At 53.0% G+C, this 69,307-nt stretch overlaps 2 protein-coding genes and 1 long non-coding RNA gene across 4 annotated transcripts in view; 2 read left to right on the top strand and 1 right to left on the bottom strand.

Annotated features, from left to right (window-relative positions):
• Positions 1-3,218, top strand: part of LOC122431171 — an 18,059-nt gene extending 14,841 nt beyond the window's left edge. Inside the window, exons 2-3 of the long non-coding RNA XR_006266452.1 lie at positions 2,522-2,693; positions 3,063-3,218. This is a non-coding gene — a long non-coding RNA (uncharacterized LOC122431171). The remainder of the gene's footprint in view (positions 1-2,521; positions 2,694-3,062) is intronic.
• A 7,690-nt stretch (positions 3,219-10,908) lies between these two features.
• FADS2 (fatty acid desaturase 2) lies at positions 10,909-48,483 on the top strand. Its single transcript, XM_043452301.1, has 12 exons — positions 10,909-11,318; positions 23,627-23,737; positions 25,231-25,428; positions 25,548-25,649; positions 31,087-31,212; positions 39,168-39,228; positions 39,616-39,692; positions 45,097-45,194; positions 45,453-45,549; positions 45,818-45,897; positions 46,366-46,491; positions 46,846-48,483. The coding sequence occupies exons 1-12, from the start codon at positions 11,112-11,114 to the stop codon at positions 46,895-46,897; spliced, it is 1,335 nt and encodes a 444-aa protein (XP_043308236.1). The 5' UTR covers positions 10,909-11,111; the 3' UTR covers positions 46,898-48,483.
• Positions 48,484-53,461: 4,978 nt separating this feature from the next.
• FADS3 (fatty acid desaturase 3) overlaps positions 53,462-69,307 on the bottom strand; it is a 15,863-nt gene continuing 17 nt past the window's right edge. The window contains exons 1-12 of one of the 2 annotated variants that reach the window (XM_043452034.1): positions 68,889-69,307; positions 59,794-59,904; positions 59,172-59,369; positions 58,439-58,540; positions 58,192-58,314; positions 57,868-57,928; positions 57,318-57,394; positions 56,753-56,850; positions 56,312-56,408; positions 56,094-56,173; positions 55,797-55,922; positions 53,462-54,510 (exon numbers count right to left, since the gene is read on the bottom strand). The exon at positions 68,889-69,307 is cut by the window's right edge and continues 13 nt beyond it. In XM_043452034.1, the coding sequence (XP_043307969.1) occupies positions 54,459-54,510; positions 55,797-55,922; positions 56,094-56,173; positions 56,312-56,408; positions 56,753-56,850; positions 57,318-57,394; positions 57,868-57,928; positions 58,192-58,314; positions 58,439-58,540; positions 59,172-59,369; positions 59,794-59,904; positions 68,889-69,095 (1,332 nt within the window). In that variant the 5' untranslated portion in view covers positions 69,096-69,307 and the 3' untranslated portion in view covers positions 53,462-54,458. Of the gene's footprint in view, positions 54,511-55,796; positions 55,923-56,058; positions 56,174-56,311; positions 56,409-56,752; positions 56,851-57,317; positions 57,395-57,867; positions 57,929-58,191; positions 58,315-58,438; positions 58,541-59,171; positions 59,370-59,793; positions 59,905-68,888 lie in introns of those variants that run through there. The other variant, XM_043452035.1, reaches the window with a different exon arrangement.

Consider the following 69,307-nt stretch of genomic DNA (forward strand, 5'->3'; position numbering starts at 1 on the left):
GGTCCCTTTGGCTGTCTTTGACTTTCACCCTTCTTCTGATTAACCAGTCTCTTTGCTACCTGGACCCCGCCAGTCTACCGCAGACTTCAGAGACTCCTAGTGAGGACAAGACAGAAAACCCCACTCACCAGTTCTGTGGGGACTGGTGTTACGGGCTCCATCCTTCCAGGCTCTGTCTTCCTGGGTAACCGCCCCACCCTGCCCACCCTTTCACCTACTTGGCTGGCTGAGACGACCTCAGCTCCAGGCCACCGTGCTGGTCTGTTTGTTCCTGATAAAGTGCAAGGATCACAAAGAGTTCCTGACAAGATCCCCAGTAACTGTGGTCCTTGATACTGCTGCATGCCAGGGTAGGGTTCTGTGGGGCAGGAGGACGCCATGGCAAGCTCATCCCTCTCTGAAATCACCCTGATTCCTGAAGGACCCTGTAGTCAGTTGGAAAACTGGGGATTTTTCTCTAAGGGGACAGTCTTACCAGTCCATTACCAGTGCATATTTGGCTGTTTCACTTTTCTTAAACTGCAGTCCTTCCATATTTAAGTAGCTATAACAGTGTGGATCCTGTCCACCTTACAGGGTTGGGATGAGATGCTAATAAGGAGTGTGTGTGTGTGTCTGTGTGTGTGTGTGTTAGTCAGTCAGTCATGTCCGACTTTGTGACCCCATGGACTGTAGCCTGCCAGGTTCCTCTGTCCATTGAACTCTCCAGGCAAGAATACTGGAGTGGCTTGCCATTTCCTTCTCCAGGGAATCTTCCTGACCCAGGGATTGAACCCAGGTCTCCTGTACTGGCAGGCAGATTCTTTACCATCTGAGGGTGCCACAACTCCGGGACTTGGAAATCACCCCACTGAAATATGAGGACCACTTGTTCACTCCTAACTCAGTCGCTACGCTGTCTTCCCTTCTTCCCTGTCCTTACTACTATGGGGGAGCAAAAGTTGCCATCCCAAAATATGTTTCTTTGACTGATTATTTTAAGAAACTGCAGACACAGGAGAAGCTCTGAAAACTGAGTAGAAGTTACCCTTTGATAAGAGACATTCATGTATATAAGGGAAATCTCCATTTATAAGGGTATCTGTGTTCTGGGAAGAGGAGGATGACCTTACCTCTAGAAATTCTTATCAGTGCAGAAGATGTAGAATTTAATCTGCAGAAAAATCTAACCTTTGTTCACTGTGCTTTTCCTGGTGACCTTCCAAACTGATTCTCCACCACCAACACTTCTATTTTTTTTTTTTTTTAGCTGCTACCCAGGGCAAGAGGGATCTTAGTTCCACACCAGAGATCAAACCCATGTCCCTTGCAGTGGAAGCACAGAGTCTTAACCACTGGATCACCTGGGAATTCTCTTTTAAAAATGTTTTTCCGACACCTTTTGTCTTCAGCTGAAGATGACGTTTAGGGTGAGGGTTTCTGCCATTTTGGGGAGTTACTTATTTTTCCTGTGGATCTTCCATGTATACAAGAGGTGTTGCTGTTGTTTAGTCACTAAGTCATGTCCAACTCTGTGACCCCAGGGACTGTAGCCTGCCAGGTTCCCCTGTTCATGGGATTTCCCAGACAAAAATCCTGCAGTAAGTCACCATTTCCTTCTCCAGGGGATCTTCCCAACCCAGGGACTGAATCCACATCTCCTGAATTGACAGGCCGATTCTTTACCAGTGAGCGGCCAGGGAAGCCCCACATGGGAGGTATACATGTTCTTAAGCTTTTTTTGTTTGCTTTTCTCTTGTTAATCTGTCTTGCGTGCTTGCGTGCTAAGTCGCTTCAGTCATGTGTGACTCTTTGCAACCCTATGAACTGTAGCCCACCTGGCTCCTCTGTCCATGGGATTCTCCAGGCAAGAATATGGGAATGGGTTGCCATGTCCTCCTCTAGGGGATCTTCCCAACCCAGAGACCGAATCCACTTCTTTTCTGTCTCCTGTATTGGCACTTTACCACTAGCACCACCTGGGAAGCCCGTTAATCTGTCTTGTATGTGTGTTAGTCACTCAGTCGTGTCCAACTGTCTGCGCCCCCATGGACTGTACCCTGCCAGGTTCCTCTGTCCATGGAATTCTCCATGCAAGAATATTGGAGTGGGTTGCCATTTCCTTCTCCAGGGAATCTTCCTGATCCAGGGATTGAACCCAGGTCTCCTGTATTGGCAGGCAGATTCTTTACCATCTGACCCACCGGCGTAATCTGTCCTACATCAGTTAAATTATTAGACTAGTCAAAGACCCTAGAAGGGTAAAAGAAAAAAATGCTTCCCGGTAGTTTAATCTGTGTAATCAACTGCTGCAGCTGAGAGAACCTGGGGCCTCAGGCAAAAGCTGGCAGAAATTAAGAATTCTTATCACATCAGTCTCCTGGATCTCTGCCTGCAGGATCTGATGGAAATGAGAGGTGAGAGTCCTTTTCTTTATGTAAATTTAGATTAGCAGGAGAAAATATCTGTGGAATTAGTTCCTTGGCGCTCCTGGATTTTGGTAAGAATGTTATGAGTTTTCTAATGACCCCTTTCTTTCCAGGGAGGGTTGCTGTTTTCTTTGTCTCTGTCATCCATGTCCTGAGGGCGTGACTTTATGCCCAGGGAGAATACTCCGTCAAGTCTCTTGCCAGCAGGGAGGAGCATGTACCAATGTGCATCTAATGGACACATATGAGCTGTGGATCCAATCAGCCAGTTAGTCAGATGCTCAGGTAATGACTTGGGCTTGCAACTGGGCTCTCCGCAATCTCTCTATTCAGCTTTGCCAGCTCCTATGCGACTTTGTCATAAGGTGTCCTTGTCCTTTGTCTTGTCAACTTCTGTTGCTTTGTTAGTGCTAAAAAAAAAAAAGAAAAGAAAAAATTCCATGCCGGGAGCACCTGCCAGGTGTCAAAGATTAGAAGTTCCATAACCGGAGGCACCCAGCTTGCTATCGGGAAACTGGAGATACATTTTCACAACATCATTCTTTACTGCCTGTAGCAAGAAAGGGTTTTACTTCTTAGGCTGTCTTTGGAGTGAACTTTCTGGATCGTGTGATGTCTGCATGTTTTTCACTCTCTTGTGGATGCCTCTTGCAGGAAAGAAAGGAAGGCTCGAGGAGATGGTCACGTCCCAGGTCTCAGGCAAGTCCCTGGGATAGCTGCCAAGTGTGGGTTCTCGGCTTTGCACAAGAAAGAATCAAAGAGCAAGTCATGGTAAAGCGAAGGAAGGTTCGTTGAGGGAGATACACACTCTGTAGACAGAGTGAGGGCCATCTCAGAAGGTGACAGAGGCATCAGGGCACAGCGTTGTCACTTTTTATAAGGGTGGGTAATTTCATAGGCTAAAGAATGGGAGGATTATTCCAACTATTTGGGGGAAGGGTTGGGGATTTCCAAGAATTGGGCCACAGCCCATTTATTTTTAGTCTGTATATTTAATCATTTCTCTCTCTCTTTTTTTTACTTTTTCTTTTGGATTGGGGTAAAGCATCTGCCTACAATATGGGAGACCCGGGTTCAACCCCTGGGTTGGGAAGATCTCCTGGAGAAGGAAATGACAACCCACTCCAGTATTCTTGCCTGGAAAACCCCATGGATGGAGGAGTCTGGTAGGCTACAGTCCATGGGGTCACAAAGAGTCGGACACGACTGAGCAACTTCACTTCACTTCGCTTCAAAGCTGATTAGGGCTTCCCAGGTGGTGCTAGTGGTAAAGAACCCGCCTGCCAATGCAGGAGACATAAGAGGTGTGGGTTCAATCCCTAGGATATCCCCTGGAGGAGGGCATGGTAACCCACTCCCATATTCTTGCCTGGAAAATCCCCATGGACAGAGGAGCATGGCGGGCTACAGTCCACGGGGGTCACAAAGTCCGACATGACTGAAGTGACTTAGCATGTCTGGCTAGGCAGAAAATGTGGGTTACATTTCATTTGTGGCTAGGTTCTGACCCTAGCCCTTTGCTGCCAGCCCTCAGAGAAATTGCAGCCTAAAACTACCATGACCAAAATGGGGAATATTCTGATTAGATAAGGCCATTTAGGAAGTGCACTTACAAGCAAGGGCTTCTGAAATCAAACAGTTAGAGGGATACCTATTTTAATTGGTATGTGGAAGCCTCCCAAAGTTTCCAAAATAGCCTCTTGAAAGATTTGTTGTAAAAGGCTAATGAAAAATAAAGATACAAAAGGTATCACAACAAAAGGTTAGGACTTCCCTGGTGGTACAGTGGATTGGAATCCGCCTGCCAATGCAGGGGACATGGGTTTGATCTCTGGTCCAGGACAATTCCACATGCTGCAGAGAGACTGAGCTTGTGTGCTGCAACTGCTGACGCCCATGCTCTGCAACAAGAGAAGCCACTACAACAAGAAGCTCGCACACTACAATGAAGAATGGCCCCTGCTCGCCACAGCTAGAGAAAACCCAATTGCAGCAATGAAGACCCAGAACAACCAAAACTAAAATAACTAAATAAATTAAAACAAACAAACAAATGTAAGAAATTTAAACTAAAAGATAATTTACAGAAGAAAAAAAAAAAAAACATGAGATTAACTTAACTCCTACTGCTCCTCTCTGTCCTCCTTTGAGTGCTTATCCTAGTAATCCTTTGCCTGAATTCCCTTTCCACTCTGAAGAGACTATTAGACAATTATTTTTGAAAATAAAACCACTTGAGGTTGCAGACAGTCTTTCTTAGATACCTGTCACTCCTCGGTCAAAGGCCAAGCTAAGGGCCATAGTTAAAGAATGCCTTAAATGCAGGAAGGATTCTCTAAAGTTTTTGTGGATTACCTCCTGAGATTAATGGTTCGATAAAAGACAGAAAGAAAATAAGGTGAGAGGCCACCAGTCTGGCTGAACTCATAATGACAGCTGATATTCAGATCCAGCAGGAATTTTTCCTAAACTAAATGGAGCTAGAGGAAAAGCAAAACACTCCAACATATGCAGAATCAAGGAGATTCAAGAAAAGGAATTCTGACAAATACACATTTCTGATAACTTTAAGACCATAAAACTGAACTGGATAAGAATTAACAGAACCCTAAGGGAAAACTGAATTCATAAAATTGCTAACAAGAGATCAAGAATTAATAATATGGAATTGAATAAACTGATAAGAATGATTATAATTTTTGTGACTTTGTTTTATTGCTTTAAGGTTCTTTAAAGTTTTGTCTTTTCACACTTAGGCATCCCAGGTGGTGCAGTGGTAAAGAATCTGCCTGCCTGGGGTAGCAAAGATTTGGACACGACTGAGCATGCATACACACATGCACGCTCTCCACACTTAAGGAAACTTTTTTCTCTTAAGCTATCTATGACTTACAGTAATTTAGTAAAATATATCTTGTGAACAAAGTTGAAACATTTATGTCTTCTCTCTACCAGATCCCTCCAGAATTCAGAAACTCTTAGTTTCTAAGAACCTGTTCTCCTTATAACAGGACACAACGAGAAACACTGGTTATAGTACCAAACCTTTGACTGGAATGCCATATTTGAGAGATGTGCAGAGACTCAGATTTGACCAGACAGCTTTAAAGAACTCAGGTTGACGTTATGGAGCCAATAAAGCCCCTTCACAAAGCTGGCCTGGCACCTTACTTACAAGATTACCAGCAAGCTTACCAGATGAATAAGGCCTTCATCTGCCACTTCCTGGCAGGGGCAGGGGAACCTCAAAATTATTATTATATAACATTTAGGGGAACCTCAAAAATAGAGGACTCACTCAAATCTATAGGTATTGCAGGAGAGTCTGATGGTGTTGCCCTAAAACAAAACAGTTATTTTACCAGCAAAATGGGTGTATATGGGAACAGCAAAGAACTGCAATTTGGTACATTCAACCTACAGCAAATCACAAGCAAATCTGGAGAACAAAGGGGAGAACTGATAGGGACAGAGTAGGATAATCAAATAGTTAGCTCAGAAATCCCATTAGGCAATTACAGAGGGAACTTTAGGGGGCTTTGGGAGACCTCAGTAAGTTAATGATCACTCAAGAAAACAGGTTTGCTTAACCATAAAACCATGAAACAGAGGCAGGAGACATGCCTCAAAACAATAAAACAATGGTGGCATGAGACCCACATTCAGTCCAGTGAGCTCAGTAAGTTAATGACCTCTAGGACATGCTCTTTGCACACATAAAAAACAACAATTTCTGGAAAGGTGACACTTCAAAGTGAAAGTTCCTCATTGTACTGAGACCCGAAATTAGTTTTCCATAGTGCCATGACAGTCCCGGCTTGACCATGTAGGGATATGAAAACTCCACTGCCCAACCTGGAGGAGGAGCTGATGATGGAATCGTGACATCTACTCAAGAACGAGGAATAAAGTGGTCTTTCCCCCACCCCACCGCACCCCACACACACACTTTTCCTTTGATTATAAAACTGTAGCCCACTAAGTTCTCAGGGCATAACATCCTCTCTCCTACCCACTTGTAAGTACCACAAGTGTCCTAATCTGATAAATCACTTCTTAGCTATCACTTTGCCTCTTGCTGAATGCCATCTAGCAGTTTCAAAATCATTCTTTGATAGAAAAGAAAGGGAAGCTGGGAGGGGCTGATATAAACAAAGAGTCCATTGGAAGAAACAGGAAGTTTGAAATGTAGTGACTTCTCATTGGCCGAGTTGTGACAGTCTATCGTTGTCTGGGCTGTTGCAGGGCAAGGAGAAGTTCTTCCTTCCTCCTGCTGGGCGTTAAGTAGTAACCTTCTTCTGGTGGAGATGCAAAGTACAAGTTGCTCAGCCGTGCCTGACTCAGCGACCCTGTGGACTATACAGTCAAAGTACTTTCTATCGGGTTTGCAATTGACATTGAATGGTGGGGCATGAGAGCTCCCTCTTCTGACCTCCCAACTCCATCTTAAGGTTTCTGTTAATTAATTTTCACAATGGCTGGTCCTTGGCTTGGCTTCTTGACCTCAAGAAGCTGTGAAAATTTCACTCTGAAGGTTCCTTATGTAAAGTTCCCTCAAACCAGATTTTAGAGAGCCTACATGATCAATCACTATTCTTGCTGCACTTAGTATATAATCTGGCTAAGTCTGATGAGGCTATACTTCTTTTGCAAACAAACTGGCCTTAATTTGTCTATCTTTGGTAGAAATTAAGGTGATTTTAAGATGGCTTAAAATGCAACATTCCAAAAACTAAGATCATGGCTTCGAGTCCTATCACTTCATGGCAGATAAATGGGGGGAAAGTAGTTAACAGTGACAGCTTATATTTTGGGGGGCTGCAAAATCACTGTGGATGGTGACTGCAGCCATGAAGTTAAAAGACAATTGCTCTTTGGAAGAAAAGCAATGTCAAACCTAGACATCATCTTTAAAAGGAGAGACATTACTTCGCTGACAAAGGTCTGTATAACTATGGTTTTTCCAGTAGTCTTATATGGATGTGACAGTTGGACCATAAAGAAGGCTGAGTGCCAAAGAATTGATGCTTTTGAACTGTGGTGCTAGAGAAGACTCTTGAGAGTCCCTTGGACAGCAAAGAGATCAAAGCAGTCAATCCTAAAGGAAACCAACCTTGAATATTCACTGGAAAGACTGATGCTGAAGCTCCAATACTTTGGCCACCTGATGCGAGGGGCCGACTCATTGGAAAAGACTCTGATGCTGGGAAAGATTGAGGACAGGAGAAGAAGGGGGCAACAGAGGATGAAATGATTGGATGGCATCACCGACTCAATGGACATGGGTTTGAACAAACTCCAGGAGACGGTGAAGGACAGGGAAGCCTGTCGTGCTACAGTCCAAGGGGTTGCAAAGAGTCGGACACAACTTAGTGACTGAACAGGGTGATTTTAAAGAGAAAAATTGTTTCAATAGCACACCTTTGTAGATATCAGACTCTAGTGCTGTTCATTGTCTTTGAGATTTTGTTATTCACTTGTGAACTGAACTGGATCCTGAATTCTACTAGTTTCCTTCAATATCTGGTTATGATGCTCCAAAATAAACTTTCCAATTTTCTCCCAACCTTCTGACTTGGAATCACCAAGAACAAAAGCTGCTCTTTTCCTCAAAGCCCTACAGACTGAATGACTTGATATAAACTTCAGAGAAATTGTCACAATACCTCATGTTTAGACAATCTTCTTTGTGTTTGTTGTTGTCTGGGCCATTCAGAAAAATTCGATGGGCCACCAGCATGCATGATATTATCAGACATTCAAACTGCAAATCAGGAGAATCTGATTGCCACCATTTGCCCTCACTCCATGTGAAGATGCTTTGAGCCTGACATCTAGAACTGATGTCAGCTCTCACTGGCAGCTCTCAGGACTCAGACATTGGGTTATAACTTGCTCCAACCATTCACTTTGTTTCCTTAGAAATTCCTCATATTAAGACTCACAAACTTGGAGAACAAAAGTATGATTGCTTGTACATGATGCTGGATTTAAAACGGATAACCAGCAAGGACCTCCTGTATAGGAGGTACAGAGAATCTGTATAGCACACAGATTCTACTCAGTGTTATGTGGCAGCCTAGATGGGCGGGGAGTTTGGGGAGAATGGATACATATATGTTTATGGCTGAGTCCCTCACTTGAAACTATCACAACATTGTTAATCTTCTATACCCCTATACAAAATTAAAAGTTAAAAAAGAAAAAGAAATTCCTCTTATTAAATACCTGATTTCCTGCACAATATAGGGCTAACTCTGGGGACCCAGTTGCATCACTTACCTCCTGAAATGAGACATATAACTCTAACTGAACTGACCTAGTCTCACCATTGGGAAATTGGTTCAATGTGGTATGGACCAATCTACCAACTTAGTTTCTGGGCTGTGAGACATCTTGGGAAATTTTCAAAGGAATTTTCTGCTATACGGGAACAAAATTTGCCACCACAGAATTTAACTCTTTGGCATAAGGCTATTTCAGGCTGATTACTTTTAAGAAACTGCAGACCATGAGAAGCTCTGAAAACTAAGTAGAAGTTACCCTTTTGTAAGAGGCATTCACATGTACAGGGGAAATCTCCATCTGTAAGGGTACCTCCCTCAATGTACCGGGAAGAGGAAGATGACCTTACTTCTAGAAATACTTACCAGTGCAGAAGTTCAGTTCAGTTCAGTTCAGTAGCTCAGTCATGCCTGACTCTTTGTAGCTCCATGGACTGCAGCACACCAGGCCTTCCTGTCTATCAACAACTCCAGAAGTTTACTCAAACTCAAGTCCAGTGCAGAAGATAAGGCCTCAAATCCGCACAAAACCTAACCTTGTTTACTGTGCTTTTCCTGGTGACCTTCCACAGGTCTCCACCCCCAACATCTTTTGTTTGTTGTTGTAAATATTAGCTGCGGCATGTGAACTCTTAGCTTTGGCACATGGGATCCAGACCAGGGATGGAATCTGGCCCCCTTCATGGAAGAGCGGAGTCTTAGCCGGTGGACCACCAGAGAAGTCCCACATCTTTTGTTTGTTTTTTTTTTTTACTGAAGATGGTGAAGAGCTTTCACCATGCAATTTTCAGGGAGTTACTCAGTTTTTCTGAGTATCTCACATGTATACAGGAGGTATGAAAAAGTGAAAGTGTTAGTCCCTCTGTCCTGGCTGACTCTTTGTGACCCCATGGACTGTAGCCCACCAGACTCCTCTGTCCACGGAATTCTCTAGGCAAGAATACTGGAGTGGGTTGCCATTCTTTTCTCCAGGGGATCTCCCCCAACCTAGGGATCAGAACTGGGTCTCCTGCATTGCAGGCAAATTCTATCATCTAAGCCTTCAGGGAAGCCCTACAGGAGGTATACATATTATTAAATGTTTCTTTTTCTCCTGATAATATCTTATATCATTTTAGTTATTAGACTAGGCAAAAACCTGGGTGGGTAGAGGAATTCAGCTTTCTAAGCCAGGCAATCCTTTCACTAGGGCACTAATCCCAAGCAGCTCGGTCCATTAGCGCTGGGGGCCTGTACAGGTCTATTCTTTTGATATCCCCATCTTTATCTCCCGGAGTCTGTATAACAGCACTGAACAATTCATCGTAGGAGGTCCTGTATCGTTTCCATAGTATTTCTTCCCAATTGAAGGATTCCTGAGTTCAGGGCCAGAACCAAGTCCTCGCGTCCCCACCACGGCGTCCCCCTCCGTCCTCTCCCCACCATGGCGCCGAACACAAGGAAGCACATAAGAGGTTCCACAATTCTTTTCTAAGATTCACTGATTACAGGCTTTGGAACCCTGGGCCAGCCGCAGGCTGGCGTTCCCCCAGGGAGGCTGCAGGAGGGCGCCAGTGTGGACAGCGAGCACAATGTGGAGATACTGGAGTACCGATTCCAGCGGGTTAGGGGAGGGCGTCATCTAACCAGGCCGGTCCCAGTGGAAACAGCCCGCCCGGTGGCTTGGCCGCGCCTGCGCGCCCGCCAGCCCGGCCTTGGGCCGGTCCCCACCGCAAAGCGCGCGGAGCCGCGCGGCCCTCTTTGTGCGGGCATCAGGTGCACACCCGGGAGCGCGGGTCGCCGGCATGCGCGTTAGCGCCCGGAACCCCAACCGCCTCCCCCTCTTGCCCGCCAGGCTCCCCTGGGATCTCCTCGGGCGCCCCGGGCTGGAGTGGGGGGAGGGAGGAGTTCGAACACGTAACCGGCCTCCCGGCCCCTCTGGGCTCCGCGTGGCCCGGCAGGCGGGGGAGCCGGGAACCGCTGCCCCAGCCCGCTGGCCTTCGAAAGATCCTCCTGGGCCAATGGCAGGAGGGGCGACGTGCCCGGATTGGTGCAGGCGCTCTGCTGATCACTGTGGAAACCCAGGCGGAGGGGAACGCGGGAGGATGCGGAGCCCCGGGCGGGGGGAGCCGGAGGGGCGGGCAAAGAAGGCTTCGAGGCCCTGAGCTACCCAGGAGTTTTCTCTGAAGGCAAAAGTCCACTGCGAGCTGGGGGGGTAGGGGGGAGGGGAGGGGGGCGGAGGGAGGGCCGGAGGGAGGGGACCGCTTCGGGGCACTTGGAAGCGGAGAGGAAAGGCAGGGATACTCCGGAGCCGAGGCGAGGAGGCTGGGGGAGGGGACGTCTTGGGAGGAGGAGGAGGAGAAGAAGACAAAAGCCGAAAGCGAGAAGGGCCCGGACCGCACTCACCTCAGTGCACTGGGCCACCCGGTCAGCAGGCAGCATGGGGAAGGGGGGGAACCAGGGCGAGGGGGCCGCCGAGCTTGAGGCGCCGATGCCTACCTTCCGCTGGGAGGAGATTCAGAAGCACAACCTGCGCACCGACAAGTGGCTGGTCATCGATCGCAAGGTCTACAACATCACCAAATGGTCCAGCCGGCACCCCGGGGGCCAGCGGGTTATCGGGCACTACGCCGGGGAAGATGCTACGGTAAGGGCCTGGGGCCTCTCCCGCCACCCTTCTCCGCTGAAGGAGGGAGGCAGGAGCCGTGGGTCTCAGGACGTCAGACAACACCTCCAGCGCCGAGTGGAGCTTGGGGGGGCCGTCCCGGTGGGAAGGAAAAGTGTCTACGGCGCTCACATCCCCCTCCGAATCCTCGTCCCGTGGCACAGCTGGGTCAGCGTGCCGTGGGGTTCGGATTTTGGAGCCCCGGAGGCAGACCCAAGCGGTGGAGATCCGTGCAGGATCTACCGCGCGCGCTCGGACCCTTGCGTCCGTTCCTTCCTCCGAGTTCAGCCGGAGCCTGGGAACTCCCCCAAACCGGGGCGCCGGGACCCTGAGACTTTGGCGCCCCCAGCGTGGAAGATGGCCGCCCCTGGGTCCCGCGGAGAGGAGCGAGAGAGGAGCCAGGTGCAGGACTCCGCGCGCGTCCCCCACTCTCCGGCCAGACAAGGGGGCGGGGAAGGAAAGCTCGTCCCCGGCCGGGGCTGGCTCCTGCTGGAACTGCAGTCTCAGAAGGTCCGCAATGGCTGCCTCGGAGACCCCGCCTGGTAGCTCCTGTTCCCACGCATTCTGAGACTACCGAGACCCCCCCCTCCTCGCCCCCACCCCCCGCAGAGGTCGGCGATCTTGAGGGGGAGGGAGGAGACGGTGCTTCAGCACCGTCTGGTGGAAACTGGTGGAAAGAAAAAGGGCTGGAGTTTGCAAAACCCAGGTGGAGAGGGGCCTTGGGACGGGACATTATAGCAGCACCAGGCTGGCAACAGATCCGGCTGCACCCGAGGTTACTCTGGGATTTCAGCTCAATGGTCCTCTGTTCTCAAATCCTGCCAAGAATGCCCTTCCTTCATCCTTCCCTGGGAGAGGTAGGGGCGCCCTAGGATCTTCCCCGAGCCAGGGCTGCCCATCTCACCCTCAACTTTACTCACCAAACCGGCAGCTCTGTGACTGCACAGCACCCCTATCGCGCCCCCTCCTCCCCCACCTGCCCCTGAACTCGGAGAGGCAGGGAGGAAAGAAAGGGACCACTCTTGGTGGCATTGAGCCGGAAGCCGAGAAGTCTGACAGCGCAGAGAACTTGGGAGAGTGACTAGGGAGGGGTCAACTTGACATAGCTCATCCCACCTGGAGGTCTGGCATGCTGAGCTGTTTGGGCTTTTGCTGTTCAAGCTCTATGGGCCTGTCAGTGAGTGGAGTTCTACATCTCCCTACCTCTTCTATCTCTTTGGGACAGGCAGAGTCAAAGGATGGGGGCAGGTCAGACAGCTATAATCTAAGCTGTTACTTGGCTCCTTGCTTTGACCAGCAGAGGGTAAGTGATAGCTTTTGGCCCCATCCCATTTTACCTGCTTGTGAACTTGGCTTAAGCCCTTGGGGCTGTGAAAGTGATCGTGACTTAAGTGGGTATAAGATTTTTAAGCACCATCAGTTTATTATTTCATTGGGACCTTTATACAACCCTGTGAGGAGGTGGCGTAAGATGAGTTCCTAAGTAAAGACTTGACTCTTGGTTGGAGTCCTGCCATGACTTCATTAATAAGTTCTGAAGGTTCCTGCCCATGGTTGAGTCTTCATTGAAAAGTTTCCTAGAAGGAAAAGTCAAAAGCCTGTGGATTGGTCTGGTGGATTGGTCTGTTTATTCCGTTGTTTTCTTTAGTTGCTCAGTTGTGTCCGACTCTTCTGCAACCCCATGCACTGTAGCCCGCCAGGCTCTTCTGTCCATGGAATTCTCCAGGCAAGAATACTGGAGTGGGTTGCCATTTGCTTCTCCAGGGGATATTCCCCACCCAGGGATCAAACCTGGGTCTCCCACATCACAGGCAGATTCTTTACTGTTTGAGCCACCAGAGAAAGGGAAGCCCATTTATTCCATAGTGTTAAATAAATATATTTTCTTAGGTGGCAAGGCATTTCATAAACTGCAAGCATTAGATAAATGCAATGGAGTGTTATTTACTGCAACATTACTAAGTCTACTCACTGTATGACTATACATATGTACTGCTCACTGTATGACAAGCTAATAGTCAAGAGACAGTTGTTGCAGCAAGGAATAAGGACCTTTTACCTAAGGCCAGCAAACTGGGAAGACAGTGGGCTCCTGCCCCAAAGATCCATCTTGCCTGAATTAAAATTCAGGATCCTTTTATACTGAAGAGGCGGGAGTAAAGTCGAACACTCTGGTTTCCATCAGCCTCGCAAGGGGATGTGTTAGTGTCTTGTTCCCTGAAGTCATTGACAGGTTTGGTCAGGAGGTTTTCTGGGAGCTAAACAAAGGTATTAATACTTTAGCTCAGTGTTCATTACCTGGGAAGCAGGGCTCCCAGAGATGAGCCGTTATGTATAATTTAAGTTTATAGGCAAACATCCCTTCAGTGATTAACTTGCAATAGACTACAGACAAGATTCTTCCATATTACGTTATCAGAGAAGTGAGTGTAAGAGTGAGGATTATGTAACAGCTGGAATGTAAAGTAAACAAGGAGGAATTTGGAGGAAACTTTTTTAAATCTGCGCCAGGTCCATTTGGTGTAGCAAGACACAGAAAGAATCTCTATGCCCAGAGCTTACTGCCTTGTGAGATAAAACTTTTGGGGCATGAAATGCATTAATCTTATTGAATAATGGTGGAGTGAGCAACTGGATTTCCTTTCTCTCTCTCTCTCTTTCTTGCTTGGGACCACAGTTGAATAAGACCACACAGGAAGTCTGGTGTCTCTGGAAAGGGGACTCCAGGGACACCAGAACAGGCTGGGAATGGAGAGACTACTTTTTGGCCATTGAACAAGTGGCTTTGCCCTTGGGCGTGGACTTCCTCAGAGTGGGAGCAGTGAGACTATTTACAGTCCTGTAAAGTTTGGGAAGAGTTGATGGGTATATAGAGGTCAGCTTCCTGGGAGCACTTGAATGCACCGTTCTGAGCCAATCTAGATGCAGTAGAATCCTCACCTGAGGCTGGCAGTCAAGGAAGCCAGATACTCTGGGGCCTCAACAGGGGATTTTCCTGTTACAGAAGAGCAAGAGCAAGCAGTTGTCATTTGGTCCTTCTGCTTTCAAGCAGAAAAAATGAAACTAAATTTTTACAGCTCACAAGGCACAATTGTACAGATCAGGCCTGAGTGAGTAGCTCTCATTGATCTTGGGTTTAAAAACCTTGCTCTCTTGGCAGCATGCCTGCTAAGTCACTTCAGTCGTGTCTGACTCTTTGTGACCCTATGGAGCCTGCCAGACTCCTCTGTCCATGGGATTCTCCAGGCAAGGATACTGTAGTGGGTTGCCATGCCCTGCTCTAGGAGATCTTCCCAACTCGGGAATCAAACCCACATCTCTTAACATCTGCACTGGGAGGTGAATTCTTTACCACTAGCGCCATCTGGGAAGCCCCTCTTGGCAAAGTGAAGTCGCTCGGTCGTGTCCGACTCTTTGCGACCCCATGGACTACCTACCAAGCTCCTCTGCCCATGGGATTTTCCAGGCAAGAGTACTGGAGTGGGCTGCCATTTCCTTCTCCAGGGGATCTTCCCAACCCAGGGATCGAACCCAGGTCTCCCCCATTGCAGACAGACGCTTTACCATCTGAGCCACCAGGGAAGCCCCTCTTGGCAACACTCAGACCACAACTCAGGATCTACCATCAGGGAGACCTCCTAGCCCATCTTCCCTTCCCTCCTCCTCTACTCCTTCCTTCCTGTTTTCACCTTGGGTTCCGTCCCCTCTAGTCCTCTGGCTCTTCTCTGGTCTTTGCCTTGCTGTGGGCAAAGGGAGCCCTTGCCTGTGTTCCAGGGCCTCTTTCCTCTTTCAGAGGCAGGGTCCCACCACTGCAGAACTTTTTTTTTTTTTTTCTATTTTTCAACTGAAGGATAGTTAATTTACAATGTTGTGTCAGTTTCAAATGTACAGCAAAGTGATTCAGTTACATACATACATACAGATTTCAGATTCTTTTTCAGAGTCTATTACAAGACATCGCATATAGCTCCCTATGCTATACAGTAATGTCCTCGTTGTTTATCTATTTTATATATAGTAGTATGTATGTGTTAATCCCAAACTCTTAATTTATCTCAAACCTCCTTCCCACCCTCCATCCAGAATTTTTCATGCTTAACAAAGACTCATCATACACTTTTGGGCTTCCCTGATGGCTCAGCAGGTAAAGAGTCTGCCTGCAATGCAGGAGGTGTGAGTTCAATCCCCAGATCAGGAAGATCCCCTGGAGGAGGAAATGCAACCCACTCCAGTATTCTTGCCTGGAAAATCCCATGGACAGAGGAACCTGGTGGGCTGCAGTCCATGGGGTAAAGAAGCACACACAACTAAGCATGCTTATATTACAGTTACTCATCACACATTTCCCCCAGCATCTCTGTAGCTCCAAGTTGGTCCTGGGCACAAAGGTGATTAATTAAAAGGTAGTGAATGCACCTGCTGGATTTGCTTCTCTCCTTTCAAACTGAGACTTGAATCTGGAACTTTTACCTCTAGACCCCAGCTGCCCCACCTCTGTGCATTGTCTCAGTGCCTTTTCTTACCCTGTCTGCATCCGTCGCCTCTGGGAACCCAGGGAAGGTGAGAAGAGGTCAAGATTCATTCCTGTTTTCACTTTCTCCTAGGCTGTTCTTGGGAAAAGGCAACAGATTGAAAATGGAATGAATCTCTGGCCTCCTCAAGTCAGGCGGCTGCAGGTTTGAAAGGCAGAGGACCTGGGTTTGAGTTCTAGCTTTAGGAATCCTGGGCAAGGCACTTAACCCTGAACTTCACTTTCCAGGTCTATGAAATGGGAAAGTTATTTATCATCAGGTTCACATTGGCTGTGGGTGAGTCATTCTTTAAATTTCAGAACACTCCACTGGTGTGCAGGGTCATTACTGTGGGGCCCTTAGCCTCCTGCACATGGGTATACAGGCTCCCAGCATGCATAATAGTTCAGTTCAGTCACTCAGTCATGTCCAACTCTTTGCAACCCCATGGACTGCAGCACACCAGGCTTCCCTGTCCATCACCAACTCCCAGAGCTTGCTCAAACTCATGTCCAGCAAGTTGGTGATACCATCCAACTGAAACCGTTTACCTCAGATTGGGACTCGAACCCCCATGGCTGGGGCTCAAACCAGCCAAAACCCATTTTGGGACTTGAACCCACGTGGCTGGAACTCAAAACCAGCCAAAACCCTGCTTGGGACTTGAAACAGCCAAAACACACAGTACCTGGCTTCAGGACATAATGAAGCTCAGGTTCTTTATGTCTCATCACAGAAAGAATTCAGTGAGAGACAAAGTGATAGGTTAAGAAGTGGATTTATTCAGATACAGAGAAAAGGGCCATCGCAAAGGGCGAACCAGCCGCAAAATTTGATGTGGTTAGTTTTTATAGGCTGCATAATTTCATATGCTAATGAGAGTGGGAGGATTATTCCAGCTATTTTGGGGAAGGGGTGGAGATTTCCAGGATTTGGGCCACTGCCCACTCCTTGGACTTCCAACAGTGCTGTGGAACTATCATGGCACCTCTGGGTGTGTCATTTCACTTGAGGATTGAGGATTAAGATCTAGTCTTGCCTGCCACTTTGGTCCCATTGGATTCTAATTGGTTTATGTTGTGTCCTTGGGTTATAACATTCTTTTAAAAGTTGTGCCCTGACCCTTTCCCTCCTGTTACACAACCATCTCCTCCTCTGTCGTCCCTGTCTCCTCCTCCCTTTAGTCTTTCTCAGGTCAGGGTCTTTCCCAATGAGTCAGCTCCTCCCATCAGGTGGCCAAAGTATTAGAGTTTCAGCTTTAGCATCAGGCCTTCCAATGAATATTCAGAACTGATTTCCTTTAGACTTGACTGGTGTGATCTCCTTGCAGTCCAAGGGACTCTCAAGAGTCTTCTCCAACACCACAGTTCAAAAACATCAATTTTTCGGCGCTCAGTTTTCTTTATGGTCCAACTCACATCCATACACGACTACTAGAAAAACCATAGCTTTGACTAGATGGACCTTTGTTGGTAAAGTAATGTATCTGCTTTTAAATTTGCTGTCTAGGTTTGTCATGGGCTTCCCTCATGGCTCAGTTGGTAAAGAGAATCTGCCTGCAATGTGGGAGACCTGGGTTTGATGCCTGGGTTGGGAAGATCCCCTGAAGAAGGGAAAGGCTACCCAGTCCAGTATTCTGGCCTGGAGAATCCCGTGGACTGTATAGCCCATGGGGTCGCAAAGAGTCAGACACTAATGAATGACTTTCACTGCACTACTTCTACTACTAGGTTTGCCATAGCTTTTCTTCCAAGAAGCAAGTGTCTTTTCATTTCATGGCTGCAGTCACCAACTACGCTGATTTTGGAGCCCCAAGAAAATAAAGTCTGTCACTCTTTCCATTGTTTCCCCATCTATTTGCTCTTTCACTTTCATCAAGAGGCTCTTTAGTTCCTGTTCGCTTTCTGACATAAGAGTGGTGTCATTTGCATATCTGAGGTTATTGATATTTCTCCCAGCAATCTTGAGTCTAGCTTGTGCTTCATCCAGCCCAGCATTTTGCATGATGTACTCTGCATATAAGTTGAATAAGCAAGATGACAACATACAGCCTTGATGTACTCCTTTCCCAATTTAGAACCAGTCCTCATAGTAGGGAGTTCAGTAAACCAGAAAAGAACAAGCAGGAAGCAGAGGAAACTTGGTGACCTCTTTGCTGCCAAAGGTAAAAGATATTTACATGAAATCCCTCTGGTGTTTGTGCCTGGAGGGCAGCTCCACCCCCTCAGCTAGATCTTTGTCAGAGCAGTCCACTTCCTGCTGGCTGCAGCCTTCCGAAGGTCGTGTACCCAGCCCCAGCATTGCTGGTATGTTCTGCATTTTACTGAGATGTGTTTCCTTACTGTAATCCCTTCATGCCTGGGTTGCCTGTGCCTGGCATCAGCAGGGACCCTCTCGTCAAGAGCCCTCTGCCCCCTACCCCCACCCCAGCCTCCATTGCTTCTTTCCCTTGGAGGGGACGTGGCACAGGGGCTTCCCACCCTGCCCTCATCCTGCTTAAATCTCCCCACTGTGGAAAGGAAGTCAGCATCCTTGGATCCAGCTGAGAATAAAGGGTCCCTCCTCTGCATCTCGCTCTGTAACCCCTTGTTCTGCAGAGTCCCTGTGCCTGGGGCCACCCTGAGTTTGCTTCTCCTGAGCTTCCCCAGTTCCTGGCCATGTGCCCAGATAAGGGAAGCTGGATTAGAGATTCATCTTGCTCTGCAGAGCTGGGAGGCTTCCCAGAATCCGCCTGCCAGTGCAAGAGACATAAGAGACGCAGGTTCAAGATCTGAGTCTGGAAGATCCCCCGGAGTAGGAAATGGCAACCCACTCCAGTACTCTTGCCTGGAAAAAAAATCCCATGGACAGAAGAAGAGCCTGGCGGGCTATAATCTATAGTCTTGCAAAGAGTCAGACACCACTGAGCACACACACACACAGCACGCCGCAGAGGTGGACACAGTCAGAAATAAGCCGTGACACCTGATGGTCAGTGCAGGAGGAGCTGTGAGTTCTCTTCAGCGCGTGAGGGCTGGGCAGGGAGGATCTCTTCATGCAGAAAGGGCTGGCATGGGAACTGGGAGATGGTGGAAGTAGGAACTGGTGAAGATCTTGCCTTGGGGAATCTGGGTGTTTTGGTCCTTTATCTACAGCCTAACCTCCCTAGCATCTAATACACACGTCTACCCTCCTGGGGGTGGGTCTGCCTCCCCTGCTCCCCAACCGCTGGCCACTCCCTCCCCTTCACCTGCGTCCCTGGCCTTCCTGTAAAGTCTTTGGTTGCAATCTCCCTGCCAGAGAAGGATAAAGCCTGCTTCCAGTTCTTGTTCCAAAGTCAACATTTGGATTGGTCTGTACTATCTTGCCCCTTGGCCTACCTTGTGTCAGCCAGATGCTTTAACCAAGCAGATGCTGGGAGCCCCCTGCAACCTTGTGAGGCGCACCTGTGACACTTGTAAGGGGGATACACAAAAAGTGGTCCACTTTCAGGAGGAGGAAGTTCATTTTGATCGAGGCCTTTGTATGAACAGGGCTTCCCTGGTGGCTCAGATGGTTAAGAATCTGCCTGCAATGCAGGAGATCCAGGTTCAATCCTTGGGTCAGGAAGATTGCCTGGAGGAGGAAATGGCAACCCGCTCCAGTATTCTTGCTCATGGATAGAGGAGCCTGGCAGGCTACAGTCCATGGGGTCACAAATAGTTGGACACCACTGAGCAGCTATCACTTTCACTTTTGTGTGAAAAGCAGAAAAGTCTAGAGTTAGGTGCACCTGGAGCGTGACCCATTGGCTTCACCTCCATCAGTCTCTTTTCTCTTCTCTAAACTAGGAACTGCAGCACAAGTAAAGATTCATGGGTACACAAAATCCATGGTTCAGTGGCTGACCTGCATAATCTCAGCCACCAAGAAGGCAATGATATTCTGGAAGCACAAGAGGTGCAAAATGGCTGAAGAGTGGAAAAGTCTGCTGAGCTGAGAGGGTACACAGCTGTGGGATCCTGTAAACCCCACATCATTGGAACATCGCCGTTGGTACTGAGGTTATTGCATTGAACGAGACAGGCTTGGCCCTTCGGTGGAGCTTATGTTCTAGTTGGGGAAACAGGCAATAAAGAAGTGAGCATGTAATATAACTTGTGGTTTTTGATAACGGTTATGAAGAAGGTAAAGCAGGGTGATGTCCTAGAAAGCATGGGACTAGGGCGTGGTTCTTTCAGATGGGGTGGTAAGTTGGGACAAGCCAGCCCTGAGATGCTGAGGAAGCAGGTCGCCAGGCAGAAGAGCGTGGTAACCAGCTTGGCAGGTTCCCAGGTAGTTTCCACCAGGCCTGCTCAGAAAGCTGCTGCATCTGCCGTAGACAGTGAGACAATTAACAGAGCTTGGCTTTCTCAACCTATGTGAGGCTTGTGGGGACGTGGTCCCTGGGTCGGGTGAACCTGGAGTTGACCCTGAGGGTTTCCCTGGTGGCTCAGTGGCTAAGAATCCACCTGCCAGTGCAGAAGATTTGGGTTCGATCCCTGGGTCAGGAAGATCCCCTGGAGAAAGAAATGGCACCCCCCTCCAGTATTCTTGCCTGGGGAATCCCATGGACAGAGGAGCCTGTCAGGCTGCAGTCCACGGGGTCCCAAAAGGGTCAGACATGACTGAGCGACTAAACAACAATGCCACTTGAATGAATGTCACCTTCCCGGGCTCCAGTGCCTTGATCTGTAAAGTGGGGCTTGAGGCTTCAGGGAGGTAATGGAGACCACTTTCCTTTCTCCCCACCTGGCACGTTGTGGCCATTCTCTCCCTTGGCCTCTGGAGATGGCCCAGGGGTGGCCTCGGTCAGGACAGGAGTCTTATCTGCTCCACCAGATTCCTCAATCCAGGCAGAGGCTGGGAGATGTGACCTGGACCTGGTTGGGGGAGGCCATGGGCGCTGGGTGAGAGGCGATGGCCTGGCAGAGTAGAGATTGTTTCATTATTATCAGCCGTTGTTCGTCAGGAAACTGCCATACCGAGAACTTCCCCTTTTTTCAAAAGCTGTGGTGTCATTCGAGGTGAAGCAGTGACAGGGCCTGAGGGTCAGCTCTGACTTTGGAAGGCTGTGCTCACTGCAGGCCAGCTCACCAGTGGCTCAGTGGTAAAGCATCTGCCTGCAATGCAGGAGCCGCCTGGGATGCAGGTTCGGTCCCTGGGGTGGGAAGATCCCTGGAGGAGGGCATGGCAACCCACTCCAGTATTCTTGCTTGGGAAATCCCATGACAGAGGAGCCTGGGGGCTACAGTCCATGGGGTCACAAAGAGTCGGGCCCGACTGAAGCGACTTAGCACGCCCGCATGCTCACTGCCTTACCACCAAGGCCACATGCAGAGGAGATGGAGGCAGGGATGGGGCGGAGGTACCTGCTGGCCCAGAGCAGACCCCAGGCTCCTCACTGCCTGATCTGGGCCCCTGCAATAGCAGCCCATCTCTTCTCTGAAGGGGTACTTGCTCAGATCCTCTGCTACCATCCCTTTTGGTTCAGCAAGGTAGGGGTGCAGACATTTTTAAAAGACTCCGGGCCCAGTTTTCTTCTGTACAAAGTGTTGCTTTGTCAGTCTGTTCTAGACACAAATAGAATAAAGACCAGGCAGAAGGGCCTGATGCCAGGAAACGGAAGAAGACTGGCAATTACCCTTGTGAGATACTTGGGCACGGGGGCTGAACACACTTTTATGAGTTGTCAGCATCTTCCTCATTTCTTCCTTTCCTTGTTTTTTCTTAAGTTATGAAAATTTCCAAATATACAAAAAAGTTGAAAGAATTGGACACTTGTGTATCCTTAACCAAGATTCACTAATCTCAACATTTTGCCACATTTCATATTCCTCTTTATGCATATATGCATTGTTTTTTGCTGAATCGTATGAAAATAATATGAAAATAAACTGCATCATTATTATGCCATTTCAGCATCCTCTAAGAACAGGGACATTCTCTAACAGGATCTCAATACTTTGGTTACATTTAATAAAATTAATACTGATTCTTTATTAATTTTTAATATTATTTATTTATGACTGTGCTGGGTCTTTGTTGCTGCTTGCCAGCTTTTCTCTAGTTTCGAGGTGTAGGCTTCTCATTGCAGTGGTTTCTTTTGTTGTAGAGCAAGCTCTAGGGCCTGTGGGCTTAGTTGCCCAGCAACATATGGAATCTTCCCAGGCCAGGGATCAAACCCTTGTCCCCTGCACTGGCAGGCATATTCTTAACCTCTGGACCATGAGGGAAGTTCAATAGTGATTCTTTTAATATGACCAGCTATCTTGTCCATATTCCAAATTTCTCATTCAACCCCAGAATGTCTTGGAGAACTGCTGGGTTCCCCCCATCCCAAACAGGAGCCTTTCAAATCAAATACTGCAGTTTTTATAGTCTTTTGTTATACCTTTTTCTGTCTCTTTTAATCTATGGCCCCTCGTCCCCCACACCTCCTACACACACACAGACATCCTCACTTTTCTACAACTGCATTGATTTTTCCAATTGTTTCTCATAGTGTCATTTGATTTGTTCTTCTCTCCAAGCAAAGTCTCAAAACTTGATTTTTTAAAATTTTAAGTTGAAATACAGTTGATGTCCAGTATTATGTTGGCTTCCCAGGTGGCTCAATGGTAAATAATCTGCTTGCCACTGCAGGAGATGCATGAGATGAAGGAGACCTGGGTTTGATCCCTGGGTCAGGAAGATTCCCTGGAGGAGGGCATGGCAACTCACTCCAGTATTCTTGCCTGGAGAATCCCATGGACAGAGGAGCCTGGTGGGCTACAGTCCCAGGGGTCGCAAAGAGTTGGACATGACTTACTGACTATGCAGGCACACACAGTATTATGTTAGTTTCAGGTGCACCTTGAAGCTTAGTTTGATGCAAGGTGAACACTGTTTATCACTGTGACCTCACACTGCTTACTATGGGGGTCGGGGACTCTATTGTCAGCTCATCTCTAAGAGAAATGCTATATTTGTTTTATGTAACATACATGTATAGGAAAAAAACTGGAGAAAAAAATCCTGATATATTAGCAGTGGTAGTCATTCTCTGAGTGGTATTAATTTTCCTCTTTATTCTTCTGTACATTTTGTGAATTTGCCAAAATTATCCCCATTGCTTAATAATTGGAAAAAAAGATGAAAAGACACAGCATTCATTCTTTTCATTTTAAAAGCAATGCAGCAGTATTAGAGAGTTTGGAAAGTAACGCAGATAAAGCAAGGCCCGATGCCACAGGCTTAACATATAACAGTTTAGAGATCTACATAAAAAAGCTTTCATAATCTTCATAATTATTTTCATACCTTTTCAAAATATGAAAGAGCTCTTCCCACCAATGCGTTTATGTAATCGTGTATCTGTTTTGGGTATAGCATCATCTAAGCATATTTTTCATACCTGTGGTAAGCTCCAGGCTTGTTCTTTGTTGACAGACATATGTGCTTCATGGTGGGTGGCAGTGTAGCCCTCGGAGAATTTGGTTCCCAGCCCTGCCCAGCCCGCATCCCTGGAGGGGGGCACATTTTTTGGTAAACATCCTTGGTGAGCTCAGCAGCCCCTCATCACAGTGCGGCTGCAAGTGGCATCGCCATGCGAATCCGGCGCCGAGGGACCTGCCAGGAGGAGGCTCAGAGAACACTTGGGGTCGGATCATGGATGCCCCGTTTGGTGTCCTGCTGTCCTAGTGGCACAGAGCTTCTGCTGGCAAGCCCTGCCCTCCCTGGGGTGGAGGCGCTGGCCGGAGCCGGGGTAGAGATACTCACCACCTGCCCCCTGCTCTCCAGGACGCCTTCCTGGCCTTCCACCGCAACCTTGATTTTGTGCGCAAGTTCATGAAGCCCCTGTTGATTGGCGAGCTGGCCCCTGAGGAGCCCAGCCAGGACCACGGCAAGAATGTGAGTCTGACCAGATGAGGAAGGAGGGGAGGGCTGGGGTGGCGGGGAGGGGATCACCCCAAAATGGTGAGTGTAGGGTACGGGGTAGGAGCCTTTGTGCCTGTCCAGGGAGAACCACTGCTCGTCACCTGGGGTCAGGGAGGACTCCCCTGGCCCTGGTGAGCCCGCCTCCTCCTGTGCCAGCTTAGGCTTGCCCCCCACCCCCGCCCTTGGAGTAATTCATTCCTAGCCTCTCTACCTCTGGGGCCTCAGTGGTGCCAGGCTGGGCACAGAGGGTTTCTCTCTTCCCCAGTCACTTGCCCTTATATCTGGGCTTTCTTCCCCCTCATGCCCTACCCCTGCCTCCTAGCTTCCCTCTTTCTCCCAGTGATACCCTCTTTCCCACACCCACCCTTGACTCTGCTTCCCATGTGCCCAGCGCACTGAGCCCTCTCCTGTCTGATAGAGTGTTCAGAACAAGGGGTGCATGTCAGGTAGTGGAAAACATAAGCTTCTTTATCATTTAATTTAGTTCATGTATTTGGCCACACCACATGTGGGATCTTAAGTCCTCTGACCAGGGATCGAACCAACATCCCCAGCAGTGGAAGCATGGTCTTAATAAGTGGATCTCCAGGGAAGTCCTTAAACTTTTAAAAAAAGAAAAAAATGGTGTAAAAAATAGACATAATAAAATTTACCATTTTAACCTTTCTTAAATAAAATATTTATTTTAAATATTTATTTTATTTTGGCTGTGCTGGGCAGCTTGCAAGTATCTCACTTCCTTTACCAGAGATTGAATCGGGGCCCTTAACAGTGAAAGGGTGGAATCCCAACCACTAGGCAACCAGGGAATTCCCCATTTTAACTCTCTGGAAATACACAGTTCAGTGGCTTTGAGTACATTCACACTGTTGTGCAACCATCGCCACCATCTGTCTCTAGAACTTTGTCATCACCCCACACTGAGATTCTGTTTCCAATAAACATTAACTACCCATCTGTCCCTCCCAACAGCTCCTGGTAAACACTATTCTTTCCATTGAAGAATCTCTTCTAGATACCTCATAGAAGGGGACTCATAAGTATTTGTCTCTTCATGTCTGGCTTAATCTCACTTGGCTTAATGTCTTCAGGGTTTGCTCATTAGCAGCATGTGTCATCATTTCCCTCCCTTTTGAAGGCTGTGTAATATTCCATTGTATGTATGCACCACATTTTATTCAGCCCTTCCTCCATTAATAGAATTTGGGTTGTTTCTGTCTTTGGCCTATCTTGAATAATGCTGCTACACGAAATGGACAGCATTTTGAGTGAAATCCTTTCTCTGCCACTGAACTGGCTGTGGACAAACACATAATTCCAAGGCTGTGCCAGGTCCAGGCAGGTACAGAGCAACAGCAGCCGTTATAGTGCTTAGCAACTGGGCTCCTCTGGGGCTTGGGTGTGTGGATTGGTGCCCCCCTGGAGCGGCTGGGCAGTTGACTCCTTCCTGTGCTCTGGCTCAACAGTCCCAGATCACCGAGGACTTCCGGGCCCTGAGGAAGACCGCTGAGGACATGAACCTGTTCAAGAGCAACCAGCTCTTCTTCCTTCTCCACCTGGCCCACATCATCGCCATGGAGAGCATCGCCTGGTTCACTATCTTCTACTTTGGCAACGGCTGGATTCCAACCATCATTACGGCCTTCGTCCTTGCTACCTCTCAGGTGAGGCGTGACATCCTCACCTGTCACTTGAAGCCCCCGCCCCCTGCCTCCCCCAGCTGGCAGAGGCCTGGTGCCTAGGCGCCAATGCTCTGAAAGCCTCCGTGGCCCTCTCTTCCCAGGCCCAGGCTGGATGGCTGCAACACGATTACGGCCACCTCTCTGTTTACAAGAAGTCCATGTGGAACCACATCGTTCACAAGTTCATCATCGGTCACTTAAAGGTAAATGTTGGCCACCCTGGGCATCCATTCCATCAGTTAGTGGTGGGCACACTGCCATCTCGCTTCCCTTGGACCAGGTCACCACTCTGGTCAGTGTCCTGGGTGAGCTGCAGGACCTGCCAACCCTCTGCTTCTCTGAGCTTCTAAGACCTGTCTCCTAACCACACTAGACACACAAAACTAGGGTAGTGGTTGTGCAAACAGGCACATGCTTCTTAGTTGATTACATTTGTTCCTTACCTAAGGACTTACTGATAAATCCCTTTCAGTTTGGAGCCAGTAAAGAAGCAGTCTCTCTCGCTCTTTTTTTTTTTTAATTAAAGCAGAATTGGTTTATGATGTTCTGTTAATTTCTTCTGTACAGCAAAGTGATTTAGTTATATGTGGGCTTCCTTGGTGGGCTTCCCTGGTGGCACTAGCTGTAAAGAATCCGCCTGCCGATGCAGGAGATGTAAGAGACGAGGGTTCAATCCCTGGTTCAGGAAGATCCCCTGAAGAAGGAAAAGGGAACCCACTCCAGCATTCTTGCTTGGAGAATGTCCTGGACAGAAGGAGGAGCCTGGCGGGCTACAGTCCATAGGGTCGCAAAGAGTCGGGCATGACTGAGCAACTTAGCACGCAAGCATGTATACATTCCTGCATCCCTTTTTCATATTCTTTTCCATTATGGATAATGAATACAGTTCCCTGTGCTACACAGTAGGTCCTTGCTGTTTATTCATTCCATATATAATAGCTTGCATCTGAAGAAACAATCTCTGTTGATACATCGGTATGCTCCCTCCATCAGGTGATGTTTTATATCTGAGACCTCATGTTTCTCTTAAGTCTTTAGATAAGGGACTTCAAACAGTGTACTGAGCCAAAGGGCAGGAGTTGTGTAAAACCCAGAAGGGCAGGTAGCTGTCTCATCACCCTACAGATCAGGAGGCAGACCTGCAACAGCCTTGTAGCTTGGCAAGTTTGTACAAAGACGAACTGGACTTGCCAGCAACCTTGTGTTCATGTGATAGGCATTATCTCTTTGGTTTTGGAAATAAGTCCTTGCCAAGTCTCCCTTTGAAACAGATTCTCATGCTCCTGCCCAGCACTACCCTAGCAGCATCTAGCTGCAAAGACTCCTGTCCTTCCCTACCTTGGCTTGGGAAAAGCTACGTGTCTGGGTTAAATGGCAACCCCTGTGACCCAACAACATCCAGTCTTTCACTTGTCCGCTCAGGGTCTGGTTGGGAGTGAATTACCACTGAACTGGTAACCAGTTTCTTAGTAAGCAGTTTGCCTGGCCCTGAGCCTGGAGCTGTCTGAGAATCTGGTTTCTTTCCAGAACTTCAGGGGTGAAGGATGCACATAGTAGAGCGCTTTGTTTCATTTTATTCCCTTTTCTGTTGGAGAAAACCCTCCTCAGTGTTGAGATTAACATTTCACTCCAGACCCAGGTTATCCCTACACACTTAACAAAGATGAACTTTGTCCTGTTTCCAGATTCTGGGTGGGAGCCGGGAGGGCCTGTCCCTCCTGATGTCTGTGTAACCTTGAAGGGCTCTGGGACACAGCTCTTCTGTCAGAAGATGAAGTCGGGACAGGGGACTGGCCTTCTTGTAGAACGTTGATTTGTGAAATCTGGAGTGATGGGGTACTCAGGCTGGGAGGTTCTAGGAGGTCAGGGCCCTGGGTTCTGCTGATGGCTTGCTAGCTCCCTGCTAGCTGTGTCCTGCGTGCTGTGTCCAAGCCAGTGGCTTAACCAGGCAGCTCAGTCAGGGGTGCCCCAGAGCAAGGAGCATCCTGGCTTTCATGGCATCGCTCTGGCACGTGGTGGGCACATGGTCCTATTATAGTCTTCAAGGACCCCACCAACTTGGACGTCTTAGCTCAGCCCACTGAGGGCCCTGAACGGGGTGCCGGGAGCTTCAGGATGCTGGGACCCGCTTCTTAATGCCAGCCCACGCTGCCGTGGGATTCCGGCGGGGGGGGGGGGGGGGGGGGGGGGGGGGGGGGGGGGGGGGGGGGTCCACCTCCCAAATACGCCTTTTCCTTTGGTCCCCATCACTTCCGGTGGCCATTTCTCCGCATGTCACTTCCGGTGGCCATTTTTTCCTGGGGTTAACCTTGTACAGACATGGTTCTGTGAGGGTGAGCGTCTATTTGGCATTGCGCTCAGGATAAAATGCAAACCGCCAGGCCTGGCACCATCTAGACTGCATCTGGAAATGGAAATCTTTGGAACCCACAAGTCTTTCCTCAGCCTTATCTGGGGTCACCAGGGCTGGGACTAGGGTGAGGCAAGTGAGCACACAAGTGTGTCCCAGGAACGCAAAATTCAAGCGATGACAAAAAGAATCAGGAGTGAAATAAGTAGCATTTTAATGCAATATTTTAAAAGCTTTTGATTGGGTATAATCTGATTAACAATGTTGTGATAGTTTCAGGTGGATAGCAAAGGGACTCAGCCATACATATACATGTATCCATTCTTCCCCAAAGTTCCCCTCCTATCCAGGCTGCCATGCAATTTTTTTTTGTTTGTTTAAGTAAAATTAATGCAAAAAAAAAAAATCCACAATAAACAAAATACCAACATTTTAAATAAATATTAGGACTTTGAGACTTATTGGAATATGAAACCGAAGGACAACTTGTATCTTACATACATGTTTTTATGTGTTCTCTCTCTTTTTTTTTTTTTAAACTGGTTGAATTTTGTTCACCAGAGAATTAAAGTAGTTGAAAGCTACTTAAAATTTGGAAAGGTGGTATATAAAAAGCCCCAAGACGAAGTTTAAGTTTATTATTTATACTGAAACCAAATTTATTATTATTTTACTTCAACTTAATTTAATTAAAAATTACTTGACTGTCGCTTGGTTGAGAGAGATCGTCAAACTCGGCAGTTCTCTCAATTCAAAACAAGATGAGCAAAAGGGTGACAGATTTTTGAAAATATTGTTAACGAGGCTCTACTATGGCTCTGCCCACCCCTGCTGGCGCCAACCAAGGAGGCTTTCTCTCCGCTTCTGTGACAGCTCACGCTCCCCTTCCCCCAAGGCCGTCACTCGGCCTCTGTCAGAAAAGGGACCCTCACTATGTCTGCCCCCTCCTACCCAGTATGCTGCCCAAGGACAGACCTTCTGAGTGGCCTCCCAAAACTTTTACAGCTCTGTCAGCACATTCCAGTGTGGAGTGAGACCCACCCAACCCCAGTGTGGGGTGAAGCACCCCGGTGTGGAGTGAGGCCCCCTACCCATGTGGAGTGAGGGCCCCCTACCCCAGTGTGGAGGGAGGCCCTACTCTCCCTTGGTAGACAAGGGCTGGCCTCCTTCCCTGCTCCATCCCCGGGACAGGCATTATTGAATCTTGGCTCCAAGGCAGGCAGGGCTGCCCTGTCCCAGGAATGGTATGTAAAGTTGGGCCTAGTGAAGAAGAATGGAAGAGAATCAGCAGAGAAGAGCACCATCAAAAGCTACTTCATCATTACACCCCATGCCAAGTTCGGGGGTGGCCCCACCTTGCCACATCTCATCCTTAAGGTGCTCACAGCCCATCTTTCTTTCCTCCAGTTATTCATTCAACAAACATCTCTTGGTTGGTGGATTCTAAACCGCATGTTTCACATACCTTGCTCCTTAATTCCTTTGTACCATGGACTCCATTGTGCTTTTCCCGGGAACTTGGCTCCTTTTGGCTAGAAAGACCAATGTATCGTCTCATTTCCCAATCCTCTAAGCTCTCATTTGCTGTTATTTTTTATTTTTGCTCTGTTGGGTTTGGAGGCCCAGGGACCTGAGGTCATTGCAAAGGCCACAGCTGCTCAGAGCTGTTCCCGCCCATGGCCCTTAGGGTCCAGGGACTGCGTTTGTACCCAAACATCTTCCAAGTAAAATGTTTGTTTTTGCAATTAGGCCTTTTTGTAGATGGCCAAACCCTAGGCCAAAGCATTGATTGATCCAGCAGCTGCTCACCCATGAAACCCTCAGGCTGACAAGTCAGAGGAGTTTTGTTTCCTTCTTTGTATGACTGGGTGACTCCATAGAGGGACATGCCCTCAAAATACATCTGGAGTTGGAGCTGGTGAGACAGAAATTCGTGGCCTTGAAAGAAATACTCATGTAATGCGTTTTGTCTCCTAGAGTTGTAATTTTATTATGATTTTTATTATAATTTTTTGTTATTTTTGGCCACATTGTGCGGCATGTGGGATCTTAGTTCCCTGACCAGGAACTGAAGCTGGCCCTCGGTGGTAAAAGCTTGGAACTCTAATCCCTGGACTGCCAGGGAGTTACCTGGGATTATCATTTGCCTGTTGGAGCCAGAAAGCTCTTACCTGCTTGTGTTGGTGATTGTTTATTAAGCTCAAGCCTTTTGGACATGGTGTGACTCACCCACATGACTCAGTGGTCACCTCTCAGTGCAGTGGCCCCTCTGGCTGTGGGGCTGTCTCTTGCCAGTTACTCTCTGGGCCCTCTGAGAGCAGGAGCCATTTATGGTCTTCATTTTTTTTTTTAAGCTTTCTTGATCTAATTCACAAGCTCTACAGTTTGCCCATTTACGTGTGCAAGTCCATGACTTGTAGTATATTCACAGATTTATGCACCCTCCATCAAAATCAGTTTTGGAACATCTTCATCACCCCTAAAGGAAACCCCACACCACTTAGCCATCTCTTCCAAACCCCTCATCCCAACCCTGGAACTGGGTAAGCACTCATCTTTCTGTCCATGGATTTCCCCCATGCTGGACATTTCATGTAAATGGAATCGCAGGACATTGTAAATAGACTCCTTTGAGGCTGGTTTCTTTCACTTAGCATCGTACTTTTCAGGTTCATCCATACTGTAGTGCGTGTCAGTACGTCACACCTTTTCATGGCATGGCCAAAAAGATTCCATTTGGATCTGCCACATAGTGTTTATCCCTTCATCAGAGCATGAGCTTTGGTTATTTTAAATAATGCTGCTGGGAATGTTTGTGTACAAGTTTTTGTGTGGCCATGTTTTCGTTTCTTTTCGGTACACATACCTAAGGGCACAGTGCTGGGTCCATATGGTAAGGGACCACTTCTTACTGTTCCCCAAGTGGAAGTGTTCCCCTCTGCACAACAGGCGTGCATGAGAGACAAGCAGAGGATGAGGGCTGTTAGCCTCCCCCCTGGGACTGGTGGACAGCTGAGGCCCCCCAACGTGTGCTGAAGTGCTTGCCTCTCCATCCATCACCAGCACCATCTTATGATCAGGGTGGAGGGGTGGAGTAAATCGGCTCCTTGCAGAAGTCCTGGCCAAGGGGCTGCCCAGCACTCTGGACTCAGCACTGGCAGAGTCAATTTCTGACTTTAGGGACCTGAGTATCGGACCTGCTAGGATCTGGTCCCAAGACGTGCGGGTCCTGGGCCCCCCCGCCCCCACTACCAGGATTGCTCTGCTCATCGCTATTCCTCCCCTGACAGGGTGCCTCTGCCAACTGGTGGAACCACCGCCACTTCCAGCACCATGCCAAACCCAACATCTTCCATAAGGATCCCGATGTGAACATGCTGCACGTGTTTGTCCTGGGTGAATGGCAGCCCATCGAGGTACGATGAAGGGGCCAGGGTGGCCACGGGACTGTTTGGCTTGCGCAGGAATCAGGGGAGGGACCGTAGGGTGGAGAGTCAGACAGACACCTCTGTGTCTGATATTTACACAGAAACCTTTCCTGGACACCTTGAATCATTCCAGCTGGAATTTCTATGGAATGGCCTCCTAAAAAACAAAGGCAGCTCCTTATCAGAGTGTTAGATACCTCCTTGACACCCATGGGCTGGGGAAGAGCATTTCCTAGCTTGTTCCTTACAGTTTGGCAGGAAGGCACAACTCCAAAGCTCATGCTTGGTTCCCAAAGACCAGCTCCAGGAAACCTTACTTGGAGAGTCACAGTCCCCGATGCTGGAGGGACCTCCACAGGGTCTGGTTCCACCTGCTTCACCACAGATGCCAAGTGAAGCTCAGCAGGAGGAGGGCATGTGGTCAGGGTTACATCGTTTAGTGGCCATTCTAGGATGAGGCCCCAGATCTGACAACTGAGCCATTTCCTTCCACTACATCACACTGCCTTGTCTTTATTTTATTTATTTAATTAACTAATTTAATATATTTTTTTAATGTGGGCCATTTTTACAGTCTTTATTTGTTAGAATATCGTTTCTGTTTTTTTTATGTTTTGGTTTTTTGGCCACAAAGCATCTGAAATCTTAGCTCCTAGACCAGGGATCGAAACTTCACCCCCTACACTGGAAGGCAAAGTCTTTTTTTTTTTTTTTTTAATTTTTGGTTGTGTTGGGTCTTTGTTGGTGCACACTGGTTTTCTCTAGTTCTGGTGATGGGGGCTTACTCTCTCTCTAGTTGTGGTACAAGGACTTCTCAATGTGGTGGCTCCTATTGTTATGGAGCATGGGCTGTAGAACGTGGGCTTCAGTAGTTACAGCACATGGGCACAGTAGTTTTAGCATGTGGGCTTAGTTGCTCCATGGCATGTGGGTCCCTTTCCAGACCAGGGATCAAACCCATGTCCCTTGCATTGGCAGGTAGGTAGGTTCCCAACCCCTGGACACCAGGAAAGTCCCTGCCTTGGTTTTATATTAGTTTTTTATTATAAGTATAGACATACCTGTTGTAAGCATTTAAATAGTAACAGTAATTGACCAGACTGAGAAGCAAGTCGCCTGTTATCTCTCCCATCCCTGCTGTGCCCCCAGTTGTCATGCCCCTGACACTGTTGACCACTGTTGGTGTCAACATTGGTGACCACTGTTGACAGCAGTCTCTAATCCTTCCAGGTATTTTCTATGTGTGAAGAAACATAGACACACATATCTTTTTTAAAAACAAAAATTCAAACTTAGATAGTTTTCCTGCAACTGGCTTCTTCACCAAACGTGGGCCTCTTTGCTGGAGTCCAAGTGCATTAGCCTCCATCTGGGGCTGTCCAGTGCTGAGTCTTTGAATAAAGCCATGCCCAATGCTTTTAAAGGATTTAAAGACTCTTCCTCATTTAATTTTTTTTTTTAAGTAGAGCTTCTAGGTGAAAAAAAAAAAATGTTATAGAAGCTTTACTTTTCTGAAATACACTGATGATGTAAACCAAAGTTTAGAAGATCCCTGTTGCTTTTATGTAGATCTTAAGTGTGACCAAACTGTGCACAGATAAGCCTGATAAGCATTTGCCAAGAGAGGCACTTTTACCCTCCATAAGGAGCAGTGTCTTGAACTGGTTGTATTCCGAGCAGTGTTGGCATCCAAGACTTCAAAGAGGAAGAGGAGGGAGACTGTTTCCTCAACTCTGGTTGGTACCCTACTCCTCCCGTCTCATATCTACCCAACAGAATATTTGAGCAGAAACATAAGTTTTCTGTGACATTATCAGTTCAGAGGAAATTAGCCAAAATTTGGCTCTTTGGATATGTGGCGCCTCTCTGGCTGGCCAGGGACTTTGTTGTTGTTGTTCAGTTGCTAAGTCATGTCCAACTCTTTGCAATCCCATGGATTGCAGCACGCCAGGTTTCCCTGTCCTTCATTATCTCCGGGAGTCTGCTCAGACTCATGTCCATTGAGTCAGTGATGCTACCTAACCATTTCATCCTCTGCTATCCCCCTTCTTTTGTCTTCAATCTTTCTCAGCATCACAGTCTTTTTCAATGAGTCAGCTCTTCATATCAGGTGGCTTCACATCAGTATTGGAGCTTCAGCTTCAGCATCAGTCCTTCCAATGCATATTCAGGGTTGATTTTCTTTAGGATTGACTGGTTTGATCTTGCAGTCCAAGGGACTCTTAACGAGTCTTCTCAAGTGCGAGGATTTTCTTTGCCAAAATACATGCTTGCATTTTCCTTCTCAGAATGAGTTTGCTTGCTTTGATTTGAGGTGTCTAGATTAGTAGGACTGATTAAGTGGAGTCCATGTGATAAAAAGACAAAGTCTTCGCTTTCTAGGTGGGGAGGCTTCATGTTGTAGAGCTGTTGGCTGGCTTGACAAGTACTCTCTGTGTTCCTGACAATAAAGCCTAGTCTCACCAGTGATGCTGCCAAGGCGTCTCTTTCTGTGTGGTAGCTGTGAAACTCCTTCCAACATCTCTCCCTGGATGCCTCTCAAGTGCGGACTTTTGGGAGGTACAGTGGAAGTTTGGGGGATCGGGCCATCCCGTTGCCATTGACGTTAAGACCATGACCATAGTGCTCTGTGAAATGCTCTCTCACATACTCGGGAAGAAGCCAGCTATTCCTGGATTCCTGGTGTCACCAGGACCATGCTGCTTGGAAGGAATCTTTATTTTACGCTTAGGAAGTATTTCACAGATTTTTAGTGTTTTATGGTTTCACTTTTCTTTTTTAAGATTTCTTTTTTTTTTTTTTTAAGAATGTGGACCGTTTTTTAAAGTCTTTACTGAATTTGTTACAATATTGCTTCTGTTTTATTTTTATTTTTTGGCCATGAGGCCTGTGGGACCTTAGTTCCCCGACCAGGAATCAAGCCCACACCCCCTGCATTAAAAGGCGAAGTATTAACCACTGGACCACAGGCAAGTCCCAGAACCTTCCTTTTATGCTTAGAAAGTTCTTCATATATTTTCAGTGCTTTATGGTTTCACTTTTTTTTGGCCCTGTGGCAGGTGGGATCTTAGTTTCCCAACCAGAGATCAAACTCATGCCCCCTGCAGTGGAAGCGCAGAGTCATAACCACTGGACCACCAGGGAAGTCCTTCGGTTCACTTTTGAAGGCTTGACTTTGGCCACATGAGGCTTGGCTAAGATGATGGTCTACGTCCATAACTTGCAGGAGTCAGCCAGTTTTTCTGGTTTCCCCTTCCTGGGTCACGCTGCGCCTGCTGAGGGGTGAGGTGTCCTCTCCTGAAGCCCAGCGCCTGGTCTGGACTGAGCGTCAGTGCAGGACACTGTCTGAGTGACTTGGGCACCCGTGGCTCCTTCTAACTCACTAAGAGCTTGTCGTGGACTGACTTGCCCCTTCCAGAAAAAATTTACATCATTTCCATCCAGAAATACGACATCTTTCTCCATTTACACTTGAGTCTCTTCTTTATACCTCTTAGAAAGCTTTTCCTCTTCTTTATATGCCTTGTGGCCATATTTCTTTCAATTGAATCCTAAATAACGTCTATATTTTGTACAGGGGTTTCTGTGGTAGTCAAGAAAACTGTTGCCATTTGGCTAGTTATCTTACGTCCAACTAGGGTCCACTGATGTCTGCTTGTGATTCTAGTTGTTTTTCAGTTGATTCTTTTGAATTTCCTGAGTCGACAATCATATTTTTGGAAAATAGTGAAAATTTAGACACTTTCTAATAGCTCTCCACTCTTATTTCTGGTTTAGGCTTTATGACGTTACTAGAAATTCAGAACAGAGTTGAATAGTGGTGATGTCAGGGGTAGTCTTGTTTTTGCTCCCTGCTGCCCACTTTTTTTTTTTGGAACTCTGTAAGTGGATTCTCAGAAGCCAGGAGTGTTTCCGCCTGCCTCTGGGCCTGAGAGCCTGCTTTTCAGACCCCATGGGAGGCTCTCCCTGCCCCATGGCCTGTCAGCAGTTGACCCTCCAGACTACCTTTGCGAACAGGCCAAGTATTCCCTTGGAGCAGCCGGGGCCCTTGGGCTGGAGTCTTGCCATTCCTCGCATGCCTGCCGTGGCCGGCTCCTCGTTTCTCTGCCTGTGAGTCTGCACTTTCCCAGAGGCAGGCAGGGCTCTCCAGCTGCCCCCCTCCCCCAACCCTGAACGGACAAGGCAGGCCCTTGTTGCTCAGATATTTTGTTCCAAGGCTGAAAAGTCCCCTGTACATGCCCCTGGCACCCCCTCAGCCCGTAATCTAAGTCGGGCCTCATGGTTCGTGGAGAGGAGGAGCACTGGGGTGTCAGCTGGCCAGGGCCCCAGGGTCGTGGGCCTCCGGGAAGCCAGGCCGCCAGGATTCCCCCTGCCGCTGCCTCTGACCTGCATCCCTTTCAACCTCGGCTTGAGGACACATCATCAAAGTGGGTCCTGCATGTGCCGCTGCACCTCGGGGTGTGGACACGCAGTTTGAGTCTGCGTCTTCCCTGTGACCGCCCCAGAGCCCAGGCTTTCTTCACGTGTGATGAGGACTCTCCTGCAGGGGAGAGGATTACAGGCTCCCCCCAGGGCCTGCGGGCCCCCGTGGAGGGGGAGGCTGACTCTTGCTTAGTCCCTGGGCCCTGCACCATGCTGAGCACCACATGTGGGGCGTCACTTAATCCTTGCTTAACCGTGAGGCAGGAGCTCTCATCCAGCCCGTTTTATAGATGGGACAGCTGAGGCTCAGAGAGGTGAAATAACTAGCTCAAGGCTACAGCTAGAAAAAGCAGTGAGTGCCACAATCCAAACCCTGGCTGAATGACTCCCAGCCAGGGCTTCCAGGTCCTGCAAGGCCCTGCCCGGGGCCACCACCTGCTGGACGCTAGGGGCCTGTGTTTCTTGGATCCCTCCAGCTTCCTGATGTATTAAGAAGCCAAGAGCCCCTCCTCCGAGGGTTTCTTATCCTAAGACACCTCTCCCCTCCCTTCCCTGCACCCACGGCAGACAACCGAGGGCTGCAGAGAGCTGAGCATGGGAAAGTCAAGAAACCAGGTTGGGCCCACGCCTGACTTGGCATCCCCGAATCCCCGCTGTGCTTGCTGGTTTTCAGAGGGGAAGCTAGCGCCCTGGGTCAGCCTCACACTGACAGGCGATCTTGCAGTCCCCCTAGCTGAGGTCATCCGGATGGGATCAGATGCCCTGTGACGGTCCGTGTATCGCGGCACACAGGTGCCCGTGTAACCGTGACCTGCCTTCCTTTAGTCCTGAAGGGCTTTCATCGCCCCATCATCCACCGGCCCTCAACAGATCTATGGAGTACCCATAACAAACCCAAATCTCATGGCAGGGGAAGGGGGGCTGCAAAGCAATTTGCTCAAATAACAAACTGCTTCCAAATCTGGAACCCCCCACCCCAAAGCTGGAGCCCTCAGGTGTGGGCAGAGGGGCCAGCCGCTGCCTGGGGGCAGTGACATGGCAGCTCCCACAGGGCAGTCTCGGCCCTTGAAGGGATGCACGCAGGAGCTGACAGTGCTGACTGGCCTGGGAGCATCAGCCCGTTAATCTCCTGTCACCCCCTACAGGGGACCAGGGATCACTGCAGACAGGGTGCTCACTGTGCGAAGGCAGCTTCAAACCAGCTTCCCGGGGTGCCCACTGCCGAGTCCCTCTCTGGGGACCCTCTGTCAGCCTATCCTGCCCCTAGTGCTCACTCCCAGAATAGAGCTGGGCCAGCCTGAGATTCCTCTGGGCCTGGGGCTGTCCCTTGGGACGACCTGTGGGGCAGAGGTATGGTGAGGAGGGCACCTATCAGGGCTAGAGAAGCCTGCAAAGTCTGGGCCTGTTTCCTGGCTTCTGGGAGGGAGCGGGGGGACTGTTCTGTGAAGAACATGCTCCCCAGAACCCAGACCACCAGACCACTCACTTAGCGGGGTGCCTCTAATCCCTCCCTCCCCTGCAATGTTGTCCAGGACTATGTCTGGGGTGCCCTGACTGGGATCTCTCCAGGGCCTGCCTCGATCTTTTTTTTTTAAATATATATAAGAGGAAAGATTGGTAGAAAGAAAAGTTCCCTTTATTTCAGAGGCTGGCAGCCTAGGGGCTGGGGTGCAGAGGGCAGACTCGTGTCCAAAGGCTGACTCCTCCCAACTGACAATCAGTAGGCAAGAGCTTTTAAATTTTGTTTATTTGGCGGTGCTGGATCTTCATTGCTGTGCACGGGCTTTCTCTAGTTGCAGTGAGCAGGGGCTACTCTCTGTTTGGGGTGCAAGGGCTTCTCATTGTGGTGACTTCTCTTGTTGCTGCTTGAGGGCTCTAGGCACATACATGGGCTTCAGTAGTTACGGCACACAGGCTTAGTTGCCCTGACGCATGTGGGATCTTAGTTCCCCGACCAGGGATTGAACCCACGTCCCCGGCATTGGCAGGTGGATTCATAACCACTGGACAACCAGCCTCAGCCTTAACGACAGCCTTCGTGCAAAGGATTCGTGCATTCTGGGGATTGGGGGAGACCCCTGCCAAGGCACAGGAGGCCACACGGACCAAACAGATAGATTCTGACGGTGCTTCAGCGGGGTGTGCCAGCCCCATGGTCACTGGTGCCAAGATGAATGCCCTGGGGACAGACTTGGCTCTGCTCTCACCCAGAGCTCCTCCGTGGGCCCTCCCTGTGATGCTGGCACTCACTCCATCTCTGTGTACTCACCTGGAGAACGGGAGCATTGGCCAAGAGGACATCCAGGTTTCTCCCTATGTAACATGCTTTGATCTCCTGGCTGCAATAAGCAGGAGTGGACATCATGCGATGAGGGTGGCACTGACCTTCGGAGCTGGGGGCGGTGGGAAGTGGCGGGCAGGTGAAGAGCCATGTCCCAGGGGTCAGTCCCTGGCATTTATGCCCGTGTTCTCGTTGACTCCTCTTAACTGGATGCCAAGCAGGGCTCAGGCAGGCTAAGTGACCTGTGCCGAGTCTCAGCTGGTGTGAGGCAGAGCCCAAGGAGCCTGGGCTCCCTGAACAGTCCCCCAGCATTGCAGGCAAGAGCAGGTCCCCCTCTGTGGGCGGCATCTTTTGGTCTCATTCCCCAAGGAGCAGGGTGGGCTGGTCCTCGGGGGGCTGGACTTTGGAATTAAGGGGCTTGCAGGGACCCTGTGGGGCTGTGGGTCTCCCCGCTCCCACCCCCATCCTGGCTCACACTCGCTTTGTACAATGAGGATGTCCACACCCCAGCCAGACCTCTCAGCCCTCCTGAGTGGTATGCCTGGGCATCAGAGTGCCCGGGGTAAGACCAGGTGACCAGGTGTGTCCTGAAGAGTCCCTGTGGTAACCCCCTCTGGCCTGGAACCTCAAGTGGTAAGCCTCAGCCTGGAAATTGCAGACGGCTCAAGGGACTAGATGCTCAACCTGGTAACTGGTAACAATTTCCCGAGCCGTTACCTGGGTTCTCCCAGCCACTGAGGGCTCCAGGGAGCTCCTCAAGGGGACCCAGGGGCTTTTCTCTCTCCAAAGGGGTGCAAGCTGGCCAAGGAGCTCCCTCTGAGTGCCTCTGCACACTCCCCCGCCACCCCAGTTCCTTGTTCCGTGGTGCATTCATTCAACAAATATTTATTCGCTGCCTGTCTCATGGGCTCTGAGTCTGCTTTCTTGGGTTCAGATCCTGGCCAGCCCATTTCTTGTGTGGCCGTGGGCAGTGACTTGACCCCGAGCTTCAGCTTTGGAAGCACTAGCTTCCAGAGGAGCACCTGAGCTGAGAGGCCAGCTTGGGATTGGTGCGCCCAGCAAAGGCTGAGGAAGTGTTGGCCGGAGCAACCGGCAGCCCAGAGGGGCCCAGGGTGCAGAGGGACAGAAAGCTTCCCTGGGTGGGAGGAAGGAGCAGGGACTGCAGAGCGGGTGGAGGAGAGCATGGGAGGCGGGGGTCCGAGGGGTCCTGGGGGCTCACAGTCTCTGCTTCTCTCCTCAGTACGGCAAGAAGAAGCTGAAATACCTGCCTTACAACCGCCAGCATGAGTACTTCTTCCTGAGTGAGTGCCGGGGCGCCCCACAACCACACCCCGACCGCCTTCCCAGTGTGGCTGTCCATCCCTGCTCCCACCCGACACCCTTCCAGACCCAGAAAGTGACGCCAAAGCTGTCAGAGCAACAACAGCCACAAACCCATCCTGGCCCGTGATACACAGAAGGGACACTGGCCCAGACACCTGGATGCCACACTCGGACTTCCTGGGCAGGGTGTCAGCGGGTACTTCCAGCCCCCTTCTCAGGGTGCCAAGGTTCCAGTCTCCTCTGCCCGGGAGCTACAGAGCTGGCACCACATCCTGGCTTCTGCCCTCCCAGTTCCTCCCCATCTTCCAGCCCCGCCGGGTGGAACAGGCCGCTCCAAGCCCCTCTCCTCTCTCTCTCTCTCGCAGTTGGGCCGCCGCTGCTCATCCCTTTGTACTTCCAGTACCAGATCATCATGACCATGATCGTTCGCAAGGACTGGGTGGTGAGTCCAGGGGACCCAGGAGTGTGGGAGCAGGGCGACTCGGCCCTGGGGCGGCCCACGGCATCTCCTCCTGGGGTGACTACCTTGTCACCCTCAGGAAGGGACTTGCTCTGAGGCCAGCAGGAGCCAGTGAGGCTGTAGCACCCCAGCCCGAAAGATCCCCCCATGCAGGGCGTCCACTGGGAGAGCCCCTGCCTTGGCAGAGCCCCCTCAGAAAGTTGCTGAAGGCCGAGTGATGAGTCACATGCAGTCCACCCATCCAAGGCTCCAGCCCTCACCCTCCTGAGTCCCCGTGAGGCCCCTTAGACCCAGTGGTCCGGGTCACACTGCTCTCCCGTTGGTAAATGGAGAGCAGCCTGGCACTTAGTTTGCTAAATCTGTGTGAGAACGTGCCGCACACTGGGTGGCACTTCTGTTAAACGACAGGGTCTTATTGTCTCACTGCTCTGGAGACTAGAGTCCAAGATCAAGGAGCCTGCAGGGTTGGCCCTTCTGGGGGCTGTGAGAAATGGTCTGGGCTGGCCTCTGCCTCTGATTCGCGGATGGCCAACATCTTCTCCGTGGGTGGTTCTGCCTCCGGGTTTCCCCTCTGTCTTAGGACACCAGTCATGGATTAGGGCCCTCCCTAATGATCGCATCTTCACTCATGACATCTGCAAGCACACTGTCTCCAAATAAGGTCCCATTGTGAGGTCCCGGGGATGAAGAGTCATTTTAGGGGACACAATCCTGCCCATCACTCCAGAGAGAGACGGGACCCTGGAGAGGAACGGTCCTTGGCTTGATTTAGATGCGTAGGCGTGGTTCTCAGAGGAGGAGGATGTGCCCGTGATGGGAGGCCCTGGGGGAAGTGGTCGCCCTGGGCAGAACCTGCTTTTGGCAGAACAGGGTTCACTGGGACTGCGACTGGGACAGGGACAAGACCTCTTCCTTCCAGACCAAGCAGACACTTGGTCGGTATCACCGATCTTTTTTTGTTTTATAAAACCCTGTTTCATAAGTGAAGATACTGAAACTCTGAGAGTTTGGGGCTTGCCCAAGGTGACACCAAGGGGTGGATCAGACATGAGAACGCCCCAATGCCACCGCCTGGACTCACCCCGCTCCCACACCCCAGACACTGCTCACTCAGTAACAGGTCCTCGTGCTTGTATAGCAATTGAAGGACTTCAGAGTACTTTGTCTTACATGCTTCCCTGGGTATTATTGGCAGAAGTGCCTGTTGATTCTGCTAAGAGGGCCAGCCTGGGACTCAGAAGCAGGTTGGGGGTGTTTGGGGAAGAGGAGGGATTTGGAAGTCCCTGCCAGCCCTGTGCTGGTAAAACCTGTACTCCACGCTTGTCGGGCATGCTCTTTCATCAGTTCCCGCTGTGCTTCAGGAACAGTTAGGCCCTGCCACCCACAGTGAAAGTCGCTCAGTCGTGTCCGACTCTTTGCGGCTCCATGGATTATACAGTTCATGGAATTCTCCGGGCCAGAAGACCGGAGTGGGTAGCCTTGCCCTTCTCCAAGGGATCTTCCCAACCCAGGGACCGAACCCAGGTCTCCCGCATTGCAGGCGGATTCTTTACCAGCTGAGCCATAAGGGAAGCCCAGGAATACTGGAATGGGTAGCCTATCCCTTCTCCAGTGGATCTTCCTGACCCAGGAATCGAACCGGGGTTTCCTGCATTGCAGGTGGATTCTTTACCAGCTGAGCTATCAGGGAAGCTGTGTCCGGCGCATCCGGGCCGGAGAGAAGGAGTTTCTGGGTCAGTGAGGGGGTGGGAATTGGAACCCAACTCTCCTGCCCCTGTGGTGACTGTTGTTTTCACCAGGGCTCACCTGAGCCCTGGGAGGAGTCATAGTGGAAGAGGATAGCGCTGCTCGGGACACTCTAATCTGCTTTTATGGCAGACGCCTGACATGAATATTTAATCCGCCACCCCCCGCTTTTTTTTTTCCCTGTGTGTGTTCCCTGAAGGACAAAGCATGAAATAGGCACAGTAGGAAAGGGAATCAGACTTTATACCTGAACTGGCTCAGGTGGCCCAGCCAGGGATATTTGATCGGGCCCCTGGGGTCAGGGCTCTCTTGCCAGGGAGTAGGGTGCAACTTTGGGCTTCTAGTGCACAGCAGTAGCTGACTAACCAGGCTTAGCACCAGACGCAAGTGCACCCCTCAGAGGCCCGCGTGGCAGAGGCATGCTCTGTGCTGTGATTTTCTGATTTATGGTAACTGAGCTTAGGTGCCAAGTGCAGATGGGACCTGGGGTGGTGGTCCTCAGTGGGAAGAATTCTGTTGAGCCACTGGCAATATTGGGGAGAATTAGGGGATTTTTTTGGCCACACCTCACAGCATGTAGGATCTTAGTTCCCTGATTAGGGATCGAACCCGGGCCCGGTGCCGTTGGAAGCACAGAGTCTTAACCACTTAAGCTGCCAGGGAAGTCCAGGGTGACATTTTTGATTGTCACAACTCAGCGGGGATGGAGTGTACCTGGCACTTAATGGGCACCATGCCATGCCTGGGACAGCTCCCCCAACCCCCACCCCCCTGCACTGCTGAGAACTGTCCAGCCCCAAAGGCCAACCAGCATTGCCAGTGGCTACATCCTGGAGCTGTCCCCAGGCCTCAACTTCCTGGAGGTCCGTTGCATCTGATCCCACGATCCGCTCCTTCTTGAAATTCTCCTTGTCGGCTTCCAAGTCCAGCCTCTACTGGTTCTCCTCCACCTCTGTCTCCCTTATCACCTTTATCCCTTCACCCCTGACACCAGTGGTCCATGGTCATGTATCATTTTGTACCACAGTTAATAGGCACGCGCCTCCATTAACATATGTGTACATACTACTGCACTGAGCACACACAAAAAAGGAATTAAAATGAATGTGATGAAAAGTAGAAACAGAACTTAAAATACTGGCTTCCCCCACCCCCTTAAGGGCTTCCCTAGTGGCTCAGACAGTTAAGTATCTGCCTGCCATGTGGGAGACTCAGGTTCGATCCCTGGGTTGGGAAGGTCCCCTGGAGAAGGGAATGGCAACCAACTCCAATATTTTTGCCTGGAGAATCCCATGGACAGAGGAGCCTGGCGGGCTATAGCCCATGGGGTCGCAAAGAGTCAGACATGACTGAGGGACTTGTTAGTCGCACATGCACCCTTAAAGACCACCTCTGTCCCAAGGTCTTGCCCTCCACTCACTTCTGGCCCTTCAGACCCCTTCCGAGCCACTCTTCCCACTCCTTTCCTCCCCAGCCAATGACACCGACACCCGGGACCAGCCTGGGTTCACCATGACCAAGCAGTCTCTGCACAGAACTGCCCCTGCCTCCTAGAGTCCTGGAGAATGTTGCCCCCTCGGCAGGGCCAGGGGTCCTGGTTTGGGCCTCTCTCATTTCATCCCTGAGCTCCTGGAATAACCGAATCTCCTCACCTCCAGTTGGCAGGGACCTATTTTTATGATTTAGATGGAACCACATTCTTGTCGTTTAAAGCACAGTGGGTCTTCTTCCTTGCCGCCAAGATAGAGGCCAGTCTCCCCCAGGCGGATGTGACCTGGCCATGGTCTCTTGCCCCGACCTGGAGCGCTTGGGCTGGAGTATGTGGAGCATATAATCTATATGTAAAATAGCCCCTCCCTGCTCGCCTCATCGGACTTTTCTATGCATTGTCATTTCTGCAAACATCCATCCTACTGTTCTTTGCTTGGCCAACCTCTGCTGTGTCCCAGCCCGTCTCGGGCACCACCTCCCGATGGGGGTCTTTCTAAATCAGGACAAGGTTGGACCTCATGCCCTGCTGCCGTCACCCCTGTAACTGTGTTTCCCCTTCCGTATGCTATGGAAGGGATCTCCGTCTAAAGTCTGTCCTTCCAGACAAGGGGCTTTCAAGCACTTCTGTTTGCCTCTAGCACCTAACTCAGCCCCTGACACAGGGAAGGTATTCACTGCATGCTTGTGGAGATTAACTGAACAGAGCTCCTATGAAGGATGAATTTAATGAGCAGATAAGGGGAGAAGGAGCCTCTAGGCAGATCCAGCTAGACACAGACAGCACGGCATGGCTGGGCCGTGGGAGACGTGACAGGCTGCAGGCAAGGCCAGGATGGTGGACAGGCATGTGAGGGACCCGTGCATCCTACTGGGAGGCTGGATTTTGTCCTTTATCCCCCGGCGGGGCAGGAGGCTCGTGATGGCTTTGCGGATGGCAGTGGCGTGATCCAGCTTGCATGTTAGGAAGGTCTCTATGGCAGCAAACTGGTGCCAGGACCAGAGCAGAGTTGTCAGAGCTCAAACTTGCAAGCTCTGCTTATTGTTGCCACACCTTCAGGCAGGCCTGTAGAATCTCAGGGGGATAGTCTTTTCCCATATGGAAGACGGAGGACCAGAGGCACAGCTCAGAAAGTTACTTACAAGCTACACAGAATAGCCACTAGTGGTAAAGGACCCACCTGCCAATGCAGGAGACGGACATTGGTTTGATCCCCTGGAGGAGGGCGTGGCAACCCACGCCAGTATTCTTGCCTGGAGAATCCCATGGACAGAGGAGCCTGGTGGGCTATTCAGTCTACAGGGTCGCCAAGAGTCAGACACAACTGGAGAGACAGCACACACAGAGAACAGGGTGGAGGAGCCTTTGCTGTGACCGCTACCCTGCCGAATGTCTGGGGAGAAGTGATGAGGGGGCGGAAACAGTCAGTGCAAAGGCCCTGAGGTGGGAACGCGCTGGGGCAGGGTGGCTGAGCAGAGTGGTCGCCAGTCCCTGTGGCTACTCTGGGTGGAATGGGAGGGCTTAGCAGGGGAGGACAGAGTGGGCTTGGAGCTAAGACAGTTCTCTCCAGTTGCCATGGTTGCAGAGCCACGGAGGCAGCTGGGGGAGGGGGGTGCTTGCCCAGGAAGAGAGCAGAACAGAAGAGGGGCTGGGAGGAGACGCTGGTGGGGGGAGAGGACCAGCACTGTCAGGCTGCTGGGAGGGCCCTGAGGTGGGTGATGGACGGCGTCCCTGGCCTTTGTCGCGATGGAGTGAGGACCTCTGGGGGCCGATGAGCAGTTGGTGAGCCTGCGGGTGTCGGGGGTGTGTTGGTGCACCTCCAGAATCCCCAGGATCAGGAACGAGCTGCCGACTCCCGGTGTCTGCTAGTCCCCGTCCCTGCGGATTTCCCTAAATGCAGAGCTTGTAGCCCCTCCATGTTGCTAAAACCTCTCAGCCTTCTCCTAGACACAAAGACTGTCATACACACCCTCCTCTGGCAGGCCTTGGATCCTTAGCTGGACCCAGTGTCCAGCTTCCTGGAGGCCCATAGGGTTTCTTGGCCGCCTTCACTCAGCAGTGAGCCAGGCTTGCTGTGTACGCACCTGTGGTTGGGACCCCATGCCCAGGAGGGTGAGATACTCCCATGTCTAACCGTGTTTCTCTCCGCAGGACTTGGCCTGGGCCATCAGCTACTACACCCGTTTCTTCATCACCTACATCCCTTTCTATGGTGTCCTGGGATCCATCCTTTTCCTCAACTTCATCAGGTGCCTGAGTTTTGCTGGCTACTAGCCCCTTGGCCCCCGAGCACCCCGATGGGGGTTTGATGTGAGGCCCCCCAGAGGAAAGCCTCAGAAGTCCCACTTTCTGCCCGGGCCCCTCGTCAAGGAGCTCCACTCAACCCCCTCCACTTGTACCCGCCTTGCCCCGATTGGGGTTGGGAGGGACACTCGGTTCCCACCGATTCCCCGGACCCTGTGGAGGCTGAGCCGCCAGGCTGCACGCTGAGCCGAGCTCCCTTCCAGGTTCCTGGAGAGCCACTGGTTTGTGTGGGTCACACAGATGAATCACATCGCCATGGAGATTGACCGAGAGCCCTACCGCGACTGGTTCAGCAGCCAGGTGAGGGCGGCCAGCGCTGGCTGCTGGGGGACGGCCCACGGAGCCCAGGTCCACGGCCCGGTGCCGTCCTGCCCTTCCCTGGGGCTGCCGGTGTCCTTCCACTGGGAGGCCCAGAGCTGGGCAGGAGAGGGTGGTCGGGAGCTTCTGGAGGGACCAGTGGGAAATCGGGGCAGGGCGGTGAGACCCGGGGAAGGCTGGGCCTCGTGGAAAGGAGAGTGGTCCCTTTGTGCTTCTGCTCCCAGCCACTCAACCCCCTTCTCCCCAACAGCTAGCAGCCACCTGCAACGTGGAGCAGTCCTTCTTCAACGACTGGTTCAGCGGTCACCTCAACTTCCAGATCGAACACCAGTGAGCGCAGGCGCAGGCCGGGGTTGGGGGGGCGGTAGGCAGAGGGCATACCATGGAGGCAAGTTGCCAGCAGCCTCACCTGGCAGAGGGCAGCAGGTGGGGGCTCCCTCTCTCTGTCTTTCCCCCAACAACCCTAGATTGTATCTCCGCCCCACCACCACCCACGAGCCTCCTGGAGGCCTAGAGAGGGGTTCTTGTTCCCTGGACCATGTGATCACAGTGGCACCCACCCCTGCGCGTGGGCCCTGGCATCTCCCTGGATCCCGTGAGCCTGGCAGGGCGGGCGACTGGTCCGTTTATTAACAGGGAGCCCGAGGCCCAGCCCTCCCCCTCTGCAGGCCAGCCACCCCTGCGGGCACGCCGGGAGAGACGGACAGGGTCTCCCGGGCCTGGCCAGACTCCCTGTGGGCGGTGGAGGCGGTGGGCCAGCCCTCACGGCCCCTCCCCCCCCCCCCACGCTCTCCCCAGCCTTTTCCCCACCATGCCCCGGCACAACCTGCATAAGATCGCCCCCCTGGTGAGGTCACTGTGCGCCAAGCATGGCATTGAGTACCAGGAGAAGCCGCTGCTCCGGGCCCTGCAAGACATCATCAGGTAAGGAGGGGCGGGCATGGGTATGGGAGACACCCCAGGTCCCTGGGGGACAAGGAAGGGATTGGGAGGCACGTGGTCGTGGGACCGCCCGAGGTGGAGACCGGAGGGGCCCTGCTGGCACGGGTGCCCCTACCTGGCCCCTGTCACTTGGGATTGCCTGGCCTCTGTCTGGGTTGGACGAGGTCTCTCCCTGGGTCCTTCCGGGGGGCCCCCCGGGGGGCCCTGGACTCCTGATGGAGAGCTGGAAGGAGGTCCCCAGGCCGGCAGAGCCCGATTCCCTGGGGCTCCTTGTCCCAGTTGACCCTTGGCCCCTGTCGACCTGCTCCCTGACCGCCCCTTTCCTTCTCTCCCCAGGTCCCTGAGGAAGTCTGGGCAGCTGTGGCTGGATGCCTACCTCCACAAATGAAGCTGCAGCCTTCGGGGCGCCCACGGGGATGGTGGTGGGGAGCCGGTGGGGGTGGTGGCCGAAGGGGAGGGCGGGGTTTTGTTCAGAGAGGTGTCAGGAGGCCGTGATGCGCGGCTCACAGACTTGAGGCTAGGTTTCTCCTCTCTTGCTGTCTGGTTTCGAGGCGTTCACGCCTCCCTCTGACACCCTCCCTCCTGGGTCCCGCCCCGCCTCCACCCTCCATCCTGAAGCATCAGACACGCACCGCTGCAGCCTATGAGCCTCTGCAGCCTGGCCTTCGGGCTTCACACCACCCTCTTTTCTCCCTGCTCTTGAGGTCCGCAGGGCTGGGTCCCAGCCGGCAGGTGGGATGGCTCCCTGAGCCTGCAGGCCGGCCCCACCGCCTTGGACGGCCGCCCACCCTCTGCCCTTCTGTGGGGTGATGTGCTGGATTCCCCGGGTCTCCTTCCCACCGCCAGGTCGGTACTGGGGGCGCCCCTGCAGGCCCCACTTTCTCTTCAGATGTCTGGCCCTGACGCCAGGCTCCCTTCGCCCGTGTTGCAGCCAGATCAAGCCTCCGGGCCCAGGGAAACGTCCGGGCCCCATCAGAGCCCTCTGACCCAGGGCTCGAGCAGTTCCATCCTGCCGCCTCCCAAGTCCAGAGCCTGTGACCTCGGGTCCATGGGGGCGGGGCCACAGATAAGCTCAGCAGAAGCAATGGCCAGGTCAGGGGTGAGCCGACCTGTAGGCTCAGATGTTTGTTCTGGTTGGGAGACCTGAGATTCTGGAGCAACTGGACTGTCCCCCGGAGCGCTCCGTTCCTGCCAGGCAGTGCCAGCCAGCCCCTGACCACTTGGCTGGTAGGGACTGAAGCCCTCCAGGCTGCGAGTGGGCGCTGGAGCCCAGAAGCTCAGCACAGCCCCTCCCCACGCTGGGGCTGCCCGCGTGGACACGCTCTTCCCCGGTCTATCACGCTCTCGTGTCTTTTACTCATTTTTTAACCTTTTGCTACAGGATGTGTTCTGCCGGGGGTGGCAGTGGGACTGGGCCTTGGGACAGTCTGCCCGTTCCCCCCCCCCAGCCCCTCTGCAGCCTCCCAAGGCCCCACAGTGGGCTGAGCTGGGCTCACTCACTGAGGCCTCCGTGGCCCTGACTGTCAGGAGACAGAAGGAAGGAGCCCCAGAGGAGGGTGACCCCGAGAAGCTGGGAACTTGGTGAGGTGGGGGTGGGGGTACCCAATGGAACAAGGAGGGGTTGGGGCTGAAGGCCAGACAGCTGTGGGGACAAGAAAGTGAGAGGGTGGGGAACCTGGCGGCCACTGGGAGGATCCAGAGCTGCTGCATTTGGAAATTAACCCACTAACCCGTAGATAACTCCAGGGGAGGGCGGGGCAGGAGGGACCAGCTCTGGCTGGTGATGGACCTGAGGATTGCCATGGCAATGAGGGATGGCCTGCCTGAAGCCCTCCCACTGAGAACACACCGGCCCAAAGAGCCACTGTCCCTCCCCTGAGGCAGAATGGATCCATAGGGAACTGACCTTAATTTTTATCATGTTGCTTCCCCACCTCTACACTTTGGGAAATAAATGAAGTGATTTTATTCTCACGTCGTTGTTTCGCGCCGGCCTGATTCTCCCCCACGTCCTGTTTGCCGATGCTGGGTGGGGTGTCGATGGGGTATGGAGAAGGGGGCCTGCTTTGCGCTGGGAGCACTTTCCTCAGTCCACCCCCACACCTTTGCTCAAAGAGAACTTCCTTTCCCCTTCCCTAAAGTGCACATCAGGCCAGGAGTTTTGGGCAAATGGTTCAGATTAGTGAGCCCTCCTTCCTCTTCCTGGGGACTCTTTGGAGTGAGGCTTTCCAAAGGTCTCTGGGGGGCACAGGCCACCTTCCTGACATGCTCATTCACCATCTCCCTCCTCTTGAGGGACCACCCGCAGGCCCCGGGTCACTGGCTTCTGCCAACCTCGGCCCTACCCCTTCCTGGTCAGTGTACTGAGCTCTGGGGGCAGAGTCTCAGAAGGGGCTGAGGAGAGCTCCTGTGCCCACGAACCGGCTCACTGGGTCCCCCAAGCCTGGGAAGAGTCCCAGGGAACGTGCCAGGGCAGTTAGCCTCCTAGTGTCCCCTGTACTGCTCTCTGCCCTCCCCTCTAGGCTGGCTCAGCTTGGCAGATCAAGCTGGGAGTACCAGGGAAGTGCCAAGAGGTTTCGGGGGAGCCAGAACCTCAGGAGCTCCCCACCTGGCCTTGCATCTGCTCCCAGCAGGGTGGGGGAGGGCTCGAGAGTAGACCCCTGTCCTCTCTGCTGCTTCACCTGTGACCTCGATGTAGCTGGCAGGGACACCCAGCTGATCCGGTTAGCGTGTGATTCCCCAGTGGGCACAGGTCATCTCACAACACCCTGTGAGCCCTTGGCCTTGCCCTGCCCCAACACCCATCAGAGGCCTTCGAGTCTGGGAGACCTTGGGGAACATACCTTCCATCCCCCTCACCTGTGCCTGTCTTCTGTCTCTTACCTGGGCTGGGCCCAGCACTATGAGTCTCAAGATGGTACAGTAATAGACACACACACACACACCTCCAGCCAGCTCTAAGTGCAGCATTCATCACCAGTGACAACCAGGATCCCAGCACGGGGAGACTGGTGGGAAGGATTCTGCTGCCACTCTGAGGGCATCTGGTAAATCTTGGCCCAGGTTGATGGGGGCCTAGACCTTCTGTGAATTCTTCCCCCACACTCCCAACCTTGTCCTCTCACATTACCCTTGGGGCCAGGGACTGGGGAAGACTCATTCCTGCTCTCTGCCCAATTGCCCCTCCTTTCCCACACTCTGCTGAGGCTCTTGCCCAGCACAGAATCATGGGCTTCTCATCCCCACCCTCTGCCAAACTCATAGCCCCCCAGGGTGGTCACAGAACCAAACCTCAATTCACAGAGGGGGAGGCTAAAGCCAGAAGGAAAGGACTGGGCAGCTGAATTCCAGCCCCTCACCCCGCCTGGCCCTCCCCTTCCCCTGGCAGGGCTGCCCCACAAGGGAAGGGCCATTTTCCAGAGCCTGGGCTCTTCCTGCCCCACATCAGAGTCAGACTGCTCCCCAGAGGAGCGAGGGGCTGGGTGGAGTGGGTGGAGACGAGGGGAGTTAGTCCCTGTGGAGGGGATAAGAGCTCACCATGGCAAGGTGTCTACTCTGATAAAAGTATCAGCTTTGCGGGTGGCGTGGGCATGCACTGGGCACTGGGCCCAGAGGAGGGGCTGGCAGGGCAGGCCGGGCTGGTGTGGACCTAGAGCCCCAGCGGGTGGTCACTAGCCTGGCAAGTTCCCAGGCTTCCAGGAGGACACTCAGACCCTCTTGACCCACTGGGAGCCAAGAGGAGGCCTTTGGTGAGCCAAGTGGGGCAGGGCGGAGGTGGCAGCCACCTGGACTGGGTACAAACTGCCCTGGGAGTGACAGGCCACCGCTCATGTGATACAGAGCCTTGGGGCAATCAAAACTCAGTTGTCCCAGCCGTGCCATCCCTGGAGAGGTGTGCCCCTCTGGACGGGACGCAGCTTCTCAAAGAGCCCCCTGGTCTGAGTCTGAGGTGGAAAAGATTAGCTATGGATCCAGTGGGGTACCTACACCCATCTGTGAAGGAACCAGGGCCTGGAGGGTGGAGGCGGGCCCCCGGACGGGAACTAGCCCATCATAAACAGAACAAGCGAACGCCTAGCATGCCAGGACAGATGATGTCTCTATTGCCCTCTGCTATTAGAAATACATTTCTTTGAATTCTGAAGACATTTGAGTCTTTTTTCCAAATTATGTTTCAAGAGCAAGTATCCAGGTGACAGATGACAGGTACCGGGGGCTTGGAAAGGGCCAAGGAGACACAGGCAGCCAGGTGCTCTGGAATGGAGGTGTGGGGAGGGGGTGGGGGCATGTGACCCCCCTGTTCAGGCATGTGACCTACCAGCCACTCCCAGCACTACAGGCATGGGCTGGTTCTTGTGAATTTCCATTTCCCCAATCTGCCCAGGCCATCTCGTGGAAGACTCCAAGTAAATAAATGCTGGCTGATTGAAGGGGCAAATGAACAAGGCCTCCCTAAAGACTTTTGCTTTTCTTCTGGGCCCAAGACTGTGCAGACCATAAAGCAGGGACATGGCTTTTCTTAGCAGCTCTACCAAGGCCCTTCCCTCCTTTGTACAGATGGGCCCAGGCCCTGAGACTGCAAAAGAAACCTAGACAGAGGGGGAACTCAGCTAGGGAGAGGGGTGGATGACTTGGCTCCAGGGATTCTAGCATAAGGGACAAGGAGGAACAAGGGCAAAGAAGACCCACCAGTGAAGGATTTCAGGCAGTAGGCAAAGGGATGGCTAATTGAGGCCAGGGGGCTTCCCCAGTGGTCCTTTTGTGGTTGTTCAGTCACTAAGTTGTGTCCAACTCTTGGCGACCCCCATGAACACATCAGGTTTCCCAGTCTTTAATCATCTCCAGGGGTTTGCCCAAATTCACGTCCATTCAGTCGATGATGCCATCCAACCACCTCATCCTCTGTCACCCCCTCTCCTTCTGCCCTTAATCTTTCCCAGCATCAGGGTCTTTTCCAATGAGTCGGTTCTTCGCATCAGGTGACCAAAGTATTGGAGCTTCAGCTTCAGCATCAGTCCTTCCAATAAATATTCAGGACTGATTTCCTTCAGATTCTACTGGTTTGACCTCCTTGCAGTCCAAGGGACTCTCAAGTCTTCAGCACCACAGTTCAAAAGCTTCATTTCTTTGGCACTTAGCTTTCTTTATGGTCCAATTCTCACATGCATACATGAATACTGAAAAAACCATAGCTTTGACTATGGACCTTTGTCAGCAAGGTGATGTCTATGCTTTTTAACACATATAGGTTTGTTATAGCTTTTCTTCCAAAGAGCAAGCATGTTTTAATTTCATGGCTGCAGTCACTGTCTGCAGTGATACCAAAATCACTTGGCCCTTTAAACAAGTTTTTTTTTTTTTTGAAGTCACTCAGTCGTGTCCGACTCTTTGCAACCCCCTGGACTGTGACCCACCAGGCTCCTCCGTCCATGGTATTCTCCAGGCAAGAATACTGGAGTGGGTTGCCATTTCCTTCTCCAGGGGATCTTCTGGAACCAGGGATCAAACCCAGGTCTCCCGCATTGCAGTCTGACACTTTAACCTGTGAGCCACCAGGGAAGCCCCCTTAAACAAGTTATTCCTAGGCAATTAAACAAGTTATTCCTAGGCAATTACCCATTTGCAGACGTGAGGGCGCAGTGCCCGCGGCCACCACCAGGGGCAGCACGGAGCACAGCCTGCTCCACATCGGTGCAGCTATCCCAGGTGCCCCTGGGTGGTGCTGCAGGCCCAGCATTCCTGCTGGGGGCGGGGGCGGGGGGAGGCGCGGAGAGCCTGCTGACCCTGAGTCTAGTGCGCTAGTATTTCCCTGATAAGGGCATCAGGGTCGCCACCGGAAAGGCACTGACCGTCTGCCCTGGGGGGCTGCCATCCCAGGGCCCACAGGGCACCAGGAGTCAGCAGGTGACCACAGGAAGGGGACACTCACAAGGAGAACAAGCAGCCTGGGCAGGGGCCCCAAAAGTGGGACTTACTTTCAAGGTAGGAGGTACTTTTCAAGGACGAAACAGGCTGGGAGGCAGCCACGAGCTTGTCCCAGGTGAGAGCTTGTGATGGCCCCAAGGCCATGGATTGCACACATTTTTAAGATAAATGGCTCACCCCTGTTGCTGCAGGCTCTCAGCAAAAAGCCTTCCACAGGTATCTCTTCTGTCACCCTAGGAGGTCACACTACCACTCCAAGAGATTGCCTAACTTCCCCAAGGTCACAGCCTGGAGTCCAGGACTTCCCCCACCCCTGGCTGCTGGACTCTAGAGAAAAGCGGGACACGGTGTGGAGTGGGACTGGATGGTCCAGGGAAAGAGTGGACAAGAACTGCAGTACCTGCCCCCTTCCACTTTCTGTAGGAAACCCAGTCTGGGGCCCCGGGGACAAAGAGTGGGGGCAATCCTGCAGCTGGTGGGGAGATTCCGGCCCCCGGGCCAGAAAGTCCCTCAGAGAAATCCTAGCTCAGCGTTTCCATTTTTTTCTCAAGCTGCTGACACTTCTAATGAAACCGTCTACTTGGCTTGGAGCTGCTGAGCAGAGGGGTCCAGCAGCCCGGCTCTTCCTCCTTCCCATCTTCAGGAAGCCCCAACAGCCAGCTCAAAGGCCCCCCCAGAAGTGTCCAAACACCACAGGCCCAGGTCAACCACACCCATTTTCCAGATGAGGAGCCCAAGGCTCAGTGAAGGACCACACCTTGTTCTCAGACTCCAGGGATGGAAAGAGCCCCGTTCCAGGGGTCCTTGGACTTCCAGGTGTCTCAGACGGTAAAAGAATCTGCCTGCAATGCGGAAAACCCGAGTTCAATCCCTGGGCCAGAAAGAACCCCTGGGGAAGGGAATGGCTACCCATTCCAGTATTCTTGCCTGGAGGATCCCATGGACAGAGGAGCGTGGCGGGCTACAGTCCATGGGGTCACAAAGAGACAGACACAACTGAAGTGAAATTAATACACACACACAGGGGTCCTGCTTGAATGGTTCACTGCAGCGGCTGGAAATCAGCACGAGGTCCTGGGCAGGCATGGGGCAGGGGGAGATCCCGATCACCTCCTGTGGACCCCCTCACTGGGGTGATGCCAGGTATACTTCTGAGCTCAGCAGCAGACCCCCACTAGTGGCCTTCTAAGGCCCCTCAGCCATCAGGCCAATGCAGATGCCAGACAGGGGGGTGATCCAGGGGGTGCCCCCACACATGGCCCTCGGCCCCTGTCTGCCTCGGTCTCTGTCTCTCTGTGTTGTTTAATCACTAAGTCTGGTCTGACTCTTTTTGCAACCCTATCCCACCAGGCTCCTCTGTCCAGGGGATTTCCCAAGCAAGAATACTGAAGTGGCTTGCCATTTCCTTCTCCAAGAAATCTTCTCAACCCAGGGATTGAACCTGTGTCTCCACTGGCAGGCAGATTCTTCACCACTGAACCACCAGAGAAGCCTCCCTGTCCAACTATGCAACGGAGTAAAGTGGGGTGAGCCTGAAGTGAACTACCAAGGTTGCTGGTGACTGGGTGAAGAACAGGAAGGGACCAGGCCCTCGGGCATCTGAGCTCAGGGCAGATGCCAGCTCCCTGACCCAGGGAGGAGGGCAACCTGGAAAGCCACCATCCATCACCACCCTCTCACCTCCCAACACTCTGATGGCCCAAGGACCTGAACTCCAGTTCTAAGATCCATGCAAATATTCTACTCCATAACATACCTGGGTTTCTTTTTATATAAAAATAACATTTTTTCCCCTAAATTTTTGCTGTAGGAAAACATGTCACGCTCACTGTGTGTCTTTATACACCAGCCCCTAGCCCTGGTCCTGGCGGGTCTAGAGCCACGGTCGTAGGGCTGTGGAGCAGACGGGGAGGGGACCCAAGAGGACAGGCCGGGCCTCCAGCCTGAGGCAGGGCGAGGTGGGGCAGGTGAGGAAGCCTGTCTGGGTGGCTTGGTGGCTGCTGGGGCCCCGGGCGCTGCGGTCTTCACTGGTGGAGGTAGGCTTCCAGCCACACATTGCCAGACTTCTTCAGGGACCTGGGTGGTGGGGGTAGGGAAGATGTGAGGGACTCAATGGCAAGATATTAACCTCTTCCCCCCACGATGATGAGTGTGAGTGGAGATGGGCAGGCAGCTGGGGTGGGGCCGGAGGAGAGGGCTGGGAGAGGCGGCTCCACCCTCATTAACTTGAGTGGAACCTAGACCTTGGGTGGGAGGGGGAAGGGCCCAAGCCACATCCAGCCAGGAACCAGGGTGGGCCTGTCCCTCCTCACCCGGCTCTCTATGTCGCTTCCTCTTGCTGAGCCCTGCGATCCAGAGATTTGTAAGGCGTGGAGTGTGCCCACCACCAGTCTGACATCAGGCGGGGGAACCAGAAGCATCAATAACTTGCTAGCAAAACTCTGTGCCAGGTGTTTGAAAGGGGCCAGGCCAAGTGGCAGGGGCTTCGAGGATCGGGCTGGGAAGGGTGATGAAGGAGGAATTCAAACGCCAGTAAGAGAAGGAAGCGCCTCAAAGTAAAGGGAACAGCCTGTGCTAAGGCACAGAGGTGGAAGAGCTCTGGCTGAGACTCTGGCCTCTGTTCCCCTGTCAAGGCTACCACCAGGGCCGAGCCCGGTCGCCCCTGAACAGCTGCAGGAACCCCAGTCTGCTCTTCCTGCCCCATCAGTTCGTTCCTGCAGTCAGAGCATCTTTCCAAAATCCAAGTCCTGTGTACCCCTCCTCTGCTCACTGGCTCTCCCACACATCTAGCATGCTCCTTCCTCGGGGCCTTTGCAAGGTTATTTCCCAGCCCCAGACCTGCTGCCCCCAGATGTCTCTACGACCAGCCTTTCTCCTGTCTCTGCTCACACGTTGCCTTCTTACCACCACCCTGCCACCCAACTAAAAATTGCATCTCTGCCTGGTACCCCCCATTTCCTCTCCTGTACCCACCCAAAGGTTCTGTGGTTTTGCTTTGCTTTTTGTTGAAGCACTTCTCCCTTTCTCACGTTTTCTGTCATTTACTTATTTTCTGTGATTAACTGCTTGCTTTTCGTTTCCCCCTGCTCGGATGTCAGCTCTAGGAAGGCAGGGATGTCGGGAAGTTCTGCTCACTGATGAGGACCGGGCCTGGGCCTGTGTGTGTGAGCAGATACTGGGAAGGACGGGGCTAGGGTCACAGACCAAGGGCAGAGAGGCTGATGGGAAAGGCCCTGAATGCCAGCTCCCAGAGAGGAACCTGCAAGAACTCCAGAGAGCCAGATGGATGCTCAGGACGGGGCTGACGGGCCCCAGGGGTGGGCGGGGGCCCTGGGGAGCCACCGTGAGCGGAGGGCCCTTACCTGATGATGTCCACCAGGGCGGTGAGGAAGGGCTTCACCTCATAGTTGAGGCCATGCTTGGCACACAGGGCCTTGACCAGCGGGGCCACCCTGCGGTAGTTATGCCTCGGCATCGTGGGGAAGAGACTGCAGGGGAGACAGTGTGCTGGCACCCTTGGACCCGCTCACCATCTCTCCCGGGCCCTCCAGGGCAGATGTCTTGGCCTCCCCCCGCCGGAGCAGATGGGACACGGGATGGGGGGTGCTCAGGCCTCACTCCCACCTCTGTTGTACCCCCGCCCCTGGGTCTGCGCTCACTGGTGCTCGATTTGGAAGTTGAGGTGTCCGCTGAACCAGTCGATGAAGAGCGAGGGCTCCACGTTGCAGGTGGCTGCCAGCTGCCAGGAGCAGGCGGGGCACGGGTGAGGGGGCTGGCACAGAGCACCAACCCCACGGCAGCCCCATCAGTGCCCCCATTCTTCCCAGCTGGGGACCCCACCCCTACCCCCAGGATGGGCCCCACCCCGGCTGCCCACCTGAGAGCTGGCCCAATCCCGGTGCTTCTCATGGCCAATCTCCCTGGGGATATGGTTCATCTGTGTGATCCACACGAACCAGTGGCTCTCCAGGACCCTGTCAGAGGAGGTTCAAGGCACTGCCCCACATCCTGCTGACCACTCAGCTTCCCCATCTGTACTATGGGCCTCAGCTTCCCAATCTGTACTATGGGATTGCAATTCCTCCCCACTGGTGTTTCAAGCAGCCAAGTGGTGTGGAGGCCACTGCCAGGCTGAGCCCAGAGCAGCCCTACTCAAAAGGGTGGATGCCCCAGATGGCTTCCCTGAGACCTGCCACCCCCTGGATGCTGCCACTCAACAGCCCAGGGAGACAGTACTGCTGTCCCCATTCTGCAGATGGAAACACTGAGGTCTGTGATCAGGGTGCCCTGCTGATTGTCATGCCGAACCTGGCCATACCTGACAGCCACAAAGAGGAGCAGCGCCCCAGGAATGCCGTAGAAGGGGATATAGGACAAGAGGAAGCGGGCGTAGAAGCTGGCGGCCCAGAGCAAGTCCTGTAGAGGAGGGAAGATGGGGAGGCCGAGAGGCAGCCGGGAGGGGGAGCTGGGGTCATCCCCATCCTTTTGGCTCGATGTGCCTCAGACTGGCACATCACCACCCCTTCTCGGGGCCTGGGTTTCTCAGCCAGGTAAGGGGACAAGTCTTCGCCCTGCCAGCCTCACAGGGCTGACCATGGATGCTGTGCAAGGATGTGGGATGAAGGAAGCCTTGCGCAGAAGACAAATACCTGGCAGAGGGGGCCCAGAGGGTCCCCACCCTCATGTCTCACTGTGAGAAATGCACACCACACCCTGACCTGGCAACCACACATGCACACACTCACTCCCCCTGCTCTCGAGCACACGTGTTCCACATCACTACATGCACACGTGTTTGCAATGGTGGACTGGGCTGTCCCCGACACCCCACCCTCCGCCACCACAGCTGCATGCCCAGGGGAGCTGGCAGGGCCCCCGCTCACCATCCACTGCATGCACACCAGCATGTAGGCCAGATTTTCCACTTCGAAGTTCACCAGCGTGAGCAGCGGTGGGCCGACTGCAAGGAGGGGCATGAGGGGGGCTCAGGAGCAGGGTGGGGGTGCAGAGTGGGCCGGCCAGAGGGAGGGGGAGGGGGCTCAGTTCCTCCGGGGGGTTGGAGGCTGGTCCCACCCGGCAGGGATGAGCCTGCATCACCCACAAGGCCTGGTCCTCACTCAGGCCCCCAGTGTCTGAGCCTTTCCAGGCTGGTCCTTGCCCCACCGCCTCCCCCATGCCCCTTCTGCAGGTTGGCACCAGCCTGATACATCCCTTTAATCCTCACCTTGTGGCCCCAACAACTGCCCTAGGGCTCGGGATGCCCTGACCAAGGGCAGGAAGGAACTCTGAAAGCTGCAGGCAGGGCTGTGACCGCCTCTGGCCGTATGGGCTGCAGGCTGGGGTGACCAGAGACGTGCAGTGGACAAAGTAGGCCCCAGCGTGACCCCCACCCCATCCATGCCCCCACTCCCAGGAGGACAAGGGGACACTCACTCAGGAAGAAGTACAGATGCTGATGGTTGTAGGGCAAGTATCTGCGCTTCTTCTTGCCGTACTGTTGGGGACACAGGCGGCCGGCTGGGGAGGGCGGCTCTCCAGGCCCTCCTCGCCGCGGGGCAGGGCCAGGGGGCTGGCTGGGCCAAGGGGCCAAGGCAACTCTGGATTCTAGCCACTGGGAGGTTGGGAGGGGGCACCCCGGGGACAGGGGCTCAGCCTAGAATTAGACAGAGTACGGGGCGGGGCCACCGCGGGGCTGGGGGGCTCTGGGGCCACCAAGTTTCCGCTGAAGGCCCGGCCTGAGCGTGTCCCCCCACGCACCTCGACGGACGACTCCCCCAGAAGGAAGACAGGCGCCACGGTCACGTCCGGGTCCTTGTGGAAGATGTTGGGCTTGGCGTGGTGCTGGAAGTGCCGGAAGTTCCACCAGTGCGCAGAGAAGCCCTGCGCGGGAGGGGGCTCTCAGGGGTAGGGGCCAGGCCACACCCACCCACGCGACCACGCCCACCCCCATGCAGCCCCGCCCCCTCTCGGCCCCCTGCTGCCCGCCATCCGCCCCCACCCTCACCTTCAGCTGCCCCATCACAAACTGCTGGGCCAAGTGGTTCCACCGGGAATTCCTGAAGATGGACGTGTGGCCCAGGTCGTGCTGCAGACACCAGCTCTGGGCCTGGGGAGAAGCAGGGTCCAGGGCTGTGGCAGGGAGCCGCCGGGGGTCCAGCCCGGAGCCCTGGCCAGCCAGCCCTCCCAGCTCACAGGACACCCCCGCAGCTGGCGTTCCACTCTAGACCCTAGTGGGCCAGCTTCCTCTTTTTTTTTTTTAATTTAGTTTTTGTTTTCTGGCCGCCCGGCAGGGCATGTGGGATCTTAGTTCCCCTACGAGGGATAGAACCTGCACCCCCTGCAGTGGAAGTGCGGAGTCTTAACCACTGGACTGCCAGGGAAGTCCCCAGATTCCTCTTTTAAGAGACAAGGACAGCTGAGCTTGGGAGGTCCAGGGGCTGCAAGATTGTCATGGAGCTGCAGGCAGCAGCCTTCCAGCTCTGGACCCTGGGCTCCCTGTGGGGTAACTAAATAAAGAGCTTCCTTAGTTCACTTAAAATGAAGCTGGCCTTATGGGGCCACTGGCTAGTCATTCTTTGTTTACAGACAAAGAAAGAAACAAAGAAATGTTTTGTTTGCTGCAGTGATTTTTGTTTGCTGGTCAATGTTTGTTTTCAGCAAACATTTTCCAAGTGCCCACGTGTGCCAGGCCGTGGCTGTTAGTCAGTCTAGGTATCTGCAAGACAGTGCTGGGTCACCTGGGAGACGGCCAGGATGAGGGCGGCCAGGGTGCTGGGCACCCAGCCGGGGCCGAGCATGTAGATCATGAGCCAGGCGAGCACCTCCATGGCCAGGATGTGGCCCAGCAGGAGAGCGAAGAAGGTGGGTTTGGCTTCAAACAGCTTCATGTCCTCGACCGCCTGGCGCAGGGCTCGGAAGTCCTCGATCAACTGGGTCTGCCGGGGTGGAATGGCTGGTCAGCCGAGGAAGCAAGGGAGGCCCCCCACTCCCACCCTCCATCCCCCCCACCCTCATCTTCCCGGGCAGCCCCCCACAGCTGCTCCTCCTAGGGTCCAAGGGGTGTGGCCAAAGGGGATGGGGTTTCCCCACCCCCACAAAAGGAGTGGGGAGTCTGAGAAGCAGAGAAAACCCTTAGAGCTCAGTTCCTCTAAATCCTCATCATAGATGGGGATGCAGGGCCCAGAGCAAGGAAGGGGGTCTGCCTGGGGTCCCCCAGGAAATGCTGGTGCACGCATCCCTACAGCTCTGCCAGCAACTGTCCGCTCGGGAGGGCTGGCAAACCACGAAGTTGTTACCAGCAATGCCCCCATTCTTCCAGCCCCACACGAGGGACTTAGCCTCCACCGGGGCCCTGCTCACATTCTGGGGTCCATCCTGGCTGGGCTCCTCTGGGGCCAGCTCTCCAATCAGCAGAGGCTGCAGGAACTTGCGCACAAAACTGAGGTCCTGGTGGAAGGCATGGAAGGCATCCTGAAGGAGAGCAGAGAGTTAGGTGGACAGACAGCCAGACAGCTGGAGCAGCACCCAGAGGCAGCAGGCAGAGACAGAGCAGAAGGGCTGCTGATGGAAGGGCAGAACAGGCAGGCAGGCAGGCGGGCAGGCGGGCAGCTGGTTGTTCAGCAGTCACAACTGAGCAACAGTCAGCCTTGCCCATGAGCCCTCCCTGGTCCTGCCCAGGCCCTGGGTGCCCTGCTTGGGTATCCCTCGCCTACTGGGCTCCAGCTGCTTCACCCTGCCGTGGGGCGTTTCCCCAAACTTGGCTAGGTATTTTAAAATCTGGATTTACAGAAAGTTTTCCCTGCTTCCGTTCATGAAAGAGTTTGACTTTTCCAAAAAAGATCACAGGTAAAGCTTTCTCAAAATCCTATGCTTTTCTACTGGGTCACAAATGTCAGATCTACCAGCTTTTACAAACATAAGCAGTGAGTAACGTGCAAGTGAGGAAATTGGCAATTGATGACCACTGGGCCACCAGGAGGAAAAAAAAAAAAAATCCACCGAAGACCACACAGCCTGAAGATGCTTGAACAGTTAAACTTACCTAATTTGAAAAGGAGGGGAAAATAAGTGTTTTTTTTTTAAATATAAGTTTAATAAACAATCTAACATTCCTGTTATTCTCTGTAATGGTGGCGAGGGGTAGGGGCAGGGCGCAAAGCAGAAGGGGTCAGAGAAAGAGAGCGACCTCAGGCAAGATAAAGGGCTGAGGGATAAAGATAAAGAGGAGAGGACTGGTCAGGAAGTGACCCCCACCGCTCACGCTTGGCAGCGCTGAACTGTGCGTAAACTTGAACGTCACACCTGGGCTCAGTGTTCCTGATCTAGCCCTCGTCCTTGGCTCTCTGTCATTCACAAATGGGTTTTTATCCTTGGACTTGCAGAGGCTCTCTGAGTGAGCCAGCCCCAGCTGACCAGCAGCCTGGACGGTGGAAGCAGTGCCTGGGGCCAGTTGAGGTGGGGGTGTCCCCAGGAAGGTGACTGCTGGCTGCTATTGTCCTCTCGCTAATGAGCCTAGCAGCACCTGGTGGGTGTTCCAACAGCCAGGCAGGCCCCTTGGAGTTACTGCACGACATCCCCCACACCATCCTGTGCCGGGCTCAGAGGAACCTCAGGCCCCCTTCAGCCCCCGCCTAGAGGCCACACCTGCAGGATTCACCCGAGGGGTTCCCCTTTCCTATTAGCTGCTCTCCCCTCCTGGCCCAGGGGGTTGGACCAGCCTGAGGACCTGGGGGCTCCGAGGCTGTAGCTTCTGGAATAACCTAGGTCCTTGGGAAGGCTGACTTGGGGCCCTTCCCTGGAGCTCACAGTAGGCGATGGGGCTGTATTGGAAGAGCTCTGATGGCGGGGGAAGCACCCCTGGGAGACAGGGGGTCGAGGGGAGGGGGCCCCCCAGGAAGCTGCCATGGCGCTGGCCACCTGGGGAGTGTTGGCCGGGGAGCTAAGAGGAAGAGTGCTCCTGTGCTTGGCTGACCCTGCTCACCATGACCCCGAATGAGTCTGTTCTCCTGCCTGGAACTGGGCAAATCCAAGGGATGAGACTCCAGACCTTTCTGGCTCTAGAGCCAAGAGCATTAACTTTTTTTTTTTTTTAATTATAGTCAAACATACATAAAATTGACCATTTTCACCATTTCGAAGTGTACAGTTCAGCGGCATTAAATGTATTCACATTGTCCAGCAACCATCCCCGCCATCCATCTCCAGAACTTCTTCATCTACCTCAGCTGGAACTCTGTCCCCATGAAACACTAGCTCCCCATTTCTACCTCTCCCAGCCTTCATAGCTCAGTTGATAAAGAATCTGCCTGCAATGCAGGAGACCCCGGTTCAATTCCTGGGTTGGGAACACCTGCTGGAGAAGGGATAAGCTACCCCCTCCAGTATTCTTGGGCTTCCCTTGTGGCTCAGCTGGTAAAGAATCCGCCTGCAATGTGGGAGACCTGGGTTTGATCCCTGGGTTTGGAAGATCCCCTGGAGAAGGGAAAGGCTACCCACTCCAGTATCCTGGCCTGGAGAATTTCCATGGACTGTATAGTCCACGGGGTCGCAAAGAGTCGGACACGACTAACGACTAACGACTCTCACAGCCTCTGAAAACCATAGGTGCTGCTCTCTGTGAATTGACTTGAAGGAAATTCCCTGGTGGTTCAGTCGTTAGGACTTTATGCTTCCACTGCACAGGGAACAGGTTCAATCCCTGGTCAGGAAACTAAAGTCCTGCAAGTCATGCAACTTAGCCAGAAAAAAAAAAAAGAATTGACACTTAGAAGAGGAATCATATAGTCTGTGTCCTTTTGTCACTGACTTGTCACTTAGCATAATGTCTTCAAAGTTCATCCATGTGTAGCATGTCAGAATTTCCTTCTGTTTTAAGCCTGAATGAGCATTGACTCTGATTCTCATTTCCTCTGAAACCCCCCTGGTGGTGCACGGAGCCCACATACAGAGGCACACGGCACGCTCACAAAGGGTGTAACACCCGAGGCTCACAGGTATCACAGGATCAGTGCCATAAGCGTGTGCCTCTACACAACCAGACACCACCACCAACCCACGAAGGCTCACAGCCACGCTCTGGAACAACACACACGGGCAGTCACCCAGACACCCAGAGAGACACAGCCTGGCGTGCGCGTGCACATACACACACACACACACAGAGCAGATGTGTGTCCTGTGGGTACGGCCCCAGCATGTCCACCCTCCCAGTCCCCCTTCTCTCCCTTCCGCTGGGTCTGTTCTGGGGCCACCCTAGGACCCAGCAGACCCCAGATGCTCCGAGGCCATGCTCTTGAGCCGAGCAGCTGGGGCAGCCGGTCACCTCCCCGACTCCTTTCCCCTCGCCCAGATGTACCCAAGCCAGGCCTGGAGATGCCCCGAGGGAAAGGCCAGAGCCAGGACCGCCCGAGATCTCCAGCCAGATGTGTCCCTTACAGTGAGTAAGGAAGGGGTGAGCCCCCTCAGGTCCAGGTGGGACTATCCCGGAGCTCACCAACAAGTCTCTAACTGATGGGCGGGAAGGCAGTGCTGCAGTAGGCACTGGGAAAGCAGCGCAGGTTCCTGGGGCTGGGTGAGCACTCCAGAGCCTACACTTCTTGTGGTCTGAGCAGCAACAGAGTAGATCCCTGGCTTCAGACCCAAACCTCAGCAAACAGTTTTTGCTTTTTTTTTTTTCCCTGGACTATTGGCTGGGGCCGTGTGACCCAGTCCTCTTTGGTCTCTGTTTAAACATTCAGGAATCTCAATGGGCAGAAGACTCAGAGAGGTTGAGCCGCTTACCCAAGGTCACACAGCTCCATCTGATGAAGGCTGGACCAGAACTTGGTCTGACTGTAAAATGGTGCTTGTGGCCTCAGGGTGGCCACTCCCCGGTCAGAGGGGAGGCAGTGGGTCTCCTAGGTGGGAGGCTGGTCACCATCCTGAGCAACCAAGGATCTGGCTGCTCAGAGGCCGGGGTGTGGGGGTCAGGAGGGTGGTCCTGGCATTTCTGGGGCTGCACTGACCAAGTCTCAGGGCACTGCAGGAGGTCCCAGCCTTACACTGCACCCCACCCCCGGTGCACCTGGAAACATCTTCTCAGGGGCACGGGTGCAAACCCTGTGACTTTCCCCCACGGAGGTGACAATTTAGGCCCCTCACTAGTTCTTGGAACAGACTTGGGTGAAACTTCTAGAACTAAAATGGTGTCTCTAAACATAGACTGCAGGTGGCAGGGACAGGCCCTGTTCACTCGGGGACCTCGGAGCCCTGCACAGAGCAGGGTCAGGATGGCAGGCGTGAACATGTGGACAAGAGCCGACCCTCCACAGCCCACCAGACGGGGGTCTGAGCCATTTTGCCGGGGAGGGAATGGAGGCTCAGAGTGGTGAGGCCACCCGCCCCGAGTCTGCAGTGGCAGAGCGGGGATTCAGAACCAGGGATCTCCTGTGAGGTCCATGCCCTCCCAGGGCACAGCTCCCACCCAGCCCTGCTTCAGTGCCTGGAAGCCTCAGAGCTGCTCCTGCCCAGGCCCCCAGCCCTGCCTGGCTTGAACTCCAGGGAGCAGCTGGTTAAGGGCAGGCGTGGGGAGACTCAGGAGGCAGCCTGCAGAGGGTAGGAGCCGAGCCATTTATGAGCCACGCCAAGCCGTGGAGCCGCAGGAAAGATCACACCCCTTCTCCATCCTGTACTTGGTCATCAGTAAATCAGGAATCATTCATGCCCATCTCGCAGGGCTGCTGGAGGACTGAGTCAGTGCAGGCGGAGCATTGCGAAGGAGCCCGGCATCCAGTCCCCGTGGCCTCAGCTGCCCTTCCCTGCAGTCCACCCAGAGATCCAGGCCCGCGGGCAGGAGGCAGGAGGGCGGAGGGCGGAGGTGCGCCCTGCTGGTCATGTTCTGGGCAGCCTGAGGCGAGCAGGCAGGACACCTTCCGCCCCAGAGATAAGGTGGGGGCGGGGAGCATTTCTGGTCACTTCTTCAAAGAATCTGGACTGTTCCAGATCAAGAAAGGGGTGGAGCAGCTGGGGGCTCAGGTGGCTTGGGTCTGCTCCTTTTAACCTCAGCACAGGAGGCGCCAGTGGGTTGTGAGGATGGGGGTGGACACACTCAGGAACTCGTCTCTCCCTCCCTCCCTCCCTTTTGAGTGGGAAGATTCGAAAGGAGAGCCGGATCTCACTCCCAGTGGCCAGATGCTCCTTCCAGCCAATGAGGAGGCACCATCAGTATCCCCATTTTACAGATGAGGAAACTGAGGCCAAAGGGCACACAGCTCTGGACAGGAGTATCCAACTCCTGCCCAAGCAGCAGAGTCCCGCTCAAGGGCAGATGCCCCCAGGAAGTTGCCCCTATCCCCCTAGCACCCCTGGTGTCCCTGGTGATGACTGCAGTGGCCTGGGAGGGGACGGTCTCCTCCATCCAGCACCCTTGGCCTCACAAGTGCCGCTGACTCAGCCATGGCCTGAAGTGGACTCCTGGGTCCTCTTTCCACCACTGAGCTCTGGTTCTTTCCCGCTGCTGTTTCCTGAGAAACCCATGGCTGCTGCTTGGGCGTCCTTACGAGGAAATGCAAACGGGCTGCCAGGGTGCTTAGGCCGCTAGCATCCCCACATTCCTGCCCAGCACCACACAATCCTGACACCTCCCCCAAGGCACGGCAACCCCCCTGTCGCCCCACCCCCCAGCCCCACCAGGGGCCTGGGTGGGTGAAGACATTGCAGAAAACGCCTATAGAGCCCAGAGAGGGCACGCTTCACAGGAAGAGGCCATTAAGCAGTTTTCAAGGCAGCCAGCGTGGTAGGTGGAAGCAGTGTGGGCCCTGGGGCCAGGTCATCTGAGTCCCCCACTTTCACTCCAGAGCCTCAGATCTGCTCAGACCTGCCCCTACCCACGTGCCAAACACAAACCCCACCTTCCAAGCCCAAGGACAAAGGTCCTGCCCTTTGAGGGTTCCAAGAAGGTCCCTTTAAATCACTCATATTCAGCCTCAGTCTCCTCATCTGCAAAATGGGCTAACACTGGAATCACCTCTGAAGTTTATTGTCTGAATACCACCCAGAGTTAGATCCTAATGGTTCCCGTTGGTGTTCAGAGAGGGCAGTATCACCTGCCCTCTCCCCTGGACACACCTGCACCTCAGGGCCCAGGTGAATGGCCACCTCTTCCAAGTGGCTTCCCCTGGCAGGGCGTGGGGGGAGGTCCCCATCATCTCTTAACACCTCCCTCTTCTCCTGGGAGGCTCTGCCTTCCCCTTCCTCACTAGGGATCCTTTTAAAATGTATTGATATGTCAGATTCCCCTGTCTTCTCTGTTCTGCCCTGCATTCTCCCGTTAGAATAAAACCAAAGTCCTGCTTCCCCTGCTACCTCTGGTCCTCAATGCTGGCCCTTCTCGCTGCTCAGCTCCAGTCACGCTGATGGTCTTGCTATTCCTTGAACACACAGAGTATAGCCCCACCTCTGAACCTTTGCCCTAGCTGTTCCCTCCACCAAGGAACATCCTAGCAGATTTTTTTTCTGCTGCCTCATGCAGCATGAGGGACCAGAGTTCCCCAACCAGGGATCAAACCTGTGCCCCCTGTAGTGGAAGTGTGGAGCCTTAACCACTGGACTGTCAGGGAAGTCCCTCCCAGCAGATTTTCTGTTCATAGCAGTATCTTCAGAGGTTAGGTCAAGGTTTGGCATATAGGATATGCTTGCTGGTATCTGCTGTTGAATCTAGCGAGTTAATAATTGAAGAATGAATGAATGAAATAAACAGCTAAGTGGCAGTGGGTCAGGTGGTTAAGAGCATGAGTTGTTGATTCACATCCGAGACCCATCACTTAATTTCAAGTCATTTTGCCTGAGTCTCAGTTTTCTCATCTGTAAAATGGAAATAATAACAGTACCTGTCCCATAGAAGTATCATGAGGATTCAACGAGGGACTGTCTATAAATCAAGTGCTGAGTTCGGAGCCTGGCACATAGTAGGGGCTCAGCGCCCAGCCCTGGTCAACTTATGACCAGCAGCAGCTGGGCCTCACCCCTCCCTGGCTGGCTCCACTAGTCTCAGACCGCCTATGACTCTTAGACAAACCTGGCTCAGGGCCCAGAGCACTCTCCCCAGGGTACCCGGCTTTGTATCCCAGGATGGCCACAGGCTGACTTCACGGCACAGGAACTCTGGGAATTTCCTGGCAGGAAGGCTTCTGTGGCCTGAACAGGAGAACAGCTGATGGGCTGCAGGGGCTGGTAAGAGGTGGCTGCGGGAACATAGCCCCTGCGACATGGCTACCCCACCCCCACCAGTGCTCCAGGGGAGGGTCTGGGGTGCCTGGGGGTCTGGACTGGACCACACTGGGCCCTGGGTGATCTGAGCCCCGCTCTGCCATGTGGGCTCACCACAGACAAAAACTGGGGTCCCCCACCCCCAATCTCTTCATAACCCCTTTGGCCTGAACAGACCAGGTATTGGTGGCAACTCAAGCCCAGTGTCTGGGGCCTTGGGAAAGCTAAGAGATGGCCTAACATCACGGTCTGTTACAGACATGAATGAACCAGACAAAGAGGTGGCTATGTCATGGCTGTCCACTGCACTCTACGGTCTGCAGGGCACACTCACACTTATCAGCCGGCAACACACGCTGACTGGGAACAACTGCGTGGCAGCTGTGGGGCCGCCGAGTTGCAAAGGCGCAGTCCCGCCCTCAGCTGGCTCACTGTCTGTCCCCGCTGTCCCCACTTTACAGATGAGGAAACTGAGGCTCAGAGGAGTGACATGCCTGGTTCAAGGTCACTCAGAGCCTCCAATGGCAGAGCCAGTACATGGCCCAAGGGAACAGACAGCATGTTTTTTAATGGAAATGGGAAAATGGACCCTGTTGGTGAGGAATCAGTGAGAAAGTGGTCACGTGGGGTCTCAGGGTCTAGAGCTAAATGGATGATGGGGTTCCCGCACAGGAGGGTCCCCAGCACACGCCTGGGCACCAAGCAGGAAAAAGTGATTCACAAACCTTCTTCATCAGCTTCCTCTCGCCAGCCTCCATCCTGTCTGCCAGGTCAGAGGTTGAAAAAAGGCCAGAGCGGCCACCTCCAGGATCCTGGAGGGGTGGCTAGCGCTCAGCCCAGGGAAGCAGGGAGGAGCTGCAGCTCCTTACCAGCGCACCCCCACCCCCACCCCGACGCCCTGGCAGCAATACGCGCATGTGTAACCATGTACACAAACATAGGCCTCATTCACACATGTATAGGCCTGGAGATGGTCACACACTCACCAGCCCGCAGTCAGCTCACACTCCCTGGCCACCGCGTGGCCCCCTGGCAATGCGCAGAAGGGTTTCTCTATCACCTTCTAGAGTTTCAGGAGATGTCTGATCCCTAACCTCTCAGCTTCCGGGGAAAGTGAGGAAGAGAGAGTTTTTCCTTAAAAGAGTCCCAAGAAGATCGCCCAACCCACGAGAGAAGGCAGTGGGCAGAGAGGAGATGGTTCTGGCAACAGGGCCACTGACCCTACTGGGACAGGACACAATCTCTTTTGTTATCTAAAGCCCCGCCAGTTAGAGATGCATCCCCTGGAATCTTGAAGAACTTCCTGGTGCCCAGGGTGACCATCCTAGAATTTGGGATAGTCAAGGACAGAGCGTCATGGCCCCAAGTCCTATTGTTCAGCTGGGGGCGGTGGGGGGTGGGGGCCGGGGTCGGTCTGTGGGAAAAGGGGCTGGTAAGGAGTCTCACCCTGATGGCTCCTCTGCCAAATGGTCCCACTGGACAGACCACATTCCTCCTTGACCAAAATGTCTCGACATGGCTGCAGAGGGGAAGCTGGGGTCCACAGGAGCCCGCCTGTTCCTGGGGTGACTGTGCTTTCCGAAGAGGCCCACCCAGCCTGACTGGCAAAATTCTCCCACACGCAGCTGCTAGCCCAGGAGAGGTGAGTCACTGCCCCTCAGAGCCATTCACAGCAGCTCCTGGGAAAGCCACAGACCTCTAGGCCCTGCCCAAGCTCTGCTGCCCTGCCGCCAGCCTCTGAGGGCACATCCTTGCCAGCCTCTAGGGAACCCGCCCTACCTCTGGCATCCAGCAAGCACCCAGCATGAAGAGCCCTCTCTGGGGGGACCCAGAACCCAGCGGAGGAACACCAGAGCATCAGGGAGCGCCCTCACCTAGGGCCAGCGCTGTCTGCCCGGACACACCCACCTCTGAGACCCCCTCCCTCCCACAGACATCTGCTGCAGCCCAGCCCGGGTCCACCCCCAGGAGTGCGGGTCCTCTTGCCGGGCTGTGGTCTCCTTACTCCACATCAGGACCCCCGTCAGTCCCTCCCAGCTCCGGGTCCCCCGCCAGGAGGTCAAAGGTTAGCGCGAGTAGGAAGGATGCTAAGCCCCCACCCGGCTCCCACCCCTCCCGCTCCCACCCGCGGTGAAGCAGGGCACGGTGCCCAGCGACCAGGCCCCAGCCTAGCACCGGGGCTCCACCCGGCCGGCGGTGGGCGGCCTTACCGTAGCGTCCTCGGCGCCGTGGTGGCCGATGAGGCGGCTGCCCCCCGGGTGTCGCTGTGCCCAGCGGCTGATGTCGTAGACGCGACGCTCAATGACCAGCCACTTGTCGCCTGGCAGGTTGTGCCGGCGGATCTGCTCCCAGCGGAAGGTGGGGAGCGGCGCCCCCCGCTGCTCAGGTCCCCAGTCTGGCTCCCCGACGCCGCCCATGGCTGCGCGCAAAAGTCCTCGCGAACCCGGGACCTCGCCGAGCGGAGACCCCGAGGGGAGCGAGGCCGCGATCGGAGACTTCCTCCGCCGCCACCCGCTGCTCCGCTGCTCCGCGGCCCCGCCCTGCCGCTGCGGCCGCCGTACGAGCGTGCGCCTGCCCGGCTGTCCGCGGGCAACTTTTCCCTCCCTTATAACCGCGCTGACAGCGCTCG

This window comes from Cervus canadensis, chromosome 29 (assembly GCF_019320065.1).
Source record: "Cervus canadensis isolate Bull #8, Minnesota chromosome 29, ASM1932006v1, whole genome shotgun sequence".
Classification (NCBI taxonomy): Eukaryota; Metazoa; Chordata; class Mammalia; order Artiodactyla; family Cervidae; genus Cervus; species Cervus canadensis.

Bases quoted from the DNA above. Each gene is read 5' to 3' on its own strand.
- FADS2 (XM_043452301.1), top strand. From the start codon at position 11,112: ATGGGGAAGGGGGGGAACCAGGGCGAGGGGGCCGCCGAGCTTGAGGCG. The intron at 23,738-25,230 runs GTGAGTCTGACC...CTGGCTCAACAG, and splicing joins GCCAGGACCACGGCAAGAAT to TCCCAGATCACCGAGGACTT. The intron at 46,492-46,845 runs GTAAGGAGGGGC...TTCTCTCCCCAG, and splicing joins GCCCTGCAAGACATCATCAG to GTCCCTGAGGAAGTCTGGGC.